General features: G+C 27.7%; 3 long non-coding RNA genes and 1 pseudogene across 6 annotated transcripts; 1 reads left to right on the forward strand and 3 right to left on the reverse strand.

Annotated features, from left to right (window-relative positions):
• The first annotated feature begins 16,402 nt into the window (after nt 1-16,402).
• Nucleotides 16,403-35,099, forward strand: LOC136082242 (uncharacterized). The gene is made up of 2 exons (XR_010639512.1): nt 16,403-16,717; nt 34,815-35,099. It is a non-coding gene; the product is annotated as an uncharacterized LOC136082242 (long non-coding RNA).
• Nucleotides 17,764-21,349, reverse strand: LOC136082241 (uncharacterized). 3 transcript variants are annotated; one of them, XR_010639511.1, is made up of 9 exons: nt 21,102-21,341; nt 20,837-20,998; nt 20,376-20,447; nt 20,109-20,153; nt 19,517-19,907; nt 19,133-19,197; nt 18,729-18,826; nt 18,368-18,475; nt 17,764-17,859 (listed from the first exon to the last, which is right to left on the reverse strand). It is a non-coding gene; the product is annotated as an uncharacterized LOC136082241 (long non-coding RNA). The 3 variants fall into 3 exon arrangements; XR_010639510.1 differs by having other exon boundaries at nt 18,729-18,849; nt 20,376-20,998; nt 21,102-21,349; XR_010639509.1 differs by having other exon boundaries at nt 20,376-20,998; nt 21,102-21,348.
• On the reverse strand, nt 30,925-32,940 carry LOC136082243 (uncharacterized). 2 transcript variants are annotated; one of them, XR_010639514.1, is made up of 3 exons: nt 31,908-32,940; nt 31,159-31,246; nt 30,925-31,083 (listed from the first exon to the last, which is right to left on the reverse strand). It is a non-coding gene; the product is annotated as an uncharacterized LOC136082243 (long non-coding RNA). The 2 variants fall into 2 exon arrangements; XR_010639513.1 differs by lacking the exon at nt 31,908-32,940 and having other exon boundaries at nt 31,159-31,693.
• A 14,170-nt stretch (nt 35,100-49,269) lies between the features above and the next one.
• On the reverse strand, nt 49,270-61,321 carry LOC136082511 (protocadherin Fat 4-like; annotated as a pseudogene).
• Between the last annotated feature and the right edge of the window lie 10,768 nt (nt 61,322-72,089).

Here is a 72,089-nt window from a genome sequence, read left to right on the forward strand (position 1 = left end):
AATTGTTCTATTTCAAATATGAAACTATCTTCTAAATCATTTGAGTACACTTCTACAATTTTTTTCGCGTTAGCTTGCAATTCCACGGTACTAATAGTTAACAGCTTCAATAGAAATCCAAATAACTTATTTACGTGGTTGTAACCATCACTTCTTATAGTTAATTGTGTCACAAGTTTGTCAATAATGACAAAAAATGTGTTCACTCGAAATTTGTCGGATACGCTTAGAGAATCAACTTGGTTTTCTCCGTTGCTCAATTTTCTAACTACCTTTCTTTTGTTCTTATCCGAATAGTCTTTTTCAATAAACGAGCTAAGTTTTTTTGATTCATTCTCAAATCTCGTACAGTCGTTTCGTAAGTTTTTTACAAAGTCAATTAGTGAAAGTAACATACTGCTTGCTGTATGCAAATCTAATTCAACTTTTTGAAGAAATTTGCTAACTGCACTTTGCTAAAAGTTTAGTGGAAAATTTTGATGGGATGAATCCCATCAAAATTTTCTACAAAACTTTTTGAAGCATCTGACCTACATGACCATCGCGTATCTGATAGGCGCTTGAGTGTAGCATGATTTCCTTTCAATAAATCCCATCTATGTGTTGAAGCTACAAAAAATGAATACAAACTCTGGAGAATGCCAAAATAGTTGATAGAATTGATGCACTCACTGACACTGCAATGCCCTACTAAATTTAAAGAATGTCCAGCGCAGGGGATATAAAAAGCTAATTCACTCCGCTCTTTTAAACGTGATTGTAATCCAGAATATTTACCAGACATATTGCTTGCATTATCGTATGCCTGTCCCCGACAATTGGTTATATCAATATCATATCTTTCCAGTAGATCTAAAATGTCAGTAATCAAAGATTTACCGTCGTGGCATTTAATTTGTAGAAAACAAAAAAATCATTCATACACGTGGCCATTTAGATAATAACGAAATATCACAAAAAGTTGATCCACGTGAGAAATATCAGAAATCGAATCTACGATAATTCCCCTGTATTTTGCTTTTTTTATTTCGGTAATAATGTGCGTTAAAACCTTTTGAGACATAATATCAATTAGCTCTTCACAAATAGTTTTACGCAAATAATTTACATTAGGGGAGAGTGGGGTATTGGCGAACACCTAAGCGGGAATGCGAATTAAAGACACCAGTTATACAAAATTGATCATATTTATTGCTTATCAATTAGTTTAACTACTCAGTCACAAACCCTCAAAAGGAATTTTTAAAAATCTTATTATAAAATAAAAATTTATGCCAGAAATAAAACCATTGGTGTTCGGAATTACCCTGCCTACGTGGGGTAATTCCGAACACATTGGGGGGCAATCACAAGCACTGTTGTGTAATAGCGAATAAAAAGCTAATTGTAATAACTAAGTCTAAAAACTATATTATGCAACAAAAACAAAAAAAAGGAGTGACTTTATTTCCATAGAAGCTACAACAGAGTGTTACTCAAGAAAAAAGTTGCATAAAATTATCAGAAAAATTTAAAATCAAATTATAGTGAACAACATCCGCAGCTTCATTAGACTACTGCACGTCTGGAACTGAGCATAGGATCCCTTCTCAGCAGGTAAAAAAAAATTGTCGAATTTATTTTTTTACAATGCTGTTTTGACCATGTTCGGAGTTACCCCGCGTTCGCCATTACCCCACTCTCCCCTACCTTTGCCTTTATTTGCAAAAGTGTCAATGTGTTGCTTTAAAGCTGGATCAAATTGAGTCGACAGTTCTAACATGCCTAAGTAATTTCCGTTATTTGACGATCCTATAACTTCATTATGGCCTCGAAATGCTAAACCTCTTCCGGCTAAAAAACGAATAACCGCTACTATTCTATTTAAGATTGCAGATCAATAATTAAATTTTCTTTTAATCTGGCTTACCATATATTCATCGACATGAGTATTTTGTTTTATGAATTCTATCCACTTAATCATACATTGAATATGTTCCTTGCTTTTTTCGTGGCCAAAAATACTGTGTTTTGCTTTTTTCCAATTGTAAAAGCCACTTTTGCCAAATACGTTGTCGTAATCCGTTGAAAACAACTTGCAAACATAACAAAATACACATCCAGTGGATTCAGAAAACATTAACCATTTTCGGTCACACTTTTCGCCATTATTCATCACTTTTTGAAAATATTTAACCGAATAATATCTGTGCTGGTTTTTGAACATCCGCTTCAAAGATTCGAAATTAGAGTCTTTATTTTGAAAAAAAGCATACACCTTGTTTAAATACTTCATACGTTCATTTTCCTTTAATTGTAAGGGCGATAAAGCAAGGTCTTCGCGTAGAATGGTATCTAGGAAAAAAAATCATGATAAATAAGCCTAATAAAAAAATAATGAGTGACAATTTATAGATTAAAAATATTAACTGCCTAAAAAGTAAATTGTTTGTTTAGCAGATGTTAGAGGTGTCATTAAAGATAGTAAAAATTGGAGTACCTGAGTCAAGCTCATTATTATGCATTGTAGATTCAACACTTTCAACTTCTTGAATTTCATTTGAAGGACCTTAGCAGGCTACCTCATTTTCCATGTTATTGTTTTTATTATTATCTACAGTTTGTGGAAATTGCATATTAGTTTGGTTTGATAAAAAAAAATTTGTCATTTTCGGATGTTTAGCTACCATTTCCTCTCTCTCTTTCTTCAATCTTCTTTTAGAAGCTCCACTTTTATATTTTCTTAGCATTTTAATTATAACTGTATAACCTGAAAAGTGTTAAACTGTTCTTTTTCTCTCTTTCACGAATTTAGCGCTCTAGCTATTATATGCATTCACACAAGAACTCTTTTGTGCGGAAGTACAAAAGAATTGTAGAATTGCAATCGTTAATGCATTTTCAATAACAGTATAATTATTCAAGTCATTAATAATTTTCCGAAGGGAATTGTTTTTGTAGCAATTGGTACAAATGTTACATTCAATTATTGCTATAAGGCGACAGTTATTTTATTTTTGTGCTTTTGTTTTCAGACAATTTAGTAAATCTAACTTTGGCTCTTTTAATTTAATAAAGGATTTAATTTTCAGAGTTAATAAAAAATTATTTGTTTTGAATTGGGGCCCCTAAAATTGTGGGGCCCGGGGCTACAGCCCCCCTAGCCCCCCTTGATCCGCCACTGATAACAACTCATGGAGACCAAATATGACCAGATTTGATTTTCCTGATAGTAACTACCTATATTTAGACATAAAACATGTACCATCTAATTGAAAAACCATCGGGATATTCCAGGACCACCCTTGACCACACCTAAAATAATCACCTGAGCAGTCATGACCACTCTGAATACACACTGAAGACTGAATATGCCGAGTTTAATATTCCCTGATCGCAATTGCCTACATTTAGACATGCAACATGTCCCATCTAATTGAAAAACATCGGGGCATTTCAGGACCACCCTTGACTACCACTAAAATGACCATTTGAGCAGTCATGCCCACATCTAAAGACCAAATTTGCCCAGATTAGAATTCCCTGACAGCAATCACTTATATTTAGATATTCAATATGTCCCATTTTTTTTTTTTTTTTTTTCTATTTATTTCGTCATTTTACACATTTTACAATGTTATCTATAAATTTAAACAAATATATATAATTACAAGCTGACTGGGGCAAGTAGAAGTCAAAATGACTTATCATCAAGCCCCTTTGTGAAATACAAAAAAAAATACAATTAAATTTTATATTTTCCAATATTACATAAAAGAGTGAAATTAATAAGTTTAAAAAAAAAAATTGGTTAGAAATTTTAGAAGGTTAAAGAAGAACTTAAAGTTAAAAAAAGAAGAAATTTAAGATAAAGTTAAAATATAAAATAACAATTAAAAAATTACAAATCTGTACATATTCGTATACATATTAAAGACAATAAACAAAAAACAAAAAAAAATTTAATTCGCTTCACATGCATATACATATTCAATACAATATTAAAATTAAATAAAGTGCATAAAAAATTAAAAATACAAAACTATTTCGATTTTTTTTTCAAAAAAATGAGAGAATGTACGTAATGTTTAAATTTAGTAAGTGTTTTTTTATAGTTCTTTTAAATGTAGCTATAGATTTTATTTTTTTCATATTTTCGTCAAGAACCGAATTCCACAAGCGTGGTCCCCGGCATATAGTCGAGAAGTCAGATTTTTTGAGTGATGTTAGTGGGATGTAGTAATTACTCATTGAATGTCTTGTTTCATATTTATGATTAATTCGAGTGAAACTTTTAAAAAAATATTTTGGAATCATTTCATTTTGAAGTTTAAACATAAATAACAAGTTATGGTATATATTTAGTTTGTATACATTTAGAGCATTTATTTCCTTGAGTAACGGCTCGGCACTTTCGTATCTACATGCGCCCAAAACTAATCTACTTGCTTGCTTTTGTTTTGTATAAATAATTTTTAGGAAAGATAAATGATTGTTTGCCCAGGCAATATTACAATAGTTAATATGACTATGTATAAATGAAAAGTATAAATTTTTTAAACATAAATTATTTAAAAGATGTTTTGTCTTTTAATTTAAAAACCATCGAGTAACTCCATGACTAACCTTGACAACCCCTAAAATAACCACTTGTGTAGTCATGACCACTCCAAAATTAAAATGGGACCCTAAAATAAAATTCTTGGCCCCAAAAACCTCTATAAACATGTATCATATATCTATATTTAACCCATAAATAGTTTTGCCATTTTTAGTCAATTCTAGCCCACTGTGCAACGCAGTGAAATTAAAAAAAGTGTAAAAAAATATACATTTTTAATTTTGCAAAATAATAGTTCCTTTTTCTTTTTAGTAGGAGGTAATTATCCATTTATCTTTTATGAATCAATTTATATATTTTAAATCTTTGAGTATTTATTAAAATTTTACAATTAATATCTAATATCTTTAGTTTATTATAACATTTGACGATATTTAATTGAAATAAGAGGTTATAAAAAAATAGAGATGAAATTAATATTTTTTTTTATTTATTAATAGTTTTAACGTGAATCTCTTATTTAACTTATTTTATTAAAGAAGAAAATATGTTAAAAGTTGAAAAAGAAAGACAAAATATGTTCAAAGTTGAAAAAGAGAGATATAAATTTAAAGCATATATCTTTTTGTTTGTGATTAAAACAGAACAAAAAACAGAAATAATAGTAAATTATATTTGTCACGCTCACAACAATCCTTTTTTATGCAACAAGAGGCCTAATACTATATTTTTTACGTTTACGTTTGTTTCTTCATCTTGGTAACTCCCGTATTCTGTTTTGATGCATTTTTTTGCGCTATTGACTTTTTATTTATTGCATTTTATTCGGTGTTCTTCATTTTATTTGGTGTTTTTTTGTCGGACACTGTATGTATATACATACAGTGGCCGACAAAAAAAAAGCTTAGATAGACATGCAAGAGAACTCAACTAAATTTCTACAACTGATATAGAAAAAAATAAACAAAAAATTTTTATTTGGTGCATTTATTCTTAGATAGAAAAAAAACAAGAAAAAAATTACGAAAATTTGAGAATTTTTATTGAAATAACGAAATAGACCAAACTAATACTTTGTGGTGAAGCCACGGCTTTTGATCGCTGCCTTGCACCGACGAGGCATACTCTCAACAAGTGATTGTAAAAGTTCCCCAGAAATGTTCTTCCATTGATTTTGAAGAATTTGAAACAAATCTTCTTCATTTTTTGGAGCTCTTGTCTTGATTCCATGATCCAATATACTCCAGAGATTCTTGATAGGGTTCAGATCAGAACTTTGAGCTGGCCAAGAAAGAACCACTAATTTTTTGTTCTTCAAATAGTTTTTCACATTTGTTTGTACATTTTACTGCCCATAATACCAGAAATTTTATACAAACGACCAACACCCGATGAACTAAAACATCCCCATAAATTCACTTTTTTATCGCGTTTTACTGTTGGCTGTGTTACTAATGGATTGTAACGTTCATTATATGTAACCGCCAAACACGTGACCGTCCACTGAAGCGCAAACAAAATGGTGACTCATCACTCCATAAAATATTTTTCCATTGTTTGATTGTCCAATTCTGATATTGCTTTGCCCATTGAACTTGCAGAGATGGTGACAGACAAGGTAACTTACAGAGATAGTGCAAATTTTAAATTTTGTAATATTGATACTGGTATTATTTAAGAATGTTTTTCAAAAAATTACAATGATAGGAACCTGGGAACAACATACACCTGAGAAATTGGAACCCACTGTCCCAAATGAGTAAGGAAGAAAAAGTAAACTTATTTTTTTTTGCATCATCTTAAAATAGATCAAAAATTCATCCAAAAAATTCATTTATCAAAAAAAAATTCTTATTGTATAAAAAATGGCGACCTAGAAAAGTTTGAAACCCCCTCTATTTGAGGAGGTTGTCAACTTTACGAGTTAATAACTTTTGAACGTTAAAATAGAGATTTTTTGCCATCATTGTGCTATCAAGTGCTATCATTGCCCCTTTTCCTAAAAAATTTTGGACTTTAGGGCCCTAATTTGAGGATAATATTGTTCCCAAACTATGATCACTATGATTTTTTTAAACATATTTGTATAAGTGTTAAAATACATACCTTGAGGTTACTTACCTTAAACAATAAAAAATCTTGAAATTGATCTTTTAGTATATATTCAATTGTTTTTCAATTAGAGAATGGTTTAAAAGACGCAAATTAATATTTCCATTTACAATCAATAATAGCTTCTAAAAGATAAATATTACACATAAATATTATAACATATTTAACTTTTAAGCAAAACTTTTTATAGAAGTTATGTCTGGAGTTGTACGTAATTGTGACTTTAAGCAGGCTTTGCGGATAGTCTTTAAGGCTACTAAAACTTTGTATCCACTCCCCCAAAACTGTTTGAAACCATAATGAACAGATCCAGAGGCCTGTTCAGACCAAAAAACCCAATCCTTTATTTGGATTGGAATTTTATATAAGTAAAAGAAATTCACATGTAAGCTTGATAAGAGGGAGCACTTTTGGTGACACTCGTAAACAAAAATTAAAATAAGCATCTTTGTTTCGTTAATGGTTGACTCATATTCAGTTAACAAACTAGAACCAAGACATGTAACTTTAACAGATTAGAAATGATATGTTCATCTTTTTCCAGTTTGGAAGATTATATTAATTCCTCTAACACGAGAATAGCAGTTTCGAACATTATCCATCTTTAAATTGACAACCATGACGCTTAAGCCTTTAAAAACCTAAAATTTGGTTCCACTGGTTTGCCGATAAAGTGGTATCCCTAGATTGCAAATATTTTTCAAGATTATCATAAGTTCTGTTTGTATTTCTACAAAGTAAATAAAGTTCCACTGGAGCTAGGATTTCAATAACTTTTACGTCATCAGGCAGATGGAAGGTTAACACAATTAATGTAAGATGCAGCTGAAAGCTTGGATTTTTTTTTACATCTATAGGTGGTTAAGCATTAGCTAATGAACGGATACTTCCTAGAGTTCTGAGCTTACCGTGGTTTTCAAAATCTTGCATTTTTTTTTCGCTAATGTTACACCAAGGGCAAGGATGTGTTGCTGCTGCACTTTCAATTCCAAAAAATATATTGACCGATTTCATATCAAAAGCACAAAAGTATTTTAAACTATTTGATTTTAAAATTGTAATAATTTCCTCAAGATTACTTTTTCTCAAAAACTATTTTAACGTTTCAAAATTATTCTTTTATAATTCAAATATTTTATACAAATTTCTTAATTTCAAGTTTGAAATATTAAATCAAAAATAAAAAGTTTGCTCTACCTTTGTCAAGTTCTTCTGTTAAGTTTCTTCTTCTTGTTGGTAGAGTGCAAAGGTGGGGTAATCCTCTTCCAATGACAACCTACAACTTTTACTTTTTTTTTTTTTACAAGTCATGATGTCTTTACTGCTCCCAACTTGATTCTTCCTCTATTTTCAGATGTTGATCCTGGAGTAATTTTAGTTCGAGCAATTTTACAAATGTCACAAACACAGAATAACTTATTTCTGGTAGGTATACTTCCTTTGATTTTTGTTAAATGTTACACTTCCGTCTTTAACTTTTGTCACTCCTGATCCTTTTGAAAAACAAATTAGGCAGACTAAGGCTCTATTATCTTTATGAAAGCTTTTAATGTTTAGCATCTTAAAACGATATGAGCAATACTAATCAATATTACAAGTTTTTTTATGAACTACTGCAGCAGATAAAAAATCACAAGGAAGTATACAAAACAGAGGAATGTTGTTTATACATTTGACCTGTACTGAAAACGTTTTCTTACCGTAATTAATGTATTGTTTAAAATTTTCCATTAAGTATTTATTTGGAAAGGGGGCAATAATAGCACTTAAAAAAAAATTCTACCATTATAAAATCGACTAAAAGTCATCCGTAAAATTCTCATTTAGTAAAAACTATTTTAATGTTCTAAAGTTAAGACCCCGTAAAGTTGACAACCCCCTCAAATAAAAAAAAATGAAGAAATGTTTGAAACCCCCTAAAATAGAGGGGGTTTTAAACTTTCCTTCTTTTTTTTAAATAAATTAATTTTTCCGATAAATTTTAATCTACTTTAGGATACTGCAAAAAAAAAAGTTTTTTTTTCTTCTTTCCACATGTGGGACAGTGGGTCCCAATTTTTCAGGTGTATATTGTTCCCAGGCTCCTACCACTTTAATTTTTTTGTAAAAAATTCTTATTTGATACCATGGTCAATATTACTAAGTTTAAAATTTGCACCATCTTCGGAAGTTACCTATTTTGAACACCAAAAATCCATGATTTGCCCGCTTAAGCCCTTTTTGATGTAAAAGATGTCGACAGAATATTTTCAAAATTCAGATAATAGTTATTCAAAGTATCGCGATTTCGAAAATGCAAACCGTTTTTGGTGGACATTTTTTTTCAAATAAATTATTTCCGCTTGGGTGTGAGGCACACAGTGCAGTGTATATATACAGACTGACTATAGGGATATTAAACAAAATTTATTTTATCTGTTAGCCTGTTGTTTTTTTTGAGAACGAAAATTAAATTATATATAAGCAATTTTAGTTTTTAATAATATTTCAAATTAAATCGCTTTCAAAATACATGATTTAAATTAGTTTTTGTTAATTTTTGTTCTAAATAATTTAAGTTTAAGTTTTTTTTCTTATGTGCAAATAGACTGCATATTATTATAGACTATAATAAGATAGTCTATTTGCAAGTGATTGTGAATAGACTCACCCATAAGATGGAAAAATCGTTATATAAAAAGAAAAAAGCATTCAATCTTCATAGAAATATACAAGTATTTAAAAGTATTTAAAGTTAAAATTAAAATTTGATATAAATGTAGAACTTTGGATATGGCTGATAACTATTTTTTATTTATAAAATCATTCAATATTATAACCAATGAGAAAAATAACAAAAATGAAAAGTTTATTCTAATTGGTTGATCACTAAAAAAGGAAGAGAAAACTAATTTGCATACGAAAACTTATTAAAAAAAAAAAGATGCATCTATTGCTCAATATTAAAAATTATTTTATTGATTATTGACCAAAGTAATTGAGGAAGTAATCACATAGATAATTATTGACCAAAGTAATTGAGGAAGCAAGCACATAGATAATTATTGACCAAAGTAATTGAGGAAGTAAGCACATAGATAATTATTGACCAAAGTAATCGAGGAAGTAAGCACATAGATAATTATTGACCAAAGTAATTGAGGAAGTAAGCACATAGATAATTATTGACCAAAGTAATCGAGGAAGTAAGCACATAGATAGTTATTTATTATTTTAATAACAATCGATCGACGTAGGCAGAATATTACTTTTTTCAACTTTTATAAAATACTTTCCTATATTGAGGAGAACATCGTCTGATTCAGACTGTCCTCCTTTATTTTTTTGTCTATTTTTGACGTCATTAATCTTTATTTAGGTTTTTCTTTGATAGTGAATTTTTTCATAGTCCAGTTAGTGAAACTTTAGCCAAATTTTAGGTTAGTCATATTTATTTTTCAGGAAACATATTAAGTGATTCAATTATAATTTAATTGTTACTAAAAAAAAAATACTCAAGTTTTTTACTTTACATACATTCTACAAAAGTAATTTTTTTTCGCTTTAAATAAAAATAATTTAAATCATCAATTATAAAATTTATTATTAATTAAATTTAAAAAGCTTAAATAATCAAACCTTCTATATTTTAGTTGTTTTTGTGCGTCTAACCATCAAGTTAGATCGCACAAAAAAAAAAAAAAAAAAAAAAAAAAAAATTTTAATTTAGTACTTGCGGTTTATAGTATACAATAAAATCGAATTTAAAAAAACAAAGCGCATTCAGTAAACTAAATGCGCTTTGCTTTTTTAGATTCAATTTTATTGTTATTGTTATATATATATATATATATATATATATATATATATATATATATATATATATATATATATATATATATATATATATATATATATATATATATATATATATATATATATATATATAAAAGTTTCGAGTTGACAAAGTAAAACAATGTATTGGTTTTTGGCTAAAAAAATTATTGTAGTAAAAAAAATTTTGCGGCCGTGGCGCAGTGGTTAGAACGCTTGCTTAATAAGCAGGAGATCCAGGTTCGAAACGAGCTCTGGACATATTTTCGCGTCACGGTAAGGAAGGAGGCGTGAACTTCCTGGTTAAATGCATTTCCGCGGTGTTCTGTGACAAGACCGTTAGGACTTCTTGGGGCACCTAAAAAAAAATATATATATATATATATATTCTTTTATGTGTATTTGTGTGTGAGTGTTTAAGTCTAGTCAGGGGTTTTTCTCAAAATCTGTTTACCTAAATTGTTTTACATTTTACAAGTCATGGAAACTTAATTCCTTTGGTGGATCGAAAAACATTTCATACTCATACTTTTTTAATTTTAATTCATCTCATTAAGGCAATGAAAGCCACTACAGTTGAGGAGGCTGCTTTAATTGTGGTTGCAACCCTCTCTCAACTCTATAAATCACGAACCTTGAGAATTAAGTTGAGCGCGGTACTACCAGGAACGTGGTGGGGATCGAACTTGGAACTTCTTGCTTATACCCCAAAAGTGAGAAGTTCCAAGAGCGCCCCACCACTACCGCATAATTCATTCATAAAGTAAATATTATTAACATCAGAAATGATTATAAATCTTGGGTCAAAACGGTAAACGGTTTTTCCGTAAAAAAAAAGTTTTTGTTTGTAATGTTTGGTAATACAAAGAGGCAGTACAATATCACTTTAGAACAAGCATTTTTAAAACATACTTTTACTATATATGTTTTTTTATCTCTAATAAGTATACCTATTAGAGATAAAAACTTATATGTCATTTTAATGACATATAAGTTTCTTATGACATATAAGTTTATAAATTAAAAATCCAATGTAGTAATTTTAAATTTATGTTGTAATACTACTTTAACTTGCTTTTCAACAGTTTATTTGTTTTACTCAGGTCATCCATAAATAAGAGATACCACACTCTCAGACAGTACCACACTTATTTTATCTAAACAAGCAATTGTTGGTTGCTAATTCTAAGCAATTCATAAAGTCGTGCAATATTCAATATCTCTTTCATTTACATAACCAAGAACAATAACTTTTTTTGTGCAGTCTTTTAACAAAAAACTCTTAAAAAATAAAAGTTATAGCAACATAAGCACTTTGAGGTCTTAGCAACCAGAAAAAATTCATAGCAAAATGAGCATGTAGAGGTATGCTCCTAAACTTATCAATTTTAAAGCAAAAGGCTTTACAGAACTCAGGTCTTATCGAATAGGTTTACATTACGGATGACTTAGAGCCAAAGCAGCCTATACAACGAAAATGTTGAAATGAGATAATTTGACGCAAAGTTTAAATGTCTTTGACAAAAAGCACTTAACCGAAAAAATTAAAAGTAGTTGCAGTTCAGTGCACTTAATAATTTTAATTATAGTATTTTGGTGTTTGCAAAGAAACACTTCATAAATCATAATATTAACTAACTTTTAATATTAACTAATTTTTTTCAACTTTGTTGTATAGGCTGGTTTGGCGCTAAACCATCCATATGTTAAAGAAAGCCACGCTAGGTTAATAAATACAATAAACCGAGCAGTTTCAAAACATATTTAATAGACAACACTTTTCTTTAAAATTTACTAATAAAGTTGAAAACGAACGTCCTTTAGAAAAAAGTGAGAGACCCGTGCCCCCTCGCCTCCCTTCCCCCACTCCGGTGGCGTTGTCCATGTTAATTTTATTTGTTAATAATAAAGACAAATATGGGTTAAAAGCGTACAAGAATAACGCCCTAACCAATATTTAAATCAAAACTCAAAAAATTTTAGAAGCGGTATTTAAACGTTATATCCACAAAACTTACGATATATGCAGCCCCTATAACATTTTAAAGTTACGTAACGTCTTAATCGGTTACAATTGGTAACAAGGTTACATTCTCTAACTTTTAATTAAATATTAAGTAAATAAACTTGATAATGCAGTAAATGTTTGTTTTATATTGCCGTATTGCTAAAAATCATCTTTTATTTTATTTTTATTGTAAAATAGCTTCGTCTCAATTGGTTACTTTGTCACGAAAAAAAAAAAAATTCTCAATTCGCAACGTTACTTCTCAATTAGTTTTCTTTTTAACTTTATAAAGTGTAACCAAATAAGATGTAACGTAACGATACTAAATATAGATTCGAGATGTAACTAAACTACGTGACGTAAATGGATTTTTTTAACGTAACATTATGTCTTATTTGGTTACACTCTAACAAGTATCAAGATTGACGTAAGGTAACGTAAAATAAATTAAATTTGTGACGCGTTAAATTCGCGAGTTAATTTTTAATTACTACGTAACATTACGTGCATACAGGTTACAGTAAAAATCATATATATAAGGAATTAGATTGCTTGTGGGTTAGTTTTTTTTTAAAACACTTTTTTTATTACAATGGTCTGGACAAATGTATTTAGGGCATTTACAATATTGTTAATTCAACAAATTTGTTTAATACTGTAATTCATTTATGAGTTATGGTATTCAACGATGCATTTGTCAAGACATAAGTAACTAAAAAAAGTTTAGAAAAATATTTTTTTGTTAAAAACTCAAATCGCAAAGTTGCAATTAGTTAATTGCAACTTCGCGAATCAAAAAGTTGTTTTCGTGACAAATTTGTTATAATAAAAAATTAGAACTAATTTTTTGTATATTGTTAAAAGTTTAAAAAAATATCAGGGGTCAATTATAAAAGAAAGAAGACACTAAACTAAAAAAAAGGTAGGTACGTTAAAAGCGTTGGTTCTTTTATTGAGGTGGAGGGTACTAAAAAAAGCGTATATCAAAATTATAAAAGAAGACACTAAACTAAAAAAAAGGTAGGTACGTTAAAAGCGTAGGTTCTTTTATTGAAGTGGAGGGTACTAAAAAGGGGGAGGGGAAGAAGGATTGAAATAAATGCGAGCGTACTTAATGAACGACTCGAATACACAATAATCTAAAAATTAATGGTCCAATTTCTTTTTTAGATTATTGTGTATTCTGGTTTTTTCGTATTTGTTATTTAAAATAAAATAAAGTTTCGCAAAATTTAGTCAAAAAAATAAAACTTTATTGCGTATTTGCTCATAGTTATTTTTTCCTAAATCTTTTTTTTTAACTTAAACAACATTTATGAAAAAACCGGAATACATAACAATTTAAAAAAAAATTTGGGTCATTATCACATAAGAAATTTTGTTTTCAGAAAATATTGAGATTTACCTTGCGCTCAAAGTCAATTAATTTGGGGACAATTTGGGGCATTTTTCGAGGTGTTTTGCCGCTAAATTTATTTTGTTTTTCAAAAAAAGTTTTACTGTTGTGCTAATGTGATTTCAATAATTATATAATTAGATAAATATTTTTTTTTTATCGATTCTATTCCTTTAAAGATGTAGATTTTATTTTTATATTTTAATGATTCTCTGTAGCTAAGATCGCAAAAACGCATTAACGTCCATAAGGTGGCAGAGGCGCTCGGGGATCAATTAAAACGAATGCCAATGCATGCGAAACGCGCAGTAATCAAGGCAGAAGCCAGACTAATAGGCATACCTAGTCAGGCACCAAAGAAGGCTAGTATTGCACCTGAATCTATTGGTAATGATAATTCTGACAGTAACGCCTTAGATGATATTTGCAACGATGATATTTCGTTTACCAAAGACAGTAATTAGAGGCGAAATGTACACAGATTATATTAATACTATGTTAACTATTTTTTTCGTTATAATAAACTTCTGAATTACATGCTTTTTTCTGATCGGCATCAATAAATTTCATATGAAATTTGAAATATATATGATGAGGAGGGAGGAGGGTAATCAGGTGCGATCGATCCCCCTTTATTTGCAAATTCTCTTTATTTCAAACAACTTTTAAATGTAAAATTAAGAAAAATTTATATTTACTTTTATAATCTGCCTTTTTTCTAAAAATTTTCACGTTACGGGTCCGTATATATATATATATATATATATATATATATATATATATATATATATATATATATATATATATATATATATATATATATATATATATATATATATATATATATATATATATATATATATATATGTATATATATATACATAACTCATAAACGACTTATTATTAATGGTTATTACAATATCGTAAATCTAAATACGTTTTAACGTTTTATATAAATAAAACCTTATTAATTTTTTTTTAATTAACTAGTGCAACATTTCTTTTGTTTTTATTACCCCACAATCAAAAATGCGTTTATAATGTCAATTTTGACAATCTCTTGCATGCTGCAAGCTACAATAAAGTGTAATAAAGTAAGCTTTTGTTACAATCAAGTTATATAAGAATCTTTTACTAGTATTGATGGTTGTTGATTCAAGTTTTAGTGTAATTGCTATTGTTGTAAATGTATCTGTTTACCCCTTACACTGTAGACTAAGGTTTCTGTTGTTTAGTCTGAACTGTTTCGGCTATAAGTGTAAGCTGTGACGATAATAAACCATTAATAAATTATGGAATCGCATTCAATAATTCAAAATGTCGCAACTTGAAAGTCGCCGTAGGTGACCATGATCACACCTTATTAGGTCTAAATGTTACGTATTAATACGTTATACGTAAAATCTCGGTTACGTAAAAATTACATTTTTGCACGTAACGATACGTTACCATGTTATGTATTGTTACGTAAAATATTACGTCTCGGTTACGTAAAAATAACGGACATTTTGCTCGTATTGTTACGTAACAATGTTACGTGTCGTTACGTAAAATCTTACGTCTCGGTTACGTAAAAATAACGGACATTTTGCACGTAACGTAACGAATCTCGTTTACGTTACAATACGTAATGTAACCTGAAAATGTTATAGGGGCAGCTAACCTCATTTGCAAGCTGAAGTGTACTTTCTAGTTAACATATTCAAAGAAAATGATTATAACAAACGAAAGTTTGAAAATATTGTTATAAAACGATTGGCAATCTAAAATTAAGTACCATCAAATTTATAATGACTTTCCATTTGTCGCTCTATTTTAATGAACTTTTATCATTTAACCTCTTACTATCACTAAAACTTAGAAAAGTAATTAGAAAAAACTACAGAACTGCTTTTATTTTTAATCTAAACTTAAGAACATTACTAACGTCTAAAAACAAACTAGAGCTACAAAACAACAACCATACAACTGAGCTATAAAACATACAGGAGAAACAAAATTGTAAATTAAACAAGTTACTATCAATCGGGTTGGAGGTAAGAAAGTTTGTTAGGGAGGTTTGGAAAGCATTGGAAATACAAAACTCTTGCGATCTACTATACGACCTCTTTACACGCAATAGAAACGCGTCGTCCGAGGGACGTCCAGACGTTCGTAAGACGTCTGACGGACGTCCCCTGGACGACGTGTGCCCACTGGGCGCCCAGCAAAGCCCAAACCTAAAGTTTAACTTATCGCTGGTATTAAAAAAAAACCACAAAGTTTTTTTTATCAGTTATTGATCGCAACGCGATCAAACTTCAAAAAAGCTAAATTCACGTGCCTTAAAAGACGAGAGATTTTAGATTTTTTATTAAGAAAACATTTGTACTTTATGTTTAATATATTGAAACTAATTTTTTTGATGCTAAATAAATTAAACAAACTTAAATAATGGTACAATTACAAATGTTACATCCTTGATTTATGTTTCCAATACGGATAAAAATAAAAACTATATTTTAGTAAACCAAATTTTCAAATAATACTCTGTTTCAGACAATAACATTCCAACCACTCCTCCCTCCATTTGTATTGGTAATTATGTAAAACGTTCTACAATAGAGTTTTGTCATTCTCTTATACGAATCAAGCATTTCGTCTTTAAGTGCAAGCAACGACAAATTAGCTTGAAAACGTGATTTATTTTTTCCTCGATTTTATTGTTGATTATAAGTTAATGAAATTGGAGCAAAACATTACTAAAATTCGTCGTTCCACGTTTGGTTATTTTTTGTATGAAGAAAAGTTAATAATGTCAAAAAGCGAATCAAAAAAAGGGAAGGAAGGAGAGAAAAATAAATCCAAGGTAAAACTTCTTGTTCATCTTCTTTCTAAATTGTTTTAAATTTGCTTGATTTTAAAAGCAGAAATGAAATAAAAAGTAATAAACGGACGTATTGCATCAAGTTTTATCGTTTGTCATACGATCGATCAAAACATTTTGAGCTTATTACATAAAGTTAGAAAGAATCATCAAAGAAGGTGTGTCGCTTTTAGACTATAACTTAAAAAAATTTAATGATTCATAAAAGCAATTATGAATAAAGCGTTAAACATAGAAACCTTTCATTTATATGAAAAAATTTGCAATAGCCCCATAGGTTTACTAATGCTAGTAAACGTATGGGCCTATAGAAATCTGTCGTTTATAAAAAAAGTCTTCAAAAGATTAACGGAAGTAAGTTTTAATAAGAAAAAAATATATAAAGGAAATACAATAATAGATAAATAATATTAAAGTAAATTGAAAAAGGGAAATAATAACCTTAAGTCTTTTTAAAACCCAGCAAACAAAAAGATATCTAAAATGCATCTAATATGCATTTAAAAATTGGTCTAAAAGACGTCTAAATTCACATCGTGAACGGGACATTAATAGACGGCTCTCTTATAGACATCTTTTAGATGCATTTTATTCGACACAAATAATTGCCTTAGATGCATAAAAGATGTGAAACATACATCTTACAGATGCATATTAGATGTATAAAATACGTCTTTTAAATAGATGCCTAAGACGCGTTTAAAAAAGATGGATAATAGATAATTTTTTTAGCTAATAATTTCTTTTATACATCTAATATACATCTTTAGGAAGTATATTTTACATCTTTTATGTATCTAGGGCATTTATTTGTGTCGAATGAAATGCATCTAAAAGACATCTATAAGATAGACGTCTATTTATGTCCCGTTCACGACGTGAATTTAGACGTCTTTTAGACCAGTTTTTTGATGCATATTAGATGCTTTTTAGATATCTTTTTGCTTGCTGGGACTTGTTTGATACAAAGGTGTTATAGCGGTTAAATTAATCATAAAAAATGATTAAATTACACAATTAAAGAAAGATTTTAACTGAAATTACTTAAATTTATTTCACAAAAATATACATAAGAAACTATATATTTGCATTGCCGTCAGCATCTTCTTCCACGTCGTCGATATCTAAAATATATAATGTAATTATATTTAAATGACTTTAAAAGACACGTAGAATTCTAAAGATTTTATTTTTATGAAATATAATATGTAAAATTACATATGTATATATACATATGTATATATACATATGTATATATACATATGTATATATACATATGTATATATATATATATATATATATATATATATATATATATATATTTATATATATAAATTAGTAAAAACACTTATCTAATATTTTCTTTCTTCTACACTATGTTTCACCAGGTTCATCAGGTTACTGCACAGTAACTTGATTAGTATTATTTTTCATATTTTTTCATGCGACAACATTTCTTATTTACAAGCAAAAATTATAATTTATTATAACTTATAATAACTTTATTGACTAATATGATTTAATGTCAACACATTGTCAAAGCTTATGGGTTTTATATTACATATCAGTTTAAAATAGACCATATTATTTACATATAATAAGTCTTAATAAGTCACGTTTTGCATTGCTTACCTGTATTACATGCTTTTCTTTTACGAGCACGAGCAGGAGCATTTCGTAGAACATCTGTAACCGATTTCACAAGGTCTTTGACTGATCCACCATTGTATTCACAGGAATCTTTCAAAATTAAATTGATTCAAAATACCAAACATTTACTAATTTATAGTAATGTATAAAATAAGTATAACTAATGATGTAACGAGAGATAACAATCATGCAATGAGAGATAACAATGTTGTAATGAGAGATTATTAATAAGAGGCAAATTGTTTTAAGAAAAAACTAAAGGAACTTGTATTATGGAGAAAAAAAGTCGAAGAATATCTTTTTAATACAGATATCAGTTTTGTAAATACTATTAAAACAATACCTCGTAAAACACTCCATATATTTACTAGATTTTCTAAGCTTATCTTTACTCCATTTCCTTTTCGATTTAATTTGGACTATAGCTGATTCGAAAATAACCTGACAAGTATTTTTACAATAAACTAAAATAAATTTATAAAGACTTTTATTTTAACATATGTAATAAATTGAAATATTAATATATGAATGCTTAAAATTCTAAATAGTATAAGCATTAAATTTAAAAACAAAATGCTAAACAAGATTAGATTACACTTACTTTTGCACACAAACAAACTTAAATACCTAGAGTGAAGCTACAAAATTTATCAAATTGTCATGTTAAAAGTAAATCCATTAACAAATAATGGTCAAAATGAATTACTTTTGGACCCTCTAATAATTAATAAAATCATAATCGTTTACCTTTTCATGATCAAAAACACATGTTCTCTTGGATTTCTACCACAAACCTTTTTCAAACTATCAAGCTGAAATAAATGTAATAAAAATTAACTTAAAATTCTTTACAACATATACGTCAACAATATATGTCAACAATCTGCTGATGTTTTAACCTGGTAATTTTTTAAATTTTAGTTCTAATTAATGTTGTATTATTGTTGGAGTCTGTGACGTTTTATCTTCTTTTATTTTTGTTCTCATTTTTCATATGTTTTTACTCCATGTTTGTGTTTTTTTGTTGGTTTTTTTGTTTTTGTAAATTGTTGTTATTTTAGTTCCTTTATAAATACTTTTCATTTAGATAATTAAACAAACTTATTAAAAATTAAGATGATTAGATCATACCAATTTAGTATACTCGGTTTTATCTTTTAGTTTATTATCCAGTGTAACCATTTCGTCCACTGATTCTAGCAACTTCACCCCAGTAGCCTGAAACTTAATTTCTATAACTTCTTTTAAAAGAACTTTTATTTCCGCAAAAAAAAAGAGTAAAAAAATTGATTAACGTGTGAAATATCATTTAGCTCATGAAACCAAATAGCAAAACAATGAAATATCAACTTTAAAATTCAAATTATGTTTGAGTAACTCAAACTAAAATTCCAAAAATAAATGTTATTTTTTTTAACAATCATCACAAAAGTTGCAATAAATTTTGGCAAAACCTACTTTTTAAATCAGCTAAAACTTTATCTGTAGAATAAGACAAAGGCAAAAGAGGCAGACTGGAAACCTAATAAAAAATAGCCTTGACTAAATAAACTACTTTGCAATAATAATTTAACAAATAAATTAATCCACTCAAATTATAGATAAACCCGCTGAAAATAAATTAAACATTCAAGTTTTATATAATTCTTATTTAATTTTGACAAATAAACAAAAACAAATAATATTCAGATTTATGTCAAATTGTTAGTGATAACTTCCTCACATTTTTCTTTGGGCTTGGCTCAAGACCAATTCTTGATCTTTCCTCCTAAAAAAGGTTAGAATATTAAATAATTTTGTCTAGCTACTAAAGGTAAAGTTGACCAAATGCTACACACATGGTTAATCGGATCACAATATTATAAATTATCCATTTCTATTCTTTTATACCTATCTTTTACAATTATTTTAAAATACAAAAACAAGTTAATAAAAAAGTTTTTATACCTCCACATTAACATTTAGTGGTGTAAAAACCAAAACTACTCACAATAAAACTTGTGTTCATCAATGAAATGTGAAGAAAAAATATCTTCTTCAATCTCTGAATCTGATAACAAATCTATTCAAAAGAAATAATTATAATTACAACTATAAATAATCCCTCAACCATACCCGTTGCTTAATTTAATCTTTCAACCAATTTTGTACTCTTTCAATTTCTGAATTCATTCATTCAAACAATATCAGCATGCTATTAATCAATTTTCAATTTTCATACCATATTGATTGATTAAAGGATTATTCAATACAATAGAATGTTGTCATTGATATAAATATGTAACCAATTTAACAACATTACATATAATAAGACACCCATACAGTTAAAATAAATAAAAAATCTTAGTAATACATAAAAAGAACTAATAGCTAAATAGATATTAATCAGATCAAATTAAACAAGAATCTATTTCAGTTTATAAACCATTAAGAAAAAATTATGATATTTACCTAGGTTTCATATTATACTTTTAACATTTGTCTTATTCATAATAGGTTGCGGAGGTTCTGGCAATGAAGAGCAGAATGATTTATTATGCTTTTTTTTAATGTTTTCTTCAACATAAGTCTCATCTGATGTAGAAAAGTTGTCTTCACAACATGAAAATGAATCTAATTATAAAACATTTCGCTACAAAAAGTAACAACATTACGCATAAAAAAAAAAAAAAAAAAAACACAAAACAAGTTAGATACTGACAATCTGTTATCTTACACTTTATCAATGGAAATTTGTGCCATTCTTTTGTTGGCGAAAGGTTGTTTTTCAGTGCATGATTGTAGTTTTTTTTGGGACAATAAATTTGTTGTCCTTCTTTGTCAATCCACTTTGTTAGTGCAACATCCTCAACTAATCTGTTATTTTCTTTCCATATAGCTATTGAAAACTTTCCAAACATTTATACTAATGTAATAATTGTGTATAAACATAATAAATGTAACCATAACTTAAAAAATTATTTATTAAAGGTTTTCATAGTATTTTATTTTCTTAAAAATATTATTAATATTACTTTTTTATTATCATTAACTTATATATATATATCATTATTATATATATATATTATACTTATATATATATATATATATATATATATATATATATATATATATATATATATATATGTATATATATATATATATATATATATATATATATATATATATATATATATATATATATATATACACACACACACATATATATTGATTACAGATGCTTCTCACGTTCATGTAGCACAGGAAAGATGGCATAACCAGTTTTATGGGGCAACATCAATACTTTACGAACAAAATCTGATGTTAGTACTATCTTTTCAGTTTTTTTTATTTTTTCCATGTCGACAATAAATGCAATGTTGTATAAACTTTCCATATTCTTTAAATTAAGTACTGTACATCTAAAAGTTTTCTCATCAACCATTTCTTTTAAAATACATATTTTTTAGTTTTGCATTAATAAGCAGCTAATCTTCTAATCTTGTTGAATACTTATACTAATTTTTTTTGTTGACAATGTTTGGATGAGATAACTCGAACTCCTGTTTTCTACGTGCAGCTTGAACAACTGGGTTTCTAGAATTTTTTATTGACTGTTTCAAGTGTTGCAAAAAGTTTTCAAACGGGAAAGCCGATATGCTATTTAAAAAACACTGCATATTTGCAACATCTTGATGCAAATGAGTTAAACTATGAACATTGTAGACAGCAAATGTGGGTGTATAAAAATGAGATGATTGCTTTGCAAAAAAACGTAACAATTGAGAAGCAAAGTCAAGATATGTCTTCCTAATCTGATTATCTGTTTGCAATAAAATAGACATGGCAACATGAAGACACAAAAAATGCAAAAATACATCTGAAGAAAGAACACTTTTCAGTACTATAGGACCAATGTATAAAAGAAACATTCGGAATTCTGTTGCTTTCCATCGTTTTAGTTCCTTTAATGAACGAGGTTGGCGTGCAAATTCAGATGGTAATGTTCCATTATATGAGGCTATTGTAATCGACAGCTTTTCCCTTAAGCGATATGAAAGTCTACACTCCAATGGACCTGAAGTCAGAAAATATAAAATTCTTTTTGTAACTCCGAGACAGACTACATGCATATAGTCTAAGATAAAGATTGAAACAATTGGAATATCCAATTTACACAAGGGACTGAGCTTCTTTTGATGTTCAGGATATCCAAATTTCCTATCAAACACAATTCGCTGAGAATAACAGGTACCAACAACTGTACATCTCTCACAACCATGTTTTGCAGTGTGACCAACTACACATTTTATAAAGGAGCGTGCTGGTGCATCACATATAAACGATAATATACTAAAAGTATAATTTTTACCATCAATTAGTAAACCACTTACCAAAAGTTCTTTTGCTTCTTCAATAAAATCAGCCAAAAATAAATTTACTGGTTCTGGTTTACCTTCACCACCATATAAAGCGATCATAAATACATCATTTTCCCAACATAATCCGAGTATTGGCCACAACTGAAAATTGGATGATTTGAATATTGGTAAGCCATCTATATTACATGATAATGATATATTCTGAGTATTAAAGGTCGAACACCTTTGCATAGATTTAACTATTTCATTTTTAAGTCCAAAATAAATATACTTTCCACTGCATAGATTAAGTGCTTCAATGTTTTGTGGTGTTTTCATTAGGGTTCTAGCATCGCAAGGAACTTCTAGGCCATTTTCTTTAAAAATACAAAGTAACTTATTCACACATGCCTGGGGTACCCTGAATTCAGAAAAACATGCAGACAAACTTTCCTTTAAAGTTGGATTATGTTCATACTCATTAGGCTTTTGGTCATAAGAGTTTTCACTGTCAGAAACCGATGACTCATGATGGTCAAAATATTCTTTTAGATTTTCGCAAGATGATAAATTATTTCTTTCGGAAGTTCCAACATTCGATTCATTGTCTAGATGTACAGATGCTGATTCTAGAATTTTTTTATATTCCTTTTGAACACGTCTACTGCGTCTTTTTTCGTATGCCCTTTTTGTAAAAGACATATATGAATCTTGATTCCTCAATGAAAACGATAAGTGTACAACCAATAAAGCAATCTTTTGTGTTATTGAATAACACTCATATATATACATATATTTTAATTACATTATCTTTAATTTTAGAAATAAAAATTGAAAATAATAATTTTATAATATTTCTGCAAAACAAATTATATTGCAAATCACAAAATGATTTTAGTAAACATTTTAAGCATCAAATCATCAAAATATTTTGTCACTATAGCATGTTATTTTATTATTTAAAATTCATCAAAAGAAATAATCATTAATGTCTTCCATAGGTTAAAATCTTCATGCCATTGTAGAAGCATAGTTAAAAAATGTCTTTCTGTTATATAACAAAGCTATAAAAGACATCTTAAAGACATCTAAGTTTAGATGAAAAAAAAATTATTTATGCATGAGTCTAATTTATGCATCTAATATGCATCTAAAATAGAGCAAAAATAGTATCTCTATAATCAGACGTCTTTTCGATCTCTATTATACGTCTAAAATATACGTATCGGCAATAGAGACAAATTAGACCAATTTTAGACGTCTATTGTTTGCTTGGTAACTACTTGTGCCGCCTGTGATTTCAAAGTTATATAGAAAATGTAAGGACCGTATAAATATAAATATAAAGCCAGATATTATTACTGAATATAAACTATTGTTGAAAGAATTACAAAAACAAAATTTCAAAGTGTAAGATTTTAGGCTGCTATGCATGCAAATTCCGTATATCTACGCAAGATCTAACCACATAACTAAATAGACATTTTACCGCTCCATTTTATGTATTTTAGCGCTTCATTTTATGTATTTTTGAATTTAAGTACAACACAATAGTTTCAGTAATTAAAGAGTTCTAAATAACTCAATGTTCTAAATAACTCAAACATGCATATTATTTTTACAATAAATACATATTTTATCTATAATTTTTCCCCGGATCATAAAAAAGACATAAACTGTCTTATCACCAAGCCTCGTTTACACACACAAGCACACACATGCTTGTGTGTGTTAATGCATTATTTTTTTAATGCATTATTTATATAATAAGAATGCATTAAAAAAATTCTTGCTTTTAGAGTTTACGACAAAAAATGAGTTATTTTACACCTTGGTAATAATAAACTATTACAAAAACAGTTGTATGGTCTCCGTTCTATATTTTGACTCTCCACCGAATTCGTCTCATCTCTATATAACTCAGTATTTTTTGCAACCTTGTAGTATACATTTAAAATAAACTTGCTTCTTATAAGTTGCAATTCAAATGAAAAATACACCAATTAAAAAAAGACGTTGTTATTAGATACTTGATTACTTTTTGGCAGAGGTTTTAAAAAAAAAACAACGCTAACTGCAATATAGATCTGTAAAAAAAATCTTAAATTTTATTAGTTTGATGCGTTGGTTGTCAAGGATATTAATTTATTTAGCTCATTGTTGTTTAAAAAACTTTTGATAATATAAATCCTTCGTCGTATCTGATTATACTGTGCACACATACAAAAATAAGAAAAGAAAAATTATTTCATCTCAGGCAAATTTCTATTATTTCTTTAAATATTTACATAATGTGCTGCCTAGTTATTTTAATCATAAAGATTATATCCATTAAAATTGAAGATAAAGCGTGTCAATATGCATTAAAATGATTAATTTGTATATTGTGAAAAATGTTTGCGAATGCAAATATAGCATTTTAAAACAAATCTGTTTTAGTTTACTTTTGGGAGTTATAATATTAAATAATGTTTCTACCATAATTATAGATCTATGCTTAAAAGAAGACGCTTTGGTTGATTGAAAGAAGTTTTTTTTTTGTTATATTACTTAAGAACAGAGTTTGTTTAGTAGTGTACTTGATTTATAATCAGTAAAAGATTTAGTGATACATTTTTGTATATCGTGTTATTCTACTGAGTAAGCGTGTCATGTTTTGCAGAAATTGTTGTCTCTTAAATTGACTGATGTCGAGTTTTTTGCAATAAAAATTCAAAACATATATTTTATTGGTCCCCATGTAAAAATTCTCTTTTGAGCTAACTTTTTTTTTTTTAGTATTCATCTGCCTTCTCTTGTTTTTCATTTCCACCTGTCTTTTAAACGTATACATACTTTAATTTTACTCTTGATTAAACCATTTTAAAAATAAAAATTTCGAAATTTAAAATGTTTTAATAAATTTAAGACCAAAAGTTGAAAGAATAAATAATATATAGCATAAATAAAAAGAAACAATAATAAAAAAAAGTTTATTTAAAAAGTGGAAATTTTACTGCATTAAGGATACCGTTTTTCTATTAAACAAAAGAACCAAAAGATTTCTTTTTTATTCTTATCAGTACAATCAATCGCTTTTTATTAAAAAATACTAGATTTTTTTTATATGCTCGACTTCGAAAAAATTAAATGTTCTGATATTTTTTAGTTACGTAATTTCTTTAGAAATATAACTGAAACTTTTTTTTGATATTAGTTTTTACAACATTGGCATTTCTTTTTTCCGACAAGTAAATAACCTTATAATGTTACATTGCAAAACAGTTTAACAACGTAACTTTGATCAAACATATATTTGCATGTAGACTTGGTTTTACGTAGAAATAATATTAGTTGTAATTTTACTTGAGAAATATTATAAAAATTACATTTGATGCCCCGCAAACAACGCAGTAGCATTAAATTGAAAAGAAGACCTTTTTCTGAAGGAGACGGTGTATCGATATCTCCATTTACACAGGTTTCAGTTATAATTTCAAACAATAAATAATTAAAAAAACTTTAATTGTGTATTTAAAAACCTTTTTTTTTGTCTCATTAAAAATAGATAATAAATCTCATTAAATTAATACCAACTAAGTTACACAATTTAGCTAAATTATGTGAACTGTGTTAATTATGTATAATTATGATAAACTATACGAATTACGATAAATTATTGTGATTTTTAATTTTCTATTTAATTTTTATCATTTTAAATTAATTGATTCGTATTAAACATAGTTACTTTTCAATTTATTGCGATAACAAACTAAAAATATTATGAGGCAGAAGTCTAACTTTGTTTTTGTTTTAAATACTTAAACACGATTGTTAATTAATTATTCCTTAAAACTAAAGAATTTTGGTTAAAAAAAAGTTAAACTATATTATTAAGAGCCCAAAAGATATTGTAGTATACTACTACTAACGAAACTCTTATTAAAAATATTTCAAAAACTATTACGCCTTTTTCATGCAACTGTTTTGAAAAAGTTTTTAAAACTTGAAAGCATATTTGCGATCAACTAACAAGAGTAGTGAATAGTAAGGGCTGTAAATGGAAAGCTGTTTATTGATTTTAACAACGTTAAGGGTTCTAAGATTTTCGTTTTTTCTAATTTCAGAAAGGAGTCTTTATGTTTAACTATTAAATACATCAACCAATAAACAACCAAACTCTAAAACGCAACATAACGGGTGATGCGGAAGTTATTGGACAAATCCTAATTTCATTATTTGAGCATAGTAATTAGTTTTTGTGGTTTTATGCGTAGGCATAAACGTTCTATAAAAAATAAACTTTATTATTTGAAACACAATTATTTAAAATGAGGTTAAATGCAGCTGAACAAGAATCTTTTCGAAAGCGAATAAAAATGTTTTTTGTAAATAAACCTAATATAAAAAAAAAAAAATCGTAAATCATTTTGATAAGGAAGGATTTGCTCGAAGTACAATATATGATAACCTAAAAAAACTTGAAACTGTTTAGTCGTTTTCTGATAGAAAGCACCCTGGTCGTCCGACATCCTGGACTCGAGAAAAGAAAGCCGAATTAACGAGACTTGTCAACAATCGAAAAGGGGTCAGTCAGAGAAAAATAGGTATTAAATTCGGTGTAAATCAAGCGGCAATTGGTCGTCAGTTAAAAAAAATGAATATTAAATATAGAAAATGTGAAAAGACTCCAAAATACACTACAGAACAACAAATAAAGGCAAAGAAAAGAAGCAGGAAACTAGTTAACCAACTCTAAAGCACAAAGTCGCTTCTAGTCATCGATGACGAAAAATACTTTTGTTTTGCAGGGGACAACATGCCTGGAAATTCTGTGTACTACACAAACAACAAAAATAAAAAAACAAAAGTAGCAATAAATTCATCAATCTATATTAATGAATGTTTAGAAAAACGACTTCTTCCATTTATTCACAAGTATCATGGAGACTTTATTTTGGCCAGATTTAGCAAGTTCTCGTTATTCTAAAGATTCTCTAAATTGGATGGACCAATATGTCTATTACGTTGATAAAGAATCCAATCTCCCAAATGTGCCTCAAGCATGACCAATTGAAAATTTTGGGGACATTTGGGGCAGAAGGTTTACGAGGGATATTGGCAAGCTTCAACAGAGCAACTTTTGATTGATCGCATTAAACTAAAACAACAAGAAATTGATTTAAACTTTTTACAGTCGCATATGAAAGGCGTCAGAGCAAAATTGAGATCAATTGCAGATGGTGGTATTTTTTCATATAAAAAATAATAAATTTTTAATAAAAGATAAATGCTTTATTTAAAAAAAATATAATAGTAGTTTTTTTTTTTAATTATTTATTAAGTTATTGACGTTTTTATTTTGTCCGATAACTTCCGCATCACCCGTTAAAAAGTGGAGATAAAACGGCAAAACATTTAATGAAAAATAATTCAAAAAATTTAAAATAAATAAAACGAAAGATTTTTTTTTTAGACAGTTCAAGCTTGACACAGTATAGTCTTTTTTTTTCAAGAAGGTTTTTAAGCTTAAACAGCCAACCTGGAATTAAAATAATGTTAAGAAAAACCTTTTGTTATGTCAACAATAGGTCTTTTGTTATATTAAAAATAGGTATTCGTGTCATTTTTTTACTACTGCAAAAACTTGTTTTGACAGTCTTCAGTTTTAGTCTTCAAAATCAGTCATTTAAGTTGAAGATTTTTAGACTAAAAGCCGTCAACTTTACACTACAATTTACAGTCGTGTAAATGACTTTTTACTAATATGACTTCTAGATTGCTAGATTTGCAGCTAGATTTTTGTTATTCTAATATCTAAATATCCAAAATAATTCTTTTTTTGTTTTATTTTCTTGAAACAAACCTAAAAGTTCAAAATAATTCAAAAAGAAAACATGCTTTCTAAAATAAGATTTAAACAATGAAAACGGAGCCAGTTGCGACGCAGAACATAAAATGCAGCCTACAATAGGTTTATATATACTATAAAATATATTTAAAATGTTTTATATTTTCAATTACAACATTAAAACTAAAACCTAGTCGAAAATATTTTTATCTATAAACTCCTCTCAAAATTTGAGTGATTGGTCAGAATTTACAATTTTACAAGATTTACAATTAAACAACTTTTTTTAGTTATGATATATAAAAAAAATAATGCGAAACATTATATATAAAAATTTTTAGTACCTTTTGGATTATTAAATACTTCATTGCAACAAAATCAGTTTTTATTGTTTAGAGAGATCAGATTTTTGGCACAAATATTGAAATTTAATATTTATGAAATATATTCGTTTTGGTTATAGTTTATTAAATATAATTATTTGGACATGTATTTTTGAATTTTTTAAAACACATGCATTTTTGAATGAACAATATTGTACCCAACATAAAAATAAAAAGTTAAAATGATTTTGGTAAATGCACCTATTCTATGTTAATGGCTAACTACGTCAATGAAAACGAAAGTTTTGAATTGTGTTTAAATGCGACTTCTATGTTAATGGCTAATTATGTTAATGAAAACGATATGTATGTTGAAATTAAAGAAAGTTAAAAACGTTAATAAACTAGATGTTTTCTTTTGTTTTTTACAAATTTATTTAAATGACAACTTGGCTACATAAGCCATCCTATAAAAGTCGCTACTTTAATTAAGTACAACTTTCTAACAACATAAGCCAAAAAATCAATTCTTTAATCACTTAAAAAATGAATACCAAAATAAAAAGCAACGGCGCATGTGTTACAAAACACGTTTTTTATTTTTTATTTTAAAACAGCGACAAAGCGGTATGACGAGATCAATGGTGTCCGAATCAGGACGCTAAGGATTCTGGGATGTGTATTACAGTCAAATAGTAAACATAAGCAGCAAAATGCAAATAAACTTGTTTTGTTGTTAATTAACACATGTACTTCGTTAAAAAGAATACTATATTTATTATTTCAAATTAAAAAAAATAATTATTAAACAATATCAATAAAAACAACTACGTTTGGTAGCATATAAAAAGCTTTATTTTTATATTATTCTGTTTGCGTTATTTTTTGTTTTTATGCTATTATGTTTGCATTATTTTTATTTTTAAACTATGTTTTATATCAATTTATATTTTATACGAATTAACTTATTTAACGTATCACGTTAAATAAGTAGATCGTTATATAAGTAGACAAATTGAAAACGGCAGGCGTTTTACCCAGACGAACAAGTTAAAATATACATACGTTAATCGAACTAAAGCATTAACTTTGTCAAGCGAATTATTATTATTTTACGGCATTTTTATAATGATAATTTACTACTTTTAATAATATTCAAAAAAATATTCAACTCACGATATATACTCAAGTCGAAATTTATATCTTAATGGTATAGTTTAACAATACTATAAAAACATAAACACATACAAGAAAAAGCTTTTTTAAGAAAAAGCTTTTTTTTGTTAGGTCACCCACCGGATTAGTATACTAAAATCAGACATACTTTAGTGATATTAAATAAAATTGTTATAAAATAGTCATCTCACGAGCAAATATGCTGTATTCCTAAACAATTTAACTGTGCATTTTTGCAAAATGTTTCACGTTAAATTATTTATCTTTAACCCTTAAACCAAACAATTGTAAAAGTTTGTGATCTGTAAAAACGCAAGAATATTTAATTAAAGAAAAGTTCTCACTAACAATTAAGCTTTTCGATGAAAAGTAATTGTTACTTGATTCTGCGCAGTTAAATAGTAAGGAAAGTATTCTGATGTTTTTGCAGCAAAAAGTAAAAAAAGAAAGAAGAGAGTTTATTAATTCGTGTCTAACCTTTCTTTTTTGGTCTTAATTTACCTCCTAAAGTCCGAGAAAGCCACTACAGTCGAGGAAGCTGCTTTAGTTGTGGTTACAACCCTCTCACAACTCTATAATTCCGAAACACAAACCATGACGAACAAGGCCGCTGCACGGAGAAACAAGTTAACCACGGTACTACCAGGGACGTGGTGGTGATAGAACTCGGAACTTATTGATTATGAGGCAAGTGCTTTACCACTACTGCACTACCGTTGAACAACAACCTAGACGGGTGTTATTAGACAATTTTAGCGGTGTTATGTATATAGCACTATAATAATAAAATGTGACCTAAACTTAGCTTACTATTTCTTACTGTGTGAATGTCTTAAATAAAAACGACATTAAAGAAACGACACACTTCATGCTAAAACTTTATTTTGAAAATAAGATCAAAATATCCTTACACAACATAATTAACAAAATAAAATAACATGGTTTACAAGTCCTTTTGAAGAAATTTAACTTGGTTGAAACTTGGACATTTTTGGAAGAAATTCAATTTTTCCACATGGAATTACAAGCCTATATAGTATAGAAATAATAGTATAACATAAATAGTATCATAAAATCGCAATGAAAAAATAAAATAAAAAATACCTGCTTTTGTGGCAGAAAAGTACTAAATAAATGCATTGATCAATATGTGTCAATAAATTAATTTACAAAATGAACTCTAAACGTGTGCCTGAAAAATTTGAATATTTGAATCACATGAATGTTAAAAATGTTAAAACAGTCATGGCATCTACATGCCAGTATAGTCTATACTTTCACAATATTCTATAAAAAATCGATCAAACATCTCATTAAAATTAAAAATAACATAACCATATTTTAAATACTACTTTTGCCAGAGTTGTAATAGTTGCTATAGTTAACTACAACTGTAACAAATGTATGTAAATAAAGAGCTGACTTAAATAACTGCACCTATTAACTATATCTTATATCGATAACCCTAGTTAATAAAATGAATAACTGATGACAGTACAAAATAAATAACTACCAAGTGAGCAAAACAAATTATCATGCGAATAACGAAATAAAAAACAAGCTGTTGATAAAAAATTTGCTAAATTAGGTCAACAAATAGTTGACCTAAATTAGCCAATTGTATAACTTTAGACATCTTATAAAAATAAAATAAATAATATACATATAAATAATAAAAGACACTTATAAAAATAAAATAAATAATGAACTTTTTAATTATTAATTAAAACATAAAGTACATAAACAAACCAAAAATAAAAAACAAAAAAAACTTATTATATATATGATTGAATTTAAGTATTCAAATAAGTCATAAAAACAAAAACAAAAAAACAGCAGATATAACAGGATACCTTTACATAAATGATAGTACTAAATCCACACCCTTTATGACAGTCTAAAACAGTAACAAAAGAAAACATCTCTGATTTACCATTACCAATACATTTCAGTTAATGTTGCCTCATATAATTATCTTTTCATATAATAAAAGGTGTCATCAAGCCTGTCAGATGGGTTTCTTAAAATATCTAAGGTCTTGTCTTGAATTTCTACAGCCCCTTTCTATCAATGATACTATATTATATTATATACTATATTATACTATAAATGATACTAATATACTATCATAAAATAGATAAAAGGGCAAAAGAAAAACAAATAAAAATTGTTTAGAACATAAGATTCAAAAACAAAAAAAATAAAGTAAAAACAATGAAAATATCAAAGAATAAAAAGAGGAAGAAAAACATCGATTAAACAGAAGAACTAAATACATAGTTAAAAGAATAAAAATGTTTGTGACAAACTCAAAATTAAAAACTTTAATAAGCTATTAGAAGAAAACAAAAATAACCTTTTTTTAAGTTTTATTAATTTATTATATGGATCGTTTATACTGTCGTGTATTTTTTATATTGTTGTGTATTTCTATGTTTTGTTTATATTGTCATATCATAATCAATCATAACATGAAAGAGAAAGTTCATGTACTCTGCCAGATTTTTTTAATGCCCAAATTCAAAGCCCCAGACTTGTCTAAAAATGGTGAAACTGATATGATCACATCTTTATACTTATTAATTTGTATATTATAAATATATTGACTTAAACTATAAAAGTCCATCAAGTAGAAGGGTTTAAAAATTAGTGGCCTTAGGTACAATAAGCTTTTTTTGAATTGTAACTCGGGTCTTTTTCTGAAATTAGGTTTAAATTTATAATAAATTTACAACGTAGATAAACACATAAACTTGATTAAAACTTTATTTAATCTTCTATTGTTTTCAGTTAATTTATCTAGTGTTGCTTAATTGCAAGACTTAAATATATGACAAAATAGTTCTGAGCAAAATTGACAAATAAGTCTATGCATAAAATAATAGTCCCAAAACAACTGTGGATTTCAAGATGCTGAGACATAGTACAAAATTAACTTCAGAAACATACAATAATATATATATATATATATATATATATATATATATATATATATATATATATATATATATATATATATATATATATATATATATATATATATATATATATATACATATACATATATATATATATATATATATATATATATATATATATATATATATATATATATATATATATATATATATACACATAGATACTTTTTTGAAAGAAGAAGAGCTAATCTTGATTTTTCAAGACTTTTATGTATGGTTACTGAACTTTTTTATGGATTATTTTGCTCCTGAATATTTGGTTGATGTTCACACATGAAATTGCAGTAGAAGAAATGTCGATCCCCCTTTTTTATTATTAAAACAGTTTTCTACATGCATTTCAGATTCACTTGCCAAATTTCAAAAACAAAAAAATACCAGCAAATAGTGTAATTTGTGTTAGATTAAGTTTACCACTTTGTTGAGGTAGTTGTAGGCAAACGTTATTTTGTAGTGATTGCTCTATAAATTTATATGAACCTAGACCTATTTTTAAACCTATTTTTAAAAAACGAAAGGTTAATCTTGATTTTTCTTATAACTATAATGTATGGTTAGCATACTTTTTTATGGATTATTTTTTCGAAAATTTTGCATGAAAATTTGGTTGATGTTAGCACATAAAATTGCAGTCGTAAAAATGTCGATCCCCCTTTTTTTATTAATAAAATAATTTTCTACATGCATTTCCTATTCACATGCCAATTTTCAACGAAAAATAAATACCAGCAAATAGTTTAATTAGTGTAGAACTTTTGGTGCCTATTTTCGTTTTTTTGTTGTTGTTGTTTCGGTAAGCGAAATACGGGGCAGGGGGGGGGGGGCGACTCTACAAAAATTATTGCAATTTTGTATTATGTTGATTTTTATTATTAGATTAAAATTAAAGCGCAAAATATAAATAAAAGTGTTTTTAATTCTCTAACAGATTAAAGTTAATTTCTTTTATTTCATAAAAATATTATAGTTAACTTATGTTTGAAACAAAAAATAATGATAAATGTAAAAACTTATTGTTTTCTTAGGTTACATATAAAAAGAATAATGTTTCAGATAAAGACTCTTGCTTTTGAATGGATTGTTAAGTGATAGTATCAGTTGACAATTTTATTAACACACCATATATAAATAAGTATACAAATCAGATTCTTCAAAAATACAAATTTGCAAATGTCGAGAAATGCATACATATTAAAAAGTAAAAATTTTGTTAATTTTTAATATGTATGCATTTCTCGACATTTTGAATTTATTTTATTACAACTTTGTTAACCTTGAGATACATCTTCAGCTGCTACAATTAGTATGTTTAAAAAAGCTTCTCTATAATCAGCACAACCTTCTGCTAGTAAAATTATGATTTAATTATTTTTCTGAATGATTATTGAATTCAAAATATTTCTATTTACATACACTATTTAATACATTTTTATTATGTTATCCATCAAAGTGCAGTAGAAGTAAAATCAAGAGTAGTATTTAAATTTTTACTTTGATTAACATTTTTAAAATATATAGTTGATTGTCTTTCATTTTATTTGTTCAGCCAATGACTTTCACAAATAGTTGGTTTATATTAAATGTTGCAAAATACCATTCACAAAAATGAGCGACTGCTAGTCGGTCCAGGGTGCTGATACATGTATCTCTGATAGACACCATATGTAAGATCTAATGACATTGAATTGTAAATAGATTAGTACTGAATGGTATTATGTAACATTTAATATAAACCAACTATTTGTGAAAATAACTAATCTATTTACAATTCAATGTCATTAGATCTTACATATGGTGTCTATCAGAGATACATGTATCAGCATTCTGGACCGACTAGCAGTCGCTCATTTTTGTGATGGGTCCGGTTAAGAGGGAGAGACGGGGAATCATTTAGCTGGACCTATTATCCCCTAACAGGGGTGCTAGGAGCTACAGCAGAAGAAAACTGTTGTAAAGAAGTTTGCAGGCGAAGACAGCATGGTAGCAGCTTTGTGGTTAATGGTGGCATACACAATCATTAGGCACCACCATTCTTGTTTTTTTATTAAAAATTTATATGTAATATCATCAAGTTTGTTTTCCATTTTGTCTCAATTTTTTCAAACATTTGAATTATTTATTTAAAATTTTTTTACTTAAAATAATTTAAAAATGAAGCATTGACAAGTGTAATAGTTTTAATAAAATATTTTGTATGTTTTCAATGTGATTAATAGTTGTAGTATAAAAAGTAGTCAAGTTGTACCTATAAATAGTTATAAACTTTTAGATACGATCAGGACTTTTTGAGGATTTCATAGCCCATATTAAATACAGTGTTAAATTTATGTGTAATATTTTATTGAGTTGATAAATATGAAAAGTCTTTTTTTAGAGTGGATACTCCAAAATTCATTTTGTAATGTTATAATATTTGTAAAGTTATGTCTTTATTTTATTTAAAAGCAATTTAAAAACGTTTTTAAATTTCTGTTGACATTTTTTTCAAGTTTGAATATAAAAGGAATATGAAAAGGAGGGAGGGGGGCGTTAGTTGTGGCACACGCCCCTTTTCTAACTAATGTAGTAAAATATACTTGTAGACTCATTTCTTTTTTTCAATAAACTCAATTTAAAATTTTTTTTCAAATCTCTTTACAAATTTTTTTTTTTATGTTGTAAGACTAAGAAGATGGGGGGGGGGGGGGGGAAGAGGAGGAGTTAGGCGTGGCACATATCCGCCCCAAATGCCAATTTATGCACCACTTGTAAACGCTGTAGAGTAAGAAAGTATAATTTATACTTTTGAACACAAAATATAATCAGTGTTTTTAAAATTAAAGTATTTATAAATGTAACATTTCACTATGAGGGTGTCAAAACGTAACGAGAACATCCACATTTTAATATAAGATAGACCACTAATATTTGAAAATGGAATGGAAGCAAATTAGAACACATTTTTGTGTATAAAGATAAAAAAATTTATCAGAAAAAATAATCTTTCAGATGAAAAACTTGTATTTTTAAGGCTTGGATGGTTTGCCGAACCCCCTGTGGCCCTATAAACACCCCTATATCTATATACTAATATAAACTTGTAGCCTACTCTTACATCTATCTTTTGATATCAAGTTATAGGCATTTGGATAAGATTTGACAAAGTTATAACAATTTCAGTGAAAAAAATAATAATTTTGGAACCAGTTTATTCAATAAATCCATATATCTAAAATTTGCTACTAAAAACGTCATAACTTTTTTTTGAATTGTTCGTTTTTGATAATTTTTTCATCTTTAAAATACTGTATTGAAGGGCTTTCTAATGATATATAACATTTTAGTATATCCTCAATTTAAAAATTTCAGTCCACGTACCTAATATATATATATATATATAATACAATATCAATAAACTATTATTGATAAATTATATATACACATACCATAAAGTTGACATTTTTTTAACTTAATAGTTTATTATTTTATCAGAGAAATACTTCTAAACATCTTTAACAGAGTAGTTATAGGCTGGAATTTTAATTATATAATTTTAAAAAATTTAAAAATATGATTATTGCTGTAATTTAAATAATTTGAGTCTATACCTAACGGAAACAAGGCTACTTATTTAACCTATTTTTGTAAGGAATGTGAAACCATTGATAAAAGCATGCAACAGATAAATTTGAACTTAAAACCTCGTCTTAAACTTGAGTAAAACAGCCGGTAATATGCACGTGTTTTTTGTTCACGCCAGTATCGTGACAAACACGTGTCTATAAAATTTCTAATTCTGAAAAAGAAACTAGATGCTAGAGGTATGATTAAAAATTTTTTTTTGGCAATTTTTGGTTTCCCATGCCACTATGATTGGAGAAACTACATTTTAAAACTGGAAATACCATTTGAAAGTGTTAAATCTTAAAAAAGTTCACCCCCTAAGCTGAAAACTGTTTTCTCCCATCTACACTATGAGTCATAAAAAAACATGCCACTGAACTTTCTACCACAACTTTGTCAAATTTGGTCTGATGCCTCACAAAATTTCAGGTTTTGTTAAGAATTGAATTGCAGAAAAACATTCGTCTGATGGCAACCCAATTCTAAAAACTGACTGTACACGAACACTCCAAACTTCAACAACAGAAAAATTGTCTTATTTCTTATATAGAAGTTAAAATTAGTTTAAAAATTCTAGGTTGAGACAATAAAAAAGAATTTAAAAAGTAATATTTTATATTAGTCAATTATTGTTCTTCTTCTCTACTTGAAGAAGACACCATATGAGATGATATGGCTTTCCTTCATCACTTGATCGCTTGTTACAGACAGTTTAAGAAAACAGGATGCTTCCCTAAAGTAAATTTCAGAACTTTGCCAAATATAAGCAATGCAAGATGGAATAGCCGAGCAATCTATGCTTTGCTAGCTTATATTTTACTTCCAGAGAATTTCGACAGTCAGCCGAAGGTCCGTCATCATGTGACTTTATTTGTGGCACGTGTAGTGACATCTGGTTTTCTGGTCAGGTTTATAATCAGGATAACTACAATAATTTGGCAGCCGTTTGCAAAGATCACTTAAAAGCAATAAAGACTTTAAGGACTAATCGGTTGAGCCGACTCTTATCCCAACTCAAAGGTCAAACATTTGTGCTGAACGTGCAATTAATGTTCTGCAGGATTTACTTCCATAGTGCAAAAGCATTGAAAAAATTAACATTAAATTTCTTTTGACAAATGAACACTAAAACCTGTATGTTTGTATTTCTGAATTAAAAAAAAACCATTTTGTAAAATGTATAATTGTATATATTTTTATAAATTTGAATAAGGGAGGTGACATTTTTTTAATGTTGACACTTGCCATTGGATTTTTCTTGGTCTTTGCATTAAAACTCCACAAAAAATAACATGGGGATGGGGTCTTTAAAAATTGTCATATCCCTACTAGATGCGCCGGTTGGGGTACATTTCAGTACTGTCGACTAAATCATTTAATTTTAAAAATTAAAAAAAAAAATTTATATAATATCTTTACAATTTTTTTTTTATTTTTCAAAAACAAGTTAAACCATATTTTTAAAACCTATATTCTTCATGAATCAGTCAAAGCGACATTAAAAAAGCATCATTCTTCATAAACCTGACTGTAGTAGAGATATCTCAATACATTACTGTTCGAAATTTTACACAAAATGTGAGCGAGTCAGACAACATTGATCACAATATTGTTTAATTGTTGCTTTACACAGCTTTTTACAAAACAAAATTTATACGCATTAAAAAAAAGAAGTGTTATGTTACTATTGTGAACAATGTATTATAGATCTATTTCGGGTTTAATTTTCTCATTTTATATTTTTAGTAGATCATTTTCTAAGAAGCGGTCAAATAAACGTACTTTATAATATTATAAGTATGTTTTATTTGATGGTTTCTAAGGAAACGGTCAAATAAAAGTTTATAAAAGATCTTAAGAAAAAAAGCGCGATACATTTTGTTTTAATTCAAAAGAAACAAGCTTTATTATTCCAGGAATACTTACAATCCAAGGATTCTCAAAATAGGATAATTGACGTGCGCAAAATGTTTAGTTGTCATGGGCAAAATTTTGGGAGGTAAACAAACCTTTTTGTAGAAAATGTAAATAAAAAGTGTCTACTTATTCATGCAGTATCCTTTATCATTAAAAAAGTGCTAATGGAAAAGGGAATCTCAAAACAAAAATAGAAGCGTTGCAACAATGTCATGTTCTGAATTTATATAGCCTAAAAGAATAGTATTTATAAATCTTTTAAAAGGAATAATTAATATAACATATCCTACTCTAATATCAACAATCCTAATGTCAACAACAATAAAAATACATAAAATCTTATTTTTGATTCTAAAGTAACTCTTGTTGATACCAAAATAATAGATTTGAAGTCAGATATTATCATTTATGGATTTGCTGAAACTTAAATCAATGTTTATTTTAAAACATTTAGTTCTTTTATATACATCTTTTAATGTTGTTACAAATTTCAAGGGCTGAGGTGTCACTACAGTTAAGAAAAATACTTTTTTTATTTTATTTTTGGTTACAACCCCTCTCAACTTCAACTTCGAAACCTCTCAACTTCAAAACACAAAACTTGACAAATAAAGCTACTGTGCAGAGAAACAGGTTGAGTGCAGTACTACCAGAGGTGCGGTGGGAATCGATCTCAAAACTTTTGGTAGAGTGCTCACTTTGTAAGCAAAGTGAGCAGTCTATCATTACATTGCTATTGCGATGTAAGGATAGTGTTTTCCCATTTAAAATGGGAAAACACTATCATTACATATGCACAGTTAAATATGCCACAATCTTTGGTAATTTGTTTGTCCGAAAAAGGACAACAATATAAAATGTAAACAAAAGTTATGGCTTCATTTTGATCTATTCTATTTAATATTTCTGCTGTATTTTGATATTTATAATTTAAAAAAATTACAGACTAACTTTTAAAAGAAAATTTTAATAAATGCCATTAAAGGTATTTTAATAAATAGTTTCTTGCAGTCTAAAATTATTTTTATTATTAAATTATTAGTTCATATTTCCCCCTAAAAAATTTTTATATCAATACTTTTACAGTTAATTTTGTTTCTCAAATCAGTAGGATACACATCAGTCCATGTTGCTATGATTTTGTTATCATGACTAATAGATATATCAAAACATAATGTAATGTATTCAACTAAAAGGCCAAATTGGTATCTTGGTAAAACTAAAAATAACTCTGAAATCATTATGCACCCTCTTCATTTTTATTATTGCCATTAAAATCTCTTGTTTTTTTCAATGTTTGTATTTGACTCCCACTATATAAGTTAGCTTGTAGCAGGTTTTAAATATTCTAGTATCTAAATATTCAAATTCTGTCATCTTTAAATTTTGATTTATTGATTGCATGACTTTCTTGTAATAACTTGTTTCGTTTATTTTATTTTTAGTTTTTATAATGTTCAATTGTCCTTTAAAATAGTAATTTCATTTTTTAACTTCTCGGCCTTCTTTGTTTCTTTAAATAAAAAATTAATATAATTATTCTTTTCAACATAGTCAATTGGAAATTTTATGTGAAATTTTTTGAATATTTTGTTTTAATTGTTTTCATTCCAACATACATTTTGATAATTTTTTTTAGTTTTTCAAAGCAAAAAAATAAGGTTTAAAAAAAAGCAAATTAAAAAAAAAATCATATAAATCTTTAAAAATATGAATATAAAATAGTTTAAATTTTTTAAACCTTTCTGATTTTTAATTAAATCTATATATCACTAATTGGTACATCAATCTCCCGTCATTTGATTTTCTTCATTAATTGATTTTAAGTTTTTTAATCATGATGATTTGCTATGATCATTTTGATAGTGATAATGATGATGATAATGATGATAATAATGATGATGATTATGATAATGATAGTTATGAAGATGATAGTGGTGATGATGATGATTGTGATGATAAAAATGGGGATGAGGATGGTGACGACAATGATGATAATCATAATGATGATGATAAAGGTGACAATGATTATGATACATACATACATACACATATACACACATATAAATATATACATATATATATATATATATATATATATATATATATATATATATATATATATATATATATATATATATATATATATATATATATATATATATACATATATATATATATATATATATATATATATATATATATATATATATATATATATATATATATATCTATATATAAATATATATAGATAAAAGGGCAAGTCTGGATTCCGATTTGAAATGAAGATGCCAAAGTTTGGCGGAAGTGGTAAAGCAGATATATATAGTCCAGAAGTTGATGTTGATGGAAAGTTGAAAGGTGGAATATCTGCTGATGTGGATGTACCCCGTTTGAAATCTAAAGTTGAAGGACCTGATGTTGATGTTTCTGCTAAATTGCCTTCAGGCAATGTTGATATCAATGCTCCGCATAATAAAGGAAGCATTCCTGGTATTGATGTTAGAGGCGGACTCGGATTGAACGTTAGTGGTAAAAAGAAGAAAGATACTGGCGAAGACTCTGATTCTGACGATGACAGCGAGAAAGGTAAAAAGAAAAAGGTAAAAAAAAAAATTTCTGCTAAATTGCGTTCAGGCAATGTTGATATCAATGCTCCGCATGGTAAAGGAAGCATTCCTGGTATTGATGTTAAAAGCGGACTCGGATTGAACGTTAGTGGTAAAAAGAAGAAAGATACTGGCGAAGACTCTGATTCTGACGATGACAGAGAGAAAGGTAAAAAGAAAAAGGTAAAACAAAAATTCTTCTGATCTCGTTTCTCTTTTATATTTTAAGTGTTATTGAATGTAATTAAAAATATTATATTTTATTTTTTGTTGTTTTTTTTAACAGTATTTTATGATTGAGATACCTTATCCTATTTGTTTGTAGGTTTTCTTAAACAATATTAACTTTTCATTTTATATTTTTTTGAAATAATTGGTTTTATTTATTGTATTGTTATACGGTTCTCGGTGACAGGATTTTACGATCCTCTCCAAGTTTTTGTGCTCTCATATATTATGTACAACGACATTTTTACCAGAAAATATTGTTAAAAAAACAAAACATAAAAAGCTAAGTTTAGTAATTTTTTCGATATACGTTTTATATGTTTAACTAGCATCCATCTTTTGTGCCGTAATGCACCAATTTAAATGACTGGTTGTTTTACTAGCATCCATCTCTTGTGCTGCGATGCACCAATCTAAATGACTAGTTACACTATTATGGTATAATACATGTTTTACCCTATCTGCCATCACTAAAAGCATCCTCTGTACGACTAATAAAACTGAAATCTTTTTACAACTCTCACCAACCCTTATCATATACTGTGACAAATCATTGTTTTTACTGTTACACATACATCAACCAACTACAATTGCAACCATTTTTTATTGAACTCCACTTTGCACACTCTGATCTTATTGTCAACGCAAAAGTCTGGGACAATCATCGTGATAGGATACCCCGAGAAAAGCAGTTTTGGGTTAATACAAAGAGAAAATCTAACAAAAGCTACCAGAAGTAAACCCAGAGTGGATCCTCTTTTTGTATACCAGTCTTAGATGAAAGCTAATGATCGCCTTGTGTTTATCCTGTATCAGAAGAAACTCATTCACAATTAATTTTCCAATAGATATTCATACTACACATGCAAGAAAAAAGTACATTTATCACACGGACCACATAAGAACTACTTGATTTATAACTAAATTTATAACACAGACCACATAAGAACTACTTGTAAAACGAAAAGTTCTCCACCTCTCATTTACACTCTCATTAACAGTTTAGATATGAGCAGCCGTGGCGCAGTGGTTAGAGTGCTTGGTTTAGAAGCAAGAGATCCAGGATTAGAAGCTACAGTCTGGGCATATTCAGCGCCATCGGTAAGGAAGGAAGGCTTGCATATCTTTTATTATCCTTTTAATATTTTCTACAATTTATTATAATTAATTTTAGTATTTCACTACTTAGCGATTCTATATTTTTCACTCTGCTGTTCTCTTTTTAATTTAATATTCTTCTCCAAGCAACCACTACTCAGGCAGCTCTACTTGAATGCATTGCATTCAGCACAAAAAATGTAAATTATTTAACTAACTACATATATAGTTTTGTTAAATTTTTTCTAAATTTTTAATCGACCTTTGACAACAATGTGCGGCCGTGGCGCAGTGGTTGGAGCGCTTGCCCTATAAGTAGGAGATCCTGGTTCGAAACGAGCTCTGGATATATTTTCGCGTCACGGTAAGGAAGGAGGCGTGAACTTCCTAGTTAAATGCGGTGCTCTGTGAAAAGACCGTTAGGACTTCTTAGGGCACCTAAAAACAAACAACAACAACAAAAAAAAAACAAGCAGCTACCGGGGTAGAGGGGGGGGGGGTTAGGCAAGTTAAGGAAGACAATCTTTTTACGAAAAGTTTGTTAAAGTATTAAAATGCGCTTTGAAGTTTGTTTCATTCCGCCGTTGTCTTAAAAATTAAAAAAAAACTTACTAAAAAAGTGAAATACTTTTTGAAATAATCATAAAACTTTAGGTTAATATTTATTATGAAAGTCCAAAATGATTTTTTTTTACTTTACAAGCTGTATTTAAAATATATCCATATATTTTACGCTTTTCACAAATAATTTAACAACCATTTTAATTTGAGGCGGCTTAAAGGGTATAAAAAATTGGTCACATGTTTTATAAAATAAACATTCTTTACCATTTATGTATTTATGTTGATTGTAAGTTACTTCATAAGTCAATAAACCTTTCATTCTGACTAAAGTATTTATTTTCTTAAAAAACTTATCTATTTTTCTGAGGCAACTCTTAAGATGTATAAATAATCTCTATAATAATACCAAACTTAGTTTTAGTTTTCATTTTCAGTTTTAGTGTCCCATCGTGCGTTTTTACAAGAAGTCTTTTCGTGTTTTTATTATAAATTTTGAAAATGTTTTTAAAATTAAAAAAAAATAATAAAAGTTCTAAAGTGGCAGATCGAAAAAAAGTGATAGATAGTTCAAAAAAGATATGTCAACAAATAACATCATTGAACGGTTTTTAAAAGAAGCTTGGAATTTATAACTTATTTTGCATATGAAGATGGTTTCAATAACATTATAACTGTTTAAAATGTGTTGTTATTGTGAAATATATTGTGAAATATGTTGTGAAATATAGAAAACAACAAAAAAAAACTTAATTATGACTAAAAACATAATTATGTGAAACAAAATTTTATATAGAAAAACACAGACTGTTAAATTCACGAGTCTCAATTAGCCTCCCTCAATAATTGAGGGAGGCTAAATTAAAGCCCCTTGTTTACATTTTTATACAGATCTTTGATGTTTGTTAAAGAATAGAATAAACTTGTATAGTTTGCAAACATTATAACAAATTTTATTCCAATAAATATTTCTAATTATTAGAAATATTTATTGGAATAAATTTTGTTATAATGTTTGCAAACTATACAAGTTTATTCTATTCTTTAACAAACATCAAAGATCTGTATAAAAATGTAAACAAGGGGCTTTAATAATCAAATATGTGGTTGAAAACGAATACTTTATCATTAAATATAGATGAAACAAAATGCACTTTATTTTATTCAAAACAGCTGAGAAATGCACAAATTACAATCAGGGCCGTCCCGAGGTGATTTTAAGGAGAGGTGACGTATCTGTTTTTCCCAGCCAAAAAAAAACTTTTTTGCCGACTAAGATATAATAATAATAAAAAAAAAGGTCCTGGTTATCTGACATTTGGCGAATGCCAACTATATATCCAATTTTGCAGACTCATATGCCGACTAGTAAATTTAGTAGGGGAGCTAGACAACCCCCTCGGGACGCCTCTGATTACAATTCTACCCTTACTAAAAATAGAAAACACAACTATTGAATGACTTTAAGAAACTAAATTTTTAGGAGTTTTAATTGATAAAAAAAAACTCTTGAAAAGCTCACATAAATGCATAAAAACTTAAATTTTGAAATGCTTATGTCCACTTTATAATGCAAAACCTATGTTATCACAAAATTACCTAAAACTCATATATTTCTCTATTATTCAAAGTGACTTTAGTCACTTTGAATAATAGAGAAATATATGAGTTTTAATAATGTATGAATAATAGAGTATACGCTTATATACTTAGTATAGTTAGTTACCTAGCATCGCTGGGGCAAGTACACAAATAACAAAGTTGAAAGTTTTGTCATTACGTTAAAAACACGCTTTGAAATTAATTTACCATAAAGAAAAATTTACACATACTGAACCCCTATTTGAAAAAAACAAATGTACTCAATATTTATTAAACTAATGTATACCAAAAGATATTGTTTTTTCATAAATACAAAATAAATCAGGTAAAATATCATTTTATAAATAAGTTTTTGTTAAATAATGTTGATGAATATCACACAAGAGAAACAGGAACCTTTATTACACTTTCCATAAAACTCTCCCAGTTTCTAACTTCAATTAATCACTGAATAATACAACAGTTACATATCTAAAAGTAAATCAATTTGTAATCAAAAAAGCTCCTGGGAAATTAAGTCAAAACTTGATCCTGATTTTAAGGAATTTAGCCTAAACAACTATACACAATCAAATAACAATATCTTGCTAATAACTTGCAAATATATATATATATATATATATATATATATATATATATATATATATATATATATATATATATTTATTATAATAAAATCATACAATTGTTTGATTTTATGTAATACACATAAACAACATTTAGCTCATGACCTCATTGTTTAACCAGTTAAATGACCTAAATGTTGTTTATGTGTATTACATTTTAATTATAAAGTACTCAATGACAAAAAAAATTAGTTTTCCGTGACTTTCGTACATGGCTACATACAAATAGTTTCGTCTACAGACAAAAGTTTAGATATTACAAAAATATCTTTAAATATTGCCACAACTCTGGCTAATTTCAATCGTTCATGAATTGTTCATTGGGGTGGAGCCCAATAAGCGACATTGGCTTATTACATCGGCACGAATGCCACCTTTGGATAAAATTTGCGCAACGACTTCAACATTTTGATAAAATTTGCATCACCATTAGCGATTGACCAAATATGCGCCGAAACCGAAGTAAACTGAAATGTTGGGTTCAATACCAAAACTGACATTTCGGCAAATATTTTACCAAACTTTTTTTTTTCATTATCGTTCATTATAATCATTTCATTAGCAAATTATTTTTAATATTATTTTCTTTATTACCTACTGTAAATATTTTTACAAGATAAAAGTAAAAATCTCTCTCTCTCTCTCTCTCTCTCTCTATATATATATATATATATATATATATATATATATATATATATATATATATATATATATATATATATATATATATATATATATATATATATATTTATACTTTCGGTACCTTTTAAAAAGTACCGAAACCGAAATTTCAGTATCAGATCAAATTAAAATTTTGGCCAAAACCAAACTTCGGTCGATCACTACTAATCAACATAGACAATGGGTTCCACACAGCATACTTTCCTATCAGCACAAATTTATTGATCTAACACATTGGTTATTATTGAGTGGACAAAGCAATTTAGTTAGTTAGTTGTATGTTGGCGTTACATCGGCATGTAGTTAACTCCTTATTCAGTCAAAGGTAATTTCATACATGTTTCATTAGATTGGAATAACGTTGAACCACTGCTAATTCCAAGTTATGACAAACGTAATATTATGGTAATATCGCGAGTTCAATAGCTCATTATTGGTATATTGGGACAACGTGCGGTGCTGTGCTTGTTTCATTGTTCAACGACGGCGAGTATCTGTTTAAAGGGCGAGCCAAGGCAATGCGCGTGATTTAAAAAGTTAGCGTTGCATTAGACTACATTTGGTTTAAGCTTTATTTAAGCATTTTCTACTTAATCTTTTTGATGTTTATCGCATTCCAAACAAAAGCATTTTCTCTAAAAAAAAAAGTTTACATGTTCGAAGTAGAACAGGTACTACAACACTTAGTGAACAGTTAGCAGATAAACTAGTTTATCTGATAAACTAGTTAGATAAACTATCAGAACTATGATTTTTTTGTAATAACTAATTACTGGTGCATCTATCTGGTTAATTTGATTATATTATATATATATATATATATATATATATATATATATATATATATATATATATATATATATATATATATATATATATATATATATATATATATATATATATATATATATATATATATATATATATATATATATATATATATATATATATATATATATATATATATATATATATCCGTGGCTGGATAGCTCAGTTGGTTAGAGCGTCAAACGGAATGTTAAAACCCGGACTTCAAACGGAGTGTTAAAATCCGGGTTCAAATCCTGCCACCGACAACTCAGCGCTTGAGTGGTACTTCTGTTTCGCAAAAATGTTGGTCAATAACGGACGCTACTTTGGATTAGTCTTAATGACTACAGTCTGTTCCTATGCTAAGCTAACATTATCTTCGGATAAAAACATTGTATACAAAAATATAGCATGAAAAATTAAATAAAATAAAAAAAATAAAGTAAAATTAAAAAAAAAAAAAACATATATATATAATGTTAACTATATTTAACAAAATTATGGTTTTCAGTTTAGGTTTTTTCAGTTCTATTAACTATATTTCACAGGTCTGCAAATTAATGTTTTTAATTACTTTTTTAATTAGTAATGGGGGAATTATAAGCAATTTGGTATGCTAAATTCGAGAATGCCAACCATTTGACCCATCACGTAAGGATTTTTTGCAAAGTGGAAATTTAAATATATTAGCAAAATACGCACTTACACTACTTCTGAAGGGAACGTTCAAAAGAAAAAAAAGTCTAAAAATTATATAAATTAAATTAATATTAAGTCACAAAATATTTTATTTACATTATTTACAATTATAAATGCTTAAAAATGTCTGTTTTTTTTTGGTTTCCAAACTTCGTATTGTGTTTTTTCTTTTGTGCGACGATTTTCCCTATGCAGCTTCAAGTAGTAGTCGCCCATCATATTTGTATCCCATCGACTTTAATACCTTCTCTCCATTTTCTTCATATCTTGGTGAAAACTCATACCTTGCTCTTCACTAACTGCACCAAGATTTTCAGGGAAGTAATAGTTTCTAAAAATCGAGTTTAAAACTCATTGAGCATCCCAGATTTTTAAAATTGCAAAACAAATTTTTATACGATATTCAAAGTCTGGGTCCTTTAGATTATCTAAAAACTTTGTAATTAAATTATTAACAGAATTTCATGATGACCTTTCAATATCGTTCATCATGTTTTCAAAGTTGTTTTCTTTCATCAACTTACGAATGTCAGGACCAACAAAAACTCCATTCTTCAGCTTTGCTTTAGACAGACGAGAAACCTGCTTAAAAGGTATTTAAATGTCTCGCCATCTTTTGCCAGTGCCTTTACAAACTGCTTCATCATGCCAAGTTTGACATGGAGCGGTGGAAGAAGGACCATTTTAGGATCAACCAAAGATTCAATGAGCACGTTTTTGCTTTGACTTTTTGGTTCCAGTATTTAGCTTTAGCACGACTATTTGATTCACATAGAAAACTGAGAAATTTTGTGTAACCACCTTGCTGTCTGAGTATCATAGAAATTACTTTAGGATCCCAACAAACTGTCCACTCGAATTTCTTGTACGTTAACTTGTTCAAGATCAATGCCAAGTTACCATAAGTTTCTTTTAAATGCACCGAATAACCAGCGGGTATTGATGAGTACTGCGGGGCCCAAGATTTGGTCTGGTCCCCTATCTTCGCACCAAAACACGCAAAATTCACTTTTCAACAAAATCAGAAATATTTCTATGTTGTTTTTGCACTACGATTTCACTACAAATGTAACAAAAACTCTTAGAAGAATTTCTCGACCCCTTTAAAGTTATATTTGAAACGCACGTTACGAAAGTTGGAATATAAATAAATAGATGAAAGGGCATGGAAGAGAGTTTAGGAATTTCCGAATTCCGTTTGGAATTCCGGCAATTGTATATATCCCGATGTATATATCCATTGTATATATTTATAATTGTATATATCCAATTGTATAAATCCGAATGATTTTCTATACTTGCTATGGAAAATCCGGATATATATGATTCAACGCTGATTAATTTTATCGTCATGAGTTACTAAATGTTCTATTTCAGTCTATAAAACATAACATGATCTTATAATAGGTTGGAATTAATAAAAAAATATTTTTCGGCAATGAAGCCCGTTTTGTGGCTTAAGATAGCAATTCCACGGTGTTTTTTACGTTTTTGCAGAACCACCTTGTGATGGAATTTTTTTGGTAATTTTCCAGAATTCAGCAACCAAAAATACATAGAAATTAACTCTTACTTCAAAGAAGAAAAAAAAGTCATAGACCTGTGTACCATAAACAGCGTTACTAGATGTACAGTACAATATAGTTTTGTACAGTAATTGTACAAAGTGTGTACAGTACGGTTTTTACAATAAAGTAATGATTTTACACTCGGATGATTTTACCAGGCAGTTTATACACCTTTCTAGTTAAGATAGTAAATAAAAAATTTTATTAAACTTTTACATAAAACATTACAATAACGTTTTTATACTAAAATATTGTATACTAAAAAATAGTTACAACTTTAATTACAATATCTGTTTAAATTTACACGAATCTTAATATACTATTTTGAAACAAGCTCAGTTGGCACTTCAAACATAAATTTACATAAATCTTAACTCTATTTTGAAATAAGATCTGTTGGAACTGTAGACATAAATTTACACGAATCTCGATATTTTTTTTGAAATTAGATCAGTTAGCACTTCAAACATGAATTAAAACGAACCTCATTTTGTGTTCAATTAACATGAACCTCATTTTTTTTTGAAATAAGATTCGGTTGGGCACTTCAAACATAAATGCTGCGTCATCAGCAAAATCGTTTTTTTCATCAAAAGCCTTATTTGTTTTGCTTGTATAATCAGGAATAAGATTAGAAGTACTAGCGTCATGGACCATCATAGATCGCTGAAACATAATAGATGACTGGTTACTTTTATCGTTTGTTTTCAGCGGTTGAGTAGGTAAACAAACACGAAAACAACAGCTAATATAACGACAGCGCAGGAGACGGAAAAAGCTATCACGAGAGTTCGCCCTTTTTTTCTTGTATTGGTTTATCGTAAGCACTTCGAACACTTATAACTTTATAATTGTATTTTTCTAAATGATAGGCAAAATTATTTTAGAGTAGTAAGTCAATGGCTTTATCAGCTGGTAGTCTAGTTTACCGTGTTTTCTTACAACGTGAACGTTGGCGTTTAATGGCGTCATTTGGCACTACAGGTTTGTGCATAAATCCATCAAGTTGTCCGCACTGACTAAAAGTATCATCGCTGGAAAGTAATTGCAAACAAAATCCTTTAACAACGTTAGGTGAAACGAAGATGGCCGATATATTGCTACCCGACTTATTAATTGTGCAATCAAGTATAAAATACACTTTTGATTCATCATTTTTTAAAACGTGATCTGTGGCGCATGTCACAATGCAGTGCCCGAAATCCACGACAGAAGTATCTTTTCTTTTCCGTTTTCTATCTACAGGTACGGACGTGATCATTGTCTTTACTATGCGATTAAGAGAAAGTTCTAAATCGTATTGAGCTTGAAGACTCCAATTCATAATGGGTTTCGATATCAGCGTTATTATGTTTGACTTACTAATGCACCGAAATGTTTGATTTACTGTTTCACTGTTGCTCTCGAAAGGTACGCAGACTTCATTCTTTTCAATACATTTGTTACTTTGGCATGCATTTAAATTATATTGACACCGATTTCCAGACTTTCCTTGCGGACAAGCACAGCTAAATGAACCGACTAGATCAGTGCAATTTCCTTTATTACAAGTGTTTGAATCCGGAGCGCATTGATTTACGTTTTCTTCGCATGTTTGACCTTGCCAGGAGTCTGTGCAAACACATTGAAACCCGGTATCTATGATTTCGCATAAACCTTTATTTCGGCAAGGATTTTTACTGCAAGCTGTTCGGTTACAAAGTTTTGTAATGTCATCGGTATTTCGAAAGTTTGTAACAAACAGTGGTCGATTCAATATAACTTTAGCTTGCTCCTCAAAATCTTCTAAGAAAAAATCAAAACACATATTTTTAATGTTTGGTTTTGATATCTTTATATTTAGTGCAACCACGCTTTCCTGATTAACAACGTTTATCTTTACTTTTTCGGACTGAACTTGTCCTTGGTTGTTTGTAATATTACAAAAATAAGTAGCAGAATCCGCTGGTATTGTTGATTCCAAAACAAATTCATCTTGAGTTGCATGTTTTATCGGTAAATCATTTTTAAACCATTGATATGTTGGACGTGGAGTTGCGGTAGCTTTGACTGTTAAAATAGCAGTCTCCCTTTCGTTTACAACAACGTTGATAGGTTGTTTCAGAATGGAGGGTTTTTCTACATTACAAATTTAATTAAAATTACAAAGCAACAAAAGAACTAAAGTTATCGTTAAAAAACATATAAAATATTCAAACTATTGATAAATATCTTACAAACTGTTTTGGTTAAAACGGTTACCGATAAACAGTTTACACCTTAGTGTAATTATTTCTTACGAAAAAAAAAGTACCCCAGAAACGGATTAGATTTTCGAAACCACCGTACATTGTTCTGTTGTGACCTAGATTTTGAAAATAATCTGTTGATATCTATAAAAATAAAAGAGAGTTGAACGAGCTGGTCCAGAAATTTCAGTGTTTGAGATAACTTCCAGAAATGGTGCCTTTATAAAATTTTGTAATAATCATATTAATGTAAAATGTTTTAGAAAAAATTGCAACGACCGGAGCCTGGAAACAAAATTAGACCTAAAATTTGGATCCTCGTGTCCATGTAGTTTTTGCCCATGGCGTTTTTACGGGATGGAGGAGGGGGGGTACGGGGGGGAAGGAAGGGAGGGGGTGAACCCCCCCTCCCCCAAAGAAGGTGATTTTGAAGTTATAGTCGTTTTTTTTTACGAATTAAGTCGGCAAGTCTGGTATTTGACACAACTCAGTCGAGTAAATTTTAATTTTGAGGACTTTTTTTTTTTCTTTTTTATAGAAGCTAGTCGGTACTTTTTAAAGATTCACCCTCCCTCATTTTATTTGTAGAATCGCCTCTGGTCCCATGTATGGTTTCAATAAAAGCAATTTTTATTTTTTATAATATCTTAAACTTGGTTAAAAATATTCAACAGCTTTATAATTACATACAAAAATCTCTTCTTGTTAAAAAGTTATTATTTATAGTTTAATAGTTTACTAACTACCATTCTATATATTATTATTATATATTACTATTATAATAATTTATTAATTACTATTATTATTATAGTTTATAAACTATTCCAAAAAATAACTTTAAATTCACGACTTTAAGGTCACAACTTTTAAATGGTAAATTTTTCGGATTGAAATTTAAAATCTGTTGATAAATTTTGATTGCAATAAATTTGAAAAGAAAAAAAAATTCAAAAACATTTTAAGGGCGCTACATTAGGGGTGTGTTCTTAGAGTTTTAATATGATTGGGTCCGATCACTAGGACACAAATAAAAAGAAGATTTTAGTTTTTTTTGTTGAAATTTTGAGTGATATTTAACATATCAAGTTAATAATAACTGTTTTATATTTTACAAAATAATTTTTCACAATAAATTATATATAGTTGTATGAGAGTTGTATGTAACAATATCTTTATGAAAATATTTTAAATAATTTTAGTGACATTTGGATATTAGATTTGGATATTAGGTTTCATTTTTATTTTTTAATACTAAATGCTATTAAGAACTTTTACACTTAATTACAAATATAACAAAAACATATGAACAGTATAGATTTTAAACTTTTTTAAGATTTTAAACTTAAAATGGTTAAAATAAATTAAGCTAAATCAATATCTTTTTTATCAAAAAGCAAAAATAAAATCCTAAGTAAACAACTGTTTCTTTCGAGGATTCTATCTTAATTTATATGTGCATTGACTTGTTTTCATGCAATTCTGTGCATAAAGAACCATGACGTACTACTAAATACGCACGCATAAAATTATCGTGACTGTGAAGATGTCTATTACTTGAAGGAATTTTAAAAAATTTTTTCTGTATGTTTTACCAAAGGGTGTTTATAAAATGTTAGATGTTTTACTTTTACAAACCGCTGTTTTAATTTGTATCACATCAAAGTAGGAGTAAAGTTTATTTAATTAGCTTTGAAAAAGAAAAAAATTTAAGTAAAATACAAGAAGGAAGTGTAGCTTTATTGAAGATTAAAAAATATTAAATTTACAATATTAACTTAAATGATGACTGTTTTCCAAATGGAATTTGTGGAAGATGTTGAACTAGTTTAATAAATAGTTTTATGTAAACCATTTGATTTTTCCAAGATCAAAGAAACTATTATTACTAGAAACCAACAGTTTTGCCAATGTGATATACGCCTTATTGCTAGAAGTAATAAAGACCAAAACTTAACATGAAAGTTCCCAACCGGCATATCTAGTTCTTTTTCGGAATTAAAACCTCTATAGACACATATTTGTCACAATCCAGGCATAAACCAAAAACACGTGTATATTACGGGCAGTTTTAACGCATGTTTTTTGAGGTTTTAAAGTCAAATTTAAATGTTGCATGCTTTTATCAGTGATTTCACATTCCTTATGACAAGTTATTATAAAATAATACTACATTTCTGTAACAGTGAAACCATTAGTATTTTAACTGGCATTCATGGTAAATAGTAATAGTTGATTTCACTTTTTCAAAGTTTGCAAGAATCTTACGCAAATATGAAAATAATAATTGATTTTATTAATTTAAACAGTATGAAATATTTTTGTGCTTTCGATATGAAATTGGCCAATATTTATTTTGTAATAAAAATTGCAGCCTCAACTCTTCCTTGCCTTTGGTGTATAGCTAGCAAAGATGATTTTCAAAATTTTGCATTTCAAGGTGAACATAGAATGCTTGGAATGCTTAGATCATCGGCTAATAATTACAAAAATGCTTGCAGAAATAAAATTAAAAAAATCGAAGTTATCTGCTAAACCCTATCCTAACTGTGTAGAACAAGCACTCATCGGTCTACCAGATGAAACAAAGGTTATAAAAGTTCTTGCACCAACGGAGCTACACCTTCTCTTTAACGATCTTGATTTTGATCTGAAGTGTGAATTAATATCTAAATGTAAAGAATTGTGTTAAAGCAGAGGACAGGTCATTAAAAGACCAAGGCTTCATTATGAGAAATTTAAGGGAGAACATTTTTCGAAACTGTTTGATAATATAGATATTTTGATTGATTTGTTCAAGTCTTTATCACTTTCTCGTCATACTTTCTTTTCTAAAACTTTTTTTTCTTTCTGATTAAATATATATATATATAATTTATTGTGAAAAATTAGCTTGTAAAATATGAAACGGATATTATTAACTTGTTATGTTAAATATCACTCAAAACTTTAACAACAAAAACTTCAGTCATGTTTTATTTGTGTCCAAGTAATCGGACCCAATCATATAAATCATAGGGCCCCTAACGTAACGCCTTGAAAACGTTTTTAAATATTTTTTTCTTTTCATATTTACTACAATTAAAATTTATCAACAAATTTTAAATTTTCATTCCAAAAAAATATGCTGTTTAAAAGTTGTGACCTTTTAAAGTTATTTTTTGGAGTTAATTGGGGAATAATAAACTATAAATAATAATAACTTTTTAATGAGAGAAGAGACTTTTGTATTAAATTAAAAATTTGTCAATTAATTTTAACATAGTTTAAGATATTATGAAAAAATTTTTTTTCTTTTTTTGAAACCAAAATCCATTGAAACCAAAAACCATTGAAACCAAACATGGGACACAAGGATTAATTTTAGGTTTGATATTGTTTCCAGGCTCCGATCATTGCAATTTTTTCTAAAACATTTTTATTTTGCATTAGTATGACTATTATAAAATTTTATGAAAGTATCAGCTCTGGAAGTTATCTCTATTAAAACACTAAAAATTCTAGACCAGCTTGTTTAACCCTCTTTTTTTTTAGATATTGACAGAATATTTTCAAAATCTACATCATAACAGAACAAGGTACAGTGATTTCGAAAATGTAATCCGTTTCTGGTGTACTTTTTTTTCATAAGAAACATTTTCATTAGGGTGTGAGTTAAATGCTATAGTGGTTATATACTAAAGTATCCCGGAAAACATTAAAAAAAAATGTACTATATTTTAATAAAAGTATCCCCACCTCCCTGTTTTCTGTAAAAAAATAAAGTACCCATATGTTATGGTTCATCTAGTAATCTATCACAAGATGTTTAACTATTTCAAATATCCAATAATAAAAATCTTTTATAACAGATAATAAACAGAATGATAGACGAATAATATACAGAATGATAAATGAATAACAAACAAAACAATAAACAAACAATAAACAGATAATAAACAGAATGATAAGCAGGTAATAAACAGAATGATAAACAAATAAAAACAGAATGATTACTACTATTTATACAACAATTTACTTGTCAAACATTTTTCAACTGCAAAAATGTTCACAATATTGTTAGTTTTTTTATTTTTATTAACATGAGTTGTTTGAAAACGAAAAAAGTTTCACATTGAGTGTCCACAAAAACGTCTTGGATTTGACCTAGTATGTTTTGAAGAATTATGCATTAACTCTTTTGTATAAAGTGTGTTGTCGCCAATGTTTCTGTTCTGGACCAAAGCAGGCTTTGAAGATATTTTCTAGAAAAAGGAAAAGTTAGATAATTAGTACACTTGAAAAGAATTTATTTGTTCTTTATTTTTGTTAATTTTTTTTTGACTCGATTGGAATTTATTATTGATAAAATAATTATTGGTATTACTTACTCAGGGGGTTAAAGTTTAAGATAATTAGTAAAGTTAACATTATTAATTATCTAACTTAACCTTATTCTGAAAATTAGGTTATTTATTTAAAAACTTTGGCATATAAAATTAGCCAAATGGTCACACACAAGCAGTGTGTGGCATTACTGGCGTTTCAATGAGGATCAGCACTAATAACTAGTTTATCCCATCAGAAAAACGTTATCGCCACTTATGTTTTACCCCGCTTCTAAAATATGTGAGGAATGTTTTTTTTGAAAAAGATTGGATAATTAGTAAAGTTGATATTAAAGTTAAAAATAAAATAATAAATAATAATAATAATATAATAATAAAGTTAATAAAGTAGTTAAAAAAAAAGAATTCTAGAATTCTTTCAAGTCCAGTGAAAGAGATTAAAAAAATGTTGATTGAGGAAAAAGATAATGCAGCTTACAGAGCTAGAAAAGAAAAGACGAGACTCAAAATTTTAGATTTATTTAAAAAACCTGACAGCAAACATATCTTTTTAACACATGATGAACAAACCAATGAGAGAAACAAAAGAAAATGTGTGAATTAATATTACTTCATTATTAAAGATGGTTGTTATTTATAATCAAATATTTTTTATTTGTTTTCAGAACAGGTTTAAATTAATATTTAAATTAATAATTTTGTTAATTACATTTTAAAATAGATAGCTAAACATTTAGATCAAACTTAAAATTTTATAGATTATTCTTTGAATTAAAGCAACATCAAGTGTAGCAAAAACAGCAAGTGTAGCAGCAAGATGTTATATTGGAATACAACTTTAGACCACAATTATGTCAGCCATTCTTGCTAAACCTAGTGTTAATTTTGATGAAATAAAGATCTAGTTTTTCAGTTCACAGAAAACACTTACAGACATTCAGATTACAGGGGCTAACTTTTTATTTTCTAAAAGATAGATGTCTGTTTCTACTTTTTGACATTAAATTAGTTATAGAACTCCAGGAAAATCTTAAAACATCTATTGTTTATGACAGATCGGCTGTGAGCATCTGGAGAGCTAATCTCTAGAAGCTTTTCCAGATTACAATTATATATTACTTGGGGTTATCCAACTAAAAAAAAGATACTGGAGCAAGCAATATAGCTTACAAAATTATTAGAATACAACAAGTGTGTTAATCAACTATTTGCTTGCGGTTGTAATAAGCCAGTAGTATAATGGGTAAATATGCTGAAACAACTCAGTTGCTGAGTATAAAACTTAAACTATTATTATAAATGTCACTTCATTGAAGGTCTTACAGGAAAAATATTATTTGTGTTTAAAGCATTGTGTTTAAAATTAAAAATGAAAAATGAAAAAAAAAGAACTTTGTTGTAAATATAAATTGAGATAACTGAGATTGAGAGATAACTGAGAAGTCGATTCAGTGGTGAAACCTTTTTCAAACAATGGCCTTTGTTTCTGCCTGAGAGCTGAAAATAAGTTGTGAAAAGGAAGATTTTTTACCATATTTTTTATACATTATGGTTTTATACCATTATGCACCATGGTTTTTATTCAGTTCTCTACTTTCTCTAAAATACAAAAGCTAATTGTGTTAGTAATCAGAGATGATGGCATTGAAGAAAGTAAAAAGATTAAAATGATTAAAGACCTACTTAAAACTTTTTTTAAAAAATTGTTGGTAAAAAAACTTTTTTTTTTTTAAAAATTATTACTTTTACATTCCATATTGTATATACTTAAAATATTCTGATTCTTGATTCCAAAGCAACACTTTTCTGGTTGGTCCAGAAATCCTGGTACCTTTTAGAAATTATTAGTGTTACTAGGACAAAGTTGAACAATCGGTTTACGGTGAAGAAAAATATTAGGAGAGTTATAAAAGGTTAGGTTTAAAATAAAGTTTTTAAATATCTCTCTGTTACAAATGACTGTGCTGAAAGAAAACATATAGCTAATATATTACTATGTGAAGAATCCTACAAATGAAGATCAAAGACAAAATCTAGCGCTTTGTTGTAAAAGATCATAAAAATAAATAACAAGGAAATATGCCAAAAAAATTAACAAAAGCTCAAATTTTATAATTATATTCCAATGCATCTAAGGAGTAATCCATAAATTGTCACACTCTAGGAAGGAGGGGGGAAGGAGGGGTTAATGGATTTATAACGACTCATTTGGGCTTGTTACTAAAGTGTTACAATATTGTGACAAGGAAGGAAGGGGGTAGTCAAAAACGGTCAAATTTATTTTTTAATAATTAATTTTTTATTATTAAAAATAAGTTACTATAAGTTTCATTATTAATTTTGCAAAAAATATTTTTAATTAAAATTTTTCATATTCTAGGGGATTTTGCCTCTGTAACAAGAGTGTAAATAAATATGTAACAAGACTGTATATAAACTCTGTAACAAGAGTGTATATATATATATATATATTTAAACTTATTATTATTGAATTAACTAAACTGTAAATAGACTCATTAAATTAATTTGAATTAATTTGTGGGAAGTTATTATAAAATATTTGTTCTATTCTTTTGTTTAATTTTATTTAGTTATAATATTTTCTAAACTTAATTTTTTATAGAAAAAAAAAGAAATTTGATTTGCAGAACTTAAAACAATGCTTACCATGTATTAACAGTTTTGTCACACTTGACTGAATAACTCTTGGTTTACTTGATGCAATGCATGCATAAGATCCTTCATAAGATCAGGTTTTACTGATGGCAATGATATATTACCCTCATTAGACCATCCAGAAATAAGACTTCCATCTTTTGACCATCGATAGATTACAGGAGAATTACCAGATGCAATGCATGACAAAGAAACTAGATTGTTTACCAAAATTACAATCTCAGATTGCGTATTCTGATTTTGCACAGAGCATAAACTGCTTACTTTCAAAACACCAACTTCAGTGATAGAAAAATACATAACATCACATGTAATAGTGTTGATAACAATAAAAGTGGCGTTGCTTGATAAAGGTTTATCACCCTTATAAGAGAGACACCTATCATCACATGGTTCTGAACTTGATTAGAAACAACTTTCTGGTCAATGCGTATTATACTAAACTCAATCTAAAAAAAAAAAAAAATGAGATGGATAAAAAAGAAATTATTATTATTTATTTATTTTTATATTATTGATTATTGCAAAGATAATGTCGATTATTGCAAAGATAATATTGATTATTGCACAGATAATATGGATTATTGCAAAGATAATATCGGTTATTGCAAAGATAGTATCGATTATTGCAAAGATAATACTGATTATTGCAAAGATAATATCGATTATTGCAAAGATGATATTGATTATCGCACAGATAATATTGATTATTGCAAAGATAATATTGGTTATTGCAAAGATAATATAGATTATTGCAAAGATGATATCAATTGGGAAAATGTCACTGAAATCCAAAAACAATTTTTATAAAAGAGCTATGTGTGAATCTCTAGAGATACAATATATTAATTTCTCTAAACTCAGATACAATATTTTGGCACTTCAAATATGGCTATGAATAAGAAGGGAGATACTGGTGCGTATAGAAAATTAGTCACTGGTAATTTTTCAACTTAAATTCAATGAATGAGATGGGGAAATAAAACAAAAAAAGTAAAAGTGGAGTGGTGGTAAATGTGGAGTGGTGATAAAGTTGGAGTGGTTGTAAAAGTGAAGTGGTAGTGGATAGGTGGTAAATAGGAAACAAAGGAATTGTGATTAAAATGGAATGATGGTAAAGGTGGAGTGGTGGTAAAGATGGAGTGGTGGTAAAGATGGAGTGGTGGTAAAGATGGAGTGGTGGTAAAGATGGAGTGGTGGTAAACATTGGAGTGGTGATAAAGTTGTAGTGGTGGTAAACATGGAGTGGTGATAAAGTTGTAGTGGTGGTAAACATGGAGTGGTGATAAAGATGAATGGTGGTACCACCTAACAAAATAAAAATATATATAAGAAGTCAACAAACCTAGAGTTGTTGATTTTTATATTCTTTTTTACCTGTTTTTTTTTGAATTTTTAACTATTATTTATAGTAAAATTGAAAAAAATAATTTATAATTAATAATAAAAAAAACTGTAATCAATTAAGAAAAATTTTTAAAAAAATATTAATTTATTAACAATATAATCAAATTATCAAAAAAAAAAAAACAATGCTTACCTCTCCACCTTTTCCTAAGTCCTTATCAGTTGCATTCACAACAACAATATCAGTTGTGAGAACATTTTCGTAATAGATTTTTTTTTTCAACATTTAAAATTATAGGTGCATTATCATTTATATCAGTTACAGTAATATAGACATTTGCTACTGTGTAATTATTTCTTATTTCCCCACCCTTCACCCACATTGTCACTTTCAGTATATCCACATAATGTAGAGCCTGCTTTTATTAAAAGGTGATATACTTCTGAAAACTCACGATCTACTTTATCTGAAGTCACAACAGTAATCTAGCCTGAAACAGAGTCTATTTTAAATGCCCCACGATCATTGCTCTCTAGAATGCCATAGTTCAAATTAGCATTTGCCCCAATATCTTTGTCAGTAGCTGTCACTTGCAAAATGGATGTTCCATATGGTAGATTTTCTAAAATTGTTTCTTTATAAAAAGACGAGGTAAATACTGGACAGTTGTCGTTCATATCTAAAACATCCACAATTAAAAAAGCTTCTGTGTGCAGTGACGGATTCCCTTTGTCTCTGGCAACAACTGTAATATTATATTGACTTATTTCTTCACGATCTAGTTCTTTCGAAGAACTTTGACTTGCCCAGTTATAGAAACAACAGAAAATAAGTCATGTTGAAGAGAGTACAATATCTGTGCATTACTACCAATATCTTAATCTGTTGCTAGAAGCTGCACTAAATCGCTTATTCCTTTACTGTTCTCTTTTATCTCTGCATGTAGTCTAACCTCATTAAAAATTGGGTTATTGTCATTAACATCTAAAACTGTTATATTAACAGTAATAAAACTTTCAAGAGGTACTTCTCCATTATCACGTGCAAAAATTGTCAAACTATAAAAGTCTTTTGTTTTTCGATCTAAACTTTTTCTTAAAGAAACTGCACCTGAAAAAAAAAAAATATTTTTCAATATATTAACTTGAAAAATATTACATAAAGTTAACACAAGAATAAAAGAAAGAACAACACTAGAATAAAAGAAAGAACAATACTAAAATAAAAGAATGAACAACACTAGAACAAAATTTTTTTATTTATTTGGTAATAATTTATATTGTTTAGTTAAATAAATATGCTAAACCTTTTTTTTAAAAATAACATAGAAAATATTATGTTGTCATCAACACAAATACTATGTCGTCGCAGATACAAATATTATGTCGTCAACACAAATATTCTGTTGTCTTTGACACAAATAGTATGTTGTCGTCAATACAAATAATATGTCGTTACTACTAGTTAATTTCAATCTTTATTGAATATTTATTATATCATATATTCTGGAAAATATAACATAAACATAATATTTTCAGAAAATAAGTTTAAACTTATATTCTGAAAATATTATATTTATGTTATATTTTTTAAAAATATGTCAGAAATGTAAAAAAAAGAAAAAACAACACTAGAACACAAGAATATACCATAAAAGTGAAATAGAACAACAAGAAATAAGAATGAGGTTCTGTGTTGTTTTGTACCCATTTCATCCACTCATCTAAGAAAAATCCAAAAAAGTACTGATGATGCTAAGTTAATAAAGAATAAACCCTAATAGCCTATTAGGGTTTATTCTTTATTAACTTAGCATCATCAGTACTTTTTGGATTTTTATACTAGTGGAAAAAAAAATCAGAAAAAAAAATTTTAAGTCCTATTAAATAGGACTTAAAATTTTTTTTTGTGAAAAACAGAAAACCGTAGGATTAAACTCCTTTTTTTAAATAAGCTGTGTTTAATGGATTTAGAAATTAAGAAAAATCATTAGGCATTTCACTTGAGTAAATTATATCTTCTATCAATATTACTGATATATATATATATATATATATATATATATATATATATATATATATATATATATATATATATATATATATATATATATATATATATATATATATATATATATATATATATATATATATATATATATATATATATATATATATATATATATATATATATATATATATATATATATATATATATATATATATATATATATATATATATATATATATATATATATATATATATATATATATATATATATATATATATATATATATATATATATATATATATATATATATATATATATATATATATATATATATATATATAACCCTTATATGTGTTCTCAAAGTTTTTTCCATATTTTGTTGACAAAAAGTAAAAATTAAAATGCAAGACCAGAATTATTTTTTACTAATTGATAGACTGCCTGCCCCAACCCAACCCTCAATCGATGTAGCAGCACTCTCTTGCGGATAAGGCTGAAAAGATTGTAGATGTAGCAGCACTCCCTTGTGGGTCAGGCTATTTGTCAGTTAATGTAGCAGCACTCCCTTGTGAGTCAGGCTATTTGTCAGTCAATGTAGCAGCACTCCCTTGCGAGTCAGGCTATAAGATAGTCGATGTAGCAACACTCCGCGCATGATTTACAGTAAAAAAAATAAAAATAAAAACATTTTATAAAAAAAATTAAAAATAAAAACATTTTATTAAAAAAATAAAAATAAAAACATTGTTTATATTGTTAAAAATATTCAGAATGTTTTTGAAGAACATTCTTATATATATATATATATATATATATATATATATATATATATATATATATATATATATATATATATATATATATATATATATATATATATATATATATATATATATATATATATATATATATATATATATATATATATATATATATATATAAATATATATATACACACACAGTTATGGCCATTGAAATCCGACCACTGCTGAATATAAAGAAAAACAGTCTATGCATGCGAATAATGAATTTATTTTCTTCCCTGATATCAATGATTAGTTAATTAGCTTTTAGCCAATCATATTAGCGTTTATTTTATTGCACTGTAAAATTTATAAAGCTATATATCTCATTGTAGGGTATGGATTATCATTTAACTGTCACAATTTAATTATGACTACGAAGGAAGGTCTTCGTGCTAACATTAAACTTTTATGGGAGGATGGTGCAAGTGAGCTTCAGATATCAGCAAAATTGCGAATGCCAAAATCTACTGTTCATGATATTATACAACTAATCAAAGACACGGGATCCACTGCGCTCAGAAAACGTTTTGGTAAAGCTAGAATTACTAGCAAACAAACAGACAATATGATACGCAGGGCTGCTGTGAGAGATCCAACAATATCCAGCACATAAATCAGGGCAGATCTACCTAATGACGTTACAGTCAGCACTCGAACAATTAGAAGACGTTTATTGAAAGATGCAGGTCTACGTTCTCGTCGTCCCAGCCCTTCCAACCCGCGACTTTCTTTAAAGAACATCCGTGATAGGATCGCATTTTGTAGAGCTCACATACACTGGTCAATAACCAAATGGCGCCAGGTAATGTTTAGCGACAAGACACAAAGAAAGCAAATTCGCTCCGCATAAGTCATTAAGTTAGTCGCCCCCACCTAATCAGCGTTTTAAAGCAAGGTATACCGTACCAGCTGTCAAGCAATGTCCTTCAATTATGGTGTAAGGCGCAATAGCTTCATCTGGTCGATGTGGTATTTATTTAATGCAGAAGGGAAAGACTGTTAACTCCCAACAATATCTTAAAATCCTTCAAGAAAAGGTTCCAAATTTGATGGAAATTCGACGTTGCAAAATAATCCAGCATGATGGTGCACCGTGTCACCAATCTCGTATTGTAAAATCTTGGTTAGAGGATCACCACGTTAGGTTCTGGGTCATTGGCCGGGATCATCCCCAGACTTGAACCCAATCAAAAATTGCTGTGTCAAGTTAAAGTCAGCAGTATTTAGAACTAATCCTACATCACTGGACGATCTAGCGAACAAAATTCGTCAAGCTTGGATTACAGAAATAACGCCAGAATATTGTCAGGCTCTCGTGGATTCAATGCCAGATCGCATTAATGCAGTCTTAAAAGCACATGGTGGTGCCACTAAATATTAAAAACATTGAATATGTACGATATGTTACATTATAATCATTAATTGTTACTGTTATTCTCTTATTGCTATAATACAATTGTTTATTACTACATTAAACTAATTTTAAGTAAAATGATACTGGTGGTCGGATTTCAATGGCCATAACTGTATATATATGTATATATATATATATATATATATATATATATATATATATATATATATATATATATATATATATATATATATATATATATATATGTATATAAATATATATATGTATATATATATATATATATATATATATATATATATATATATATATATATATATATATATATATATATATATATTATTTAGTTTAATAAATAAGTTAAATTTACTATAGGATATTTTAAACAGATCTTATTTACTATAGGATATTATAAACAGATCTTAATAAAACTTATATAAATCTTATGTGACATCAACATTGTATATAAATATATAATTTTATTGACATACTTATTATATAAATTTATAGACTTTTCTTTTATAAATAAAGTTATTTTAAAACTAAATATGTATTTTTATTATTTTAAAAGTCAAAAAAGAGTATGGAAAAGCAACAAAACTTTCTAAAAAAGTTTACTTTTTGATTTTCCTCACGTATAAATATATATAAATAATTATTTAGTTTTCACTATATATATATATATATATATATATATATATATATATATATATATATATATATATATATATATATATATATATATATATATATATATATATATATATATATATATGTATATATATATATGTTTATATATATATATATGTATATATATATATATATATATATATATATATATATATATATATATATATATATATATATATATATATATATATATATATATATATATATATATATATATATATATATATATATATATATATATATATATATATATATATATATATATATATATATATATATATATATATATATATAGTGAAAACTAAATCATTATTTATATATATTTATACGTGAGGAAAATGAAAAAAAAAAGTAAACTTTTTTAGAAAGTTTTGTTGCTTTTCAATACTCTTTTTAGACTTTTTAAAATGATAAAAATACATATTTAGTTTAAAATAACTTTATTTATATAATAAGTCTATAAATTTATATAATAAGTATGTCAATAAATTTATATATTTATATACAATGTTGATTTCACATAAGATTTATATAAGTTTTATTAAGATCTGTTAACATATCCTATAGTAAATAAGATATCTTAAAATATTCTATAGTAAATGTAACTTATTTATTAAACTAAATAATTTATATATATATATATATATATTTATATATTAGGGGTATTCAAAAAAAGTGAATTTTCAAATCTAAAAAACCATACCCCGAAATTTGGGGCAAATGTATAAAAAAATGAGCCTCGCAAAATTTGAGCGCTGTCCGATCACTCTCCCCCCTTCCCTCAAGTTAAAAAATTAGGTGGTATTGAAAATCAGAATTTTTGTAGTTAAAGATAGATTTATATATATATATATATATATATATATATATATATATATATATATATATATATATATATATATATATATATATATATATTTATTTATTTCTTTAGAAGCCTTGTGTGTATTAACATATACATACAAGGCCTCTCTAACTTTTCCCAAGACTTACCAGAGGGAGCAAACAACTTCATTTTGCCAGAAAGAATGAGCAGTTGTTGGTTGTGACCTCAGCAATGTTGTTATCTATATTGAAAAAAATACTTTTTATCTATATTGAAAAATTAAAATAAGCAAGAATAAATAAAATTATAAATTTATATTTAAGTTTTATAACAGAAAAAAAATTTACAAATCTAATAATAATAAGTTTAACTTTTTATCTTTTTTGTATTACACCAAGTCCATCATTTAACTTAATCTTTGAAATTGTACCGTGTTTTTGTTCCTGTGATCTGAATACAGATCGATTTTTGTACACAGTTAGCATTCTGTTGTGCTTTTCAGTTTCATCAGAAAATCTATGAACATACTGCCCTATCATAACTATTGACCGTTCTGAATGGTCATTTACAAAAATCAAAGTTTCAGCATATTTTTGAAAACTTTTGAAGCATGACTGAGTATGCCAATAGTTTGGTGAAAGTGAGGAGAGCCAGTCTTGAACTTGTTGCTTATCAAACCCAATCATGTCAAAAATCAGGTAAGAAAAGACATCAACAAAGGCAGACAAGTATGGTGGTTTTTTCCCAATTTTTGTATTTGTTTTATAAATTTCCTTGATATCTTGCTTTACTTTATTCTTAGGCTTAAAATAGTCAGAGCTAGGCATATCAAATGACAGAACTGCTGATGCAATTTTAGCCTTCTCCTCTGATGCTAACTCATCATTTAGCAAAGCTAAAGGTATCATTGTTGAATCCAAATACCAATAGTGTTTATACTGAGACTCTAATACAGCATCGACAGCTATTGGGTTTGTACATACCTTCTTGTACTGATGCATTTGATGTTTGGCTATAATGTCAAGAAAAAGAGCTTTGATGACATCCTCAGATTGTAAATACCATTTTGCATAAAAGCAAACAATAAATTCTGTAATAAGCTTAATTTCAATTTTCATTTTATCATTTTCCTGAACAAACGTAAATTGATTAGATAAAAGCCGAAGCCTTAGATAATTGCTTTTCCTTAAAATCTTGTATGATGAATACCACCAGTTTTTCTTACTTTATATGTTATAGGGGATAAGTACGTGACAACTAATTATGCAAGCTCACTTCTATCATCTCTTATAATACCTGGTTTACTAACGTATGCTTTGCAAAATGTTGATGACTTCATAGCTGCCTTTTCTAAAAAAACTGCTTTTAACCTTTTTCCAAACAAACCGTAACAGTAGAACTGAATTATAGTTAAAATTAGGTTCTTAAAAAATATTTTTAAGCTTTTTGAAAAGAGGATTATCAGGTCCACTAGTTTCTTCATTGGTCACTAATTTCCAAAAGTGTAGCATTCTTAATTCGGTCACATGATGACTACATGCTATTTGGAGGAGATACTTATCCAGTTCTTGAGATATTCTGCAAACTGATCCTTTATTCGTCCAGTGTTGGATGATGTTGTATTAAAGCATATTCCTCTAGTTTTTGACGTAAGTTGATACTCCTTAATTAAGTTCATTACACCTAAGAACTGATCTTCACCAGTGGATGACACTAGTGGAGGTACTCCAAGTAGGTAAGTCTGTCCATTAATGTTAACTAAAACAGCCATTCTATCCCTCTTTAACATTTTTCTTTGTTTAGCTCAAACAAGGTCTTCCCATCAAAATGAATTATACATGGATATGGAGATGCGTCTATGGCTGCTTTAACATCTTCTTTTTTCATTTTTGCCATGTTTTCATTTTCTTTTTCATTTTTCTATATGCGGTAGACTGACTGCTTTTAACTTCTTTAAGATCAACACCTGATTGATATAGAATTGCATTTGTTATATTCTGTAAAACATTTGGTGATATAACACAGGCTGTAGCAGTAAGTGAAACATTACCAGCAAAAACATTTTTTGGAATTTTCGCAATTACTGTGTCTGTGTTTTCAGAGACTTTTATATGATACCAATCACCTGGCTCGAAATCAGATTCAATTAAAGAATCATCGATTAGAATTGTGTCTATAAGGTCAACGTTGGGTAGATCATCTCTCAAAATCTTAGGCTGTAAAACGAATACTTGCTCTTTTTTTTGTTTGTTTGATAAACAAACAAACAAAAACTAAAAGCACCACACATAATTCTTTTGTTATTTATTTTATTATGTTTTTTTAAATTATAAATGTTTTTTTTATACTTTTATAATAAAATTTTTTAATTTTATTTTTTTACTTCTAAATTTGCGAAGAGCTAAAGTTGTCAAGTAGCAATCATATATTATGTTTCCATATATTTATATATATATTGGATGAGGGTTCAAATCCTACTAACAATTGTATAAGGGTTTAAATCCTACTAGCAATAGCTTTTTTAAATGTTCTGCTTGAGAAAATCTCAGAGTTTCAATTAAGTTTTAAAGTAATTAAGCTTGGATTAATTTACTTTGAAGCTTCAATTTTTTTTAGATGCTTTGTAATGAAACACTTTTAAATTAAAATAAAAACAAATATTAATTTTATGCTTTTATTTTTTGGTTTATTTTTTATTCATTTTATTATATGTTTTTTATATTTTCTATCATTGTAAGTTTATGTTGCTGTTTTTATTATTGGTTATATAACAATGTTCGACAACCAACAAATGTAAACAAAATTAAAAAAACTAATAGTATCATTTTAACTTTTGGATTTAAAATTTTGCAATGTATTAATGCTAACATGCGGTGTACTCACTTAAAAAGGAATAAACATAAGATTAATGTTTTAAGGAGAAAAAAATTTAATTAAGTATAAAATAAACATTAAAAAATGAACAGGAGGAAAAAAAATAAATTTAAAGGAAAATAACCATTGCTATGATGTTGCTAAGGGGACTTTTTTTATGTATGTAAAAGCACAAATAAACTACTTATAATTAAAAATATTCAAAATTTAAACACCCAGCATGAAATTTAAATATTGCATGGTGTAGTACCAATAAAAATAAATTAAAAAAAACATGCAATCAGAATTATATCCAATGAAAGCTGCTATACACCCTGCAAACCATTATTTACTAAGTTAAATATACTAAATATCTACCAAATAAATATTTATCATCTTGTAATTTTTATGTTCAAAATTAATAAAAGTATTATTCCGAAAACTTTTAATCTCTTATTCAAAACAAATGAGAATAAATACTTAACAAGATATTCATATACATCCAGCTATTTTGCGGCAACTAAGTTTTTAATTTCAATTAGAGGAATAAAATACTCACGACTGAACTTAAAACTCTTACAATGTTAAATGAGTTCAAAGCTAAACTTAGACAGTTATTACTAAAAATTGATCTACCACAAAACCATTTCTAAAAAATTTAAAATATCCTTACGATTGACCTATCAATTGATCTATCAAATGAAAAGTATATTAATTTTAGAAACGCTCAAGTTAAATGCACTTGGTAACTTTTCAAATTTATTTATGTTTTTGTTGCTTAATATGTGTTGTTTTTCTTTTGATTTTTTGATCCTTAGACTTTGGTTTTGTTATTTGAAGTTTAATATTTAAAAAATAATAACAATAATAATTCATGGTTTTATAATATCAAAAATTAAATTTTTCCATGCTTTTAGAAGAATATGTTTAAGTAAATAATAGATGTTATTTTTTAATAATAGATGTTATATTTATTTATTTATTTTTGACCAATTTTACGTTTGTTTATTTTATATTGTTAAAGGAAATGCTTATTTTTAAATATAACTTTAAATTTACGGAATTTATCAAGGGGCTTGGCGATAGAGCATATTAGTCTTCTTCTCGCCCCTGCTACATATATATTTTGTTATTAACATACGGTTTGTATATATTTAACTGGCAAAAAAAAAAGAAAAAATGAATGATAACGAATAGATTTCTAATTTTTCAATTTGTCAAAGATTTTTTTAGTTTTATCAAACTTTAAAAACTCCCAATGAATGAATGAATGTTTCGAAAAAAAATAAAAAAAATACAAAGCACAAGTCACTAAAAATAAAATTTTTAAGTTAATTCTATTTCCATATTCTATACACTCAAACCTCTTTTTGTGCGGTAGATGGGACCACATAAAAGAAAACGCATAATAAAAAATCACAAAAAACTTCAGAAGTACCTATAAAAAATAGTTTTCGAAACAATATTAAAAACATTTTTTTTATGCGGTTAGATACGGACCGCATAAAAAAAGTTTGCTTTAGAAAAAACACACGAGGATTTTTAAATATTTAATTTGTGGTTGCAAGTTCATAACAGTAACTATATAATGACGTATGTACATACATATTACACATTTTAATCGTTGAGATTGAAATTATTGCGGGTTCAAAAATTAAATTTTATGAGATCGCACAAGAAAAATCGCATAAAACAAAACGCACAAATAAAGTATCGCATAAAAAAGGACCGCATAAAAAGAGGTTTGAGTGTATAATGAAATCTATCATTTTTATAAATATTAGACCAATTAAAAGACTTTTGATCCTAAAAATGGACACAAATATCAAAGTTCTGTTGATGTTCAAAAATATCAATTTCTGTTGACGCGCAAAATAACAATTTCTGTCGATGCGCAATTAAGAGTAGTTTAATTTATCGTTGTTTTCTCAAAATCACTTCAATCACAAAACTCGCGTTTTGCAAATCTTTACTCCTCAATCGACGAAATGCAGTTTATAGTTTGATTATTTTTTTTGTATTCGTTATATACATTTTGATTATTTATAGAAAGAAGAATAGTTGAAGCTTATTTTCGATTTGGTTTTAATTACATTAACGAGTTTATTGGTGTCAAAGTTTTGGTCGTACGTCTGTGGTGAAGTTAATGTCCAGGATATAGTCTTTTTTTTTCTATTTAATTTTTATTTTTAAATTATTCAGTAATCTATGCACCTGCCAAATTTCATTGAAAAATATTATGTAGCGATCACCCTATTTCTTGCTGCTCTTTGGTTACCTAATTTACATTTTCTCTGATGTTAGCGCGGAAGACAGAGGGGTCATTGATTATTTATATATATATATATATTTTATATATAACATTCATATTAATAATATTATTAGTAATATTTGACTTCTGTCATAAAATTAAATTATAAACCTAGATACATTATAGTGAAAATTTGATTAAAAAATTTGTAAATTTAAAATATATTGTTTTATTAAAACGATTTTCAGTAAATAATAAAATAAGACTTAAATTTTATATTTCATTTAGAAACAAAATGGAGAAAGAAAATTAAGGTTTCATATATATATATATATATATATATATATATATATATATATATATATATATATATATATATATATATATATATATGAAACCCGTAGATGTTGTTCGAAAGTTTTTTCATATTTTGTTGACAAAAAGTTATTATTGAAATGCAAGACCGGAAATATTTTTTTTTATTAATTGATAGACTGCCTGCCCCAACCAAACCCTCAGTCGATGTAGCAACACTCCCTTGCGGGTCAGGCTAAAAGATAGTAGATGTAGCAGCACTTCCTTGTGGGTCAGGCTACTGACCCACAAGGAAGTTTATATATATATATATATATATATATATATATATATATATATATATATATATATATATATATATATATATATATATATATATGTGTCCATTTAATTCATATTTTAGTGTTACTGTTCGTAAGGTTTATATACAGTATCGGACAAAACGAGTGCAACCAAATAATGCTAATTTAGTTTCTTTATATAAAAGTGCTGCATTTTTTCAATTTAGAGAAATAACTATGTAACTGTTTAGAGACAAAGTTCTTCAAGTTTTATTCATCACAAAATTCATTATTTGTACACGAAAATTAATAAATTAATCAAAAATATTGAAAAAAGTTGATTTCCTTCAGGACAAAACAAGTGCAACTCGACAAAATGTTGACCAAGCTGTATTTCGCTATCAATATTTCGTGGCGAATCCTTTGTTGTAATTCACAGTCTTGCATCTTCCAAGCATAGATTCGATCAGGTGATCAATGAAACTTTTTGGAATCGCTGTCCAGGCCTTTTGGATTTGTTTAAACAGTTGATCCTTATTACGAACTCCTTCACGATTAATTATCCAGTAAGCAGTATTTCCGTCAGGTTCTTCGATAGGGTTGAGATCCGGAGATTGAGGCGGCCAATCCATAACCGATAGGTGGTTGTCTTGAAACCACTGCTTGACTACTTTTGCAGTGTGTTTCAGATAGTATATTGCTGAAAACTCATTTTGTTGGCATATTCCATTCAGCATGAGGTAACATAACATCTTTCAGAATATTTTTATACATGAAACGGTCCATTATTCCCTCGTTTCGATGTCTTGGATCTAGACCGTTGGCCGAAAAACACCCCAGACCATTACATTGCCTACATCATGCTTCACGGTCTTATTTCGTGACGTCAATAAAGGAGGCGTTTTCCGACCAGTCGACGTACACGGCAAATGCCATCGCTCCCAATGATGTTGAACTTCAATTCATCACCAAACAGGACAGTTCGCCATTTCTGCAGATTCCAGTCAATATGAGATGTAGCAAACAGGAGTCTTTTTTTTTTGGTTTTTTAGTGAAATCAGCAGTTTCTTTGC

Source organism: Hydra vulgaris, chromosome 07, assembly GCF_038396675.1.
Source record: "Hydra vulgaris chromosome 07, alternate assembly HydraT2T_AEP".
Lineage (NCBI taxonomy): Eukaryota > Metazoa > Cnidaria > Hydrozoa > Anthoathecata > Hydridae > Hydra > Hydra vulgaris.